Source organism: Erigeron canadensis, chromosome 4, assembly GCF_010389155.1.
Source record: "Erigeron canadensis isolate Cc75 chromosome 4, C_canadensis_v1, whole genome shotgun sequence".
Taxonomy (NCBI): Eukaryota; Viridiplantae; Streptophyta; class Magnoliopsida; order Asterales; family Asteraceae; genus Erigeron; species Erigeron canadensis.
Genome location: NC_057764.1, coordinates 24,878,295 through 24,950,383, shown reverse-complemented (window position 1 = coordinate 24,950,383; position 72,089 = coordinate 24,878,295). Strand labels below are relative to the sequence as shown.

At 33.5% G+C, this 72,089-nt stretch overlaps 3 protein-coding genes across 3 annotated transcripts; 1 reads left to right on the top strand and 2 right to left on the bottom strand.

Moving 5' to 3' along the window:
• Positions 1–37,028: 37,028 nt before the first annotated feature.
• LOC122598305 (calmodulin-like) lies at positions 37,029–38,708 on the bottom strand. The gene is made up of 2 exons (XM_043770896.1): positions 38,599–38,708; positions 37,029–37,754 (listed from the first exon to the last, which is right to left on the bottom strand). Exon 2 carries the CDS (start codon positions 37,741–37,743, stop codon positions 37,150–37,152), a length of 594 nt encoding a protein of 197 aa, XP_043626831.1. The 5' UTR covers positions 37,744–37,754; positions 38,599–38,708; the 3' UTR covers positions 37,029–37,149.
• Positions 38,709–40,364: 1,656 nt separating this feature from the next.
• Positions 40,365–52,398, bottom strand: LOC122595261 (brefeldin A-inhibited guanine nucleotide-exchange protein 2-like). The gene is made up of 12 exons (XM_043767598.1): positions 51,896–52,398; positions 50,156–51,068; positions 48,434–48,751; positions 47,571–47,916; positions 47,075–47,497; positions 46,719–47,005; positions 45,370–45,643; positions 44,768–45,258; positions 43,866–44,187; positions 43,399–43,780; positions 41,638–42,323; positions 40,365–41,191 (listed from the first exon to the last, which is right to left on the bottom strand). Exons 1-12 carry the CDS (start codon positions 52,209–52,211, stop codon positions 40,601–40,603), a joined length of 5,349 nt encoding a protein of 1,782 aa, XP_043623533.1. The 5' UTR covers positions 52,212–52,398; the 3' UTR covers positions 40,365–40,600.
• A 1,982-nt stretch (positions 52,399–54,380) lies between these two features.
• Positions 54,381–60,852, top strand: LOC122598132 (protoheme IX farnesyltransferase, mitochondrial). Its single transcript, XM_043770734.1, has 7 exons — positions 54,381–54,804; positions 56,859–56,988; positions 57,785–57,922; positions 58,473–58,606; positions 59,025–59,150; positions 59,671–59,774; positions 60,169–60,852. Exons 1-7 carry the CDS (start codon positions 54,482–54,484, stop codon positions 60,531–60,533), a joined length of 1,320 nt encoding a protein of 439 aa, XP_043626669.1. The 5' UTR covers positions 54,381–54,481; the 3' UTR covers positions 60,534–60,852.
• The last annotated feature ends 11,237 nt before the right edge of the window (positions 60,853–72,089 follow it).

The window sequence follows — 72,089 nt, the reverse complement described above, 5'->3', positions numbered from 1 at the left end:
GTTATAAAGTTTGTTGCTAAAGTATAAGAGGTTAAAATGTTGTAGTTAAAATAAAAGATTATCAAAAAGTAGAAAAATTTAGTGTTAAAAGTGTAAGTAGTTAAGATAATGTGGTGAAAATAAAAAGATTAAAAAGTTTACTAAAAATTATAAAAGTTTTGTTCTAAAAATGTAAAGAGTGAAACTATTGTAGTGAAAATAAAAAATAAAAAAAAAGTATACTATTCTATACACGCTTTCCCGTACCTTAAAATAAAAGAAAATTAAAAACTATGAAAGTTTAGTGCTAAAAGTGTAAAGAGTTAAATTATTGTGGTGAAAATAAAAAGAATACAAAGTTTACTAAAAAATATTGTAATTTAGTGCTAAAAGTGTAAAGATTGAAAGTTTTGTGTTGAAAATAAAAATAATAAAAAGTTTACTAAAAAGTACTATTATAGTTTAGTGTTAAAAGTGTAAAGATTGGAACTTCTGTGGTGAAAGTAAAAAGAATAAAAAAGTATACTATTACTAGAAAATATTATAGTTTAGTGCCAAAAGTGTAAAGATTGAAAGTTTTGTGGTGAAAATAAATAGAACAAAAAGTTTACTAAAAAGTATTATAGTTTAGTGCTAAAAATGTAAAGATTGAAACTTATGTGATGAAAATAAAAAAAAATAAAAAATATACTATTCTTTAAGGGCTAAAAAGTTTACTAAAAAGTATTATAGTTTAGTGCTAAAAGTATAAAAATTGAAACTTATGTGGTGAAAGTAAAAATAATAAAAGGTATACTATTACTTAAAAGTATTATAGTTTAGTGCTAAAAGTGTAAAGATTGAAACTTATGTGATGAAAATAAATAGAATAAAAAGTTTACTAAAAAGTGTTATAGTTTAATGCTAAAAATGTAAAGATTGAAACTTATGTGGTGAAAATAAAAAAAAATTAAAAATATACTATTCTTTACACGTTTTTCGATATTTTGTTTTTAATATATATATTATAATATGCTATCACTACTATGAGTTTAACAAATAAATGAAATTTTCCCTAATACCTTTCACTTAGTATAATTTTTTTAAACTAAAAGTTCTTATATAATGCAGCGCAGGACCTCTATAATTCATGAGACGGCCTTGGTTATTACCATACGGGCTATTGATGTTGTTTGGGCTATTGTGATATGTGTTATAATTTCAATACAAGGTAGATTGGCCGGTAAATATATATCGGCGTGAATTGTATTTCGAATGCACATTGATACATTATCAAGATACTACCTTATTACTAAGCATTTTGGTTTTTGTATTAGTTGTTTCGTGCTTTTTATAGGAAGTGGAAGTGCATAAAACAAAAGATAATTTAATACGACTTGAAGATTAGTGATAGTAAGAGCTTGCTTTTGAAGGTGACTTTGACCAGCTAGTCATGCCCTTAGTTGCCTCTTATTTCAAGCTTAGATGTTTCATCCAAATTGTCATAATTGGGTCATGTTGTAATGGTATCAAAACAAGTATGGTCAAGTCCTATTTTGATGTCAAATGGTCAATTCGACAAAAAAAAAAAAAAAAGAAAAAAAAAAGATTTATCGTATTGTGATGGTCTACATGTGTCTTTGTACTTGGCACAGTGACATTTTCTTGCCTGCTCCGTTTGACTTAGAGAAAACATTTGACATTGAGTAACTCTTAGAATAAGAAGACCAAGCAAGTTTTTTTTCTTTTTTTTTTTTAAATAATAGTGACGATTGGACTTAGAGGTATTGTCTTTCCATCGTCCGATGGTAGAGATCGACCATGTCAGCAGCACAATCAATCCAAAGGCATGACTGGCGGTGGAAGTCTCACTACTGTTCTGGGAGGAAACTAGCTAAATGCTAGAAAAAAACCCCATGCTCCACCTCATTGACAAGGACTACCCAATATGTATTTCAAAGGTTTTGACCCCATGACCAAAATTTGGCTGAAAGACATAAGGGGCATTAAATGTCCAGTTGAGCAAAATCCCAAAAACAGAATAAGAAGCAAGTTTATGTCAACACATTAATGCTTGTTCTATTCATAAAGAATTTTGGACCGTAACATTGTCAACAATCCATGCCAGTGACACCGAAATTCTTCCTTCAACTTTAGTATTTGACTTCACATGGATGTATTTAACTTTCTGATTAAAGATTACTAAAATCTAAAAAAATGAGTTTTTTTCCCCTAAGATAACGAGTATTTTTGACTCAAATGTACACAACTTAATCAGGGTATACACGTATCTCTTTACAACCAGTTTTCTAGTCACTTCCTGATATTTACCTTAAGGGGGATTTAATTTATAGACCTCTTGTCAAAAAAAACAGAACAACTAATGACTAAACTACTTTGTGGGTTGTATGCATTATTCTTGTCATAAAATGACAAGGATAATTTGATATAACAATGCTTGTCTTAATCAAAACGCTTACTCGTATATATCACACCCACTACTTTCTCAAAAGTTAATTAATAGTATATGAATAAACAGAGCATTTCATCACTAGCTAACTAGTAGAACTTGCTTGGCAGCCAATCTCATGGACCACTTTGAAAAGCCAGAAGATTAACTTAATTTCATGTGATTACCATCTATATGCCTTTGGAATCTTGCTTAATATGGTTGCATGTTCTGTCGTCGCCTTTCGTGAAGGCTTTTTATTTTTTTTTATTGTTACAAGTGTCTTGGAAAAAGTGTGTCACTATATATACCATTTTTTATTGATCGGTTTTCATTTTCAGCTTCATATGTGATTTAATGTGAAAAAATAATGGGTTAAATCCACAAAAGATCACCTATGTATTTACTAAAATTTCCTATTAAAAAAAAACGTACTTCCATTTTGAATATTAAAAGGAATATTACGTTATCAAAACTCAATGAGAAAGGAGATATCAGATATCAAAACTCAAATGAAAACGTATTTTTTCTTTTTGTCAGTCTTTTGTAAAATGCTAAGATAAGATGCCACGTCATTAAAAAAACATATGTACAGGTACTTGGCTTTACACGTTTTTAAATGCCCCATCCGTCCATATTAAATGTTAAATTTTGATTTGTCAAGTTTTTTTCTTTCAACTTTGAACATAAATATATTTGTTTATGTTGTATAGTATTTTATGAAAGTTATATCAATGAAAAATATATTTAAAACTCAATTCGTCAATATATTTTATATGAAATACTCTTATATCATACAAATAAAAAAATTTCACTGTCAAAGTTGAAAGTAAAAGGCTTGACAAGTCACAATTAAACATTTAATATGAAACGAATGAGATATATTTTTACCCGAAAAGTGTTAGGATAAAATGATGATCACAGGTCATAATTAAATGGTGTCGTTCAGGTTCTTAGCTCAAACTAAAACAGTTAGGAGAAGATGATAGAAAAAAGTAAAGAGTAAATGATATTGTTTCTTTTTTTTTTTTTTTTGATAAATTGTCGTAGTTAGAAAAGTAGTTTAGTATGGCTAATATATTGGTCATTTGTGGCCGATGTCTCCTAACTACTTGATGCAAGTGTCTTTCGGTAATTTATCAAAAGCGCGTTTTATTAATATAATTTGTTTGCTGTAAAAAAAACAAACCAATTAAACTGGATGATAACCCTCTGCACCGTTGGAATCTATAAATAATGGATCTTGTATATTCTTGTTCAATATGTTGAGTTTTATTTCCTCTTTTGTCTTTCCTCAACCATCATATATACGACATGCATCGATCTAAACCGGTTGTTACCATTTTCTCAAAAAATTTACAAATTTTAATTGTTTCCCTATATATCACATATTGGACCACCAAATTAAGAAAAATGTACGTTTCATGAATTTGAGTTTAATCTAATGCAAGTTGACCTAGCTTATTTAATTTAATATTTATGTAAGGGACTAAAAACGGCCGACCAAGTTTTGCTTAATTACCATGCCACTTGAGTGATGGTGATCTCGGTTTGTGCTTGCTGGAGTCATCCAATCCAACTACTTCAATTTTTTGCTTTAGTCATGAAGCCAAAACTTAATTTGTCAATATATAATATCTCTATAAGTCAACGTCTTTCATTTTCAAGCAAAATTTTATTTTGTGCTTGTATATGTTCTAGTCATCGAGACGTTGATCTCTTATTTGTTTTCACTTTGTGTTGGATTTGATTGACGTTACATGTGTACGTGATCGCCTACCATTGACAATGACAATATTATTATAATAACTATAAATTAATTATGACTATAATATATATATTGGAACAGTTTATAAAGTTCATGTGAAAAAATGCAATTATAATGTTAGAACGTTCATAATTTTTTATGAATTAGCAGGGTAGACTCAGGGAGGTGTGTTTGTAAACTACATAAAATTGTGTCCGTGTAATACGTGACTGTCGGATGTGTTTTAAGTTGTTTAGTAAAAATACAGGCTAATTAAAGATTTAGGGGTGACGGTGTCTGGTTTTACTAATTGCCGGGTTTAAAAGTATAATGTATTTTTAGCACCATACATTTCTAGAACTAATATATATATGCATCTTGGCATATGATGTACGAATATTTTTAAATAAGGGGGTAAACTGAAAATCTCGAAACTTATAAACCAAAGGCTAAATAATGCAACTTTCAAAGTATTTTATTATTGCATATGTATAACAAAAAAATGTTTGTAAACTTATCGTTATCTCTCCCAAAATTATTAGTAACTAGAATTTTTATCCAGACGTTGTTTGAGATTGTCGTTGTGTCATGTAAACATACATCCAACATTATTTAAAAGACTAAAAGTTTGAAAACTTAAAGTTTACTATAAGGGATAGAAAGTAAAAAAAATAGATGGACAAAACCAAGAGTTTGATGGTAAAAATTAAAAGCCTTGAAATAACAGATAGAAAGTAAAAAAATGATTTGATAGTTAAAGTTAAAAACTCAAAGTTAATTGATAAAAATTAAAAACTTTAAAAGTAAAATACTTAAGTTTGTATACAAAAAGTTAGACTAAAGTTAAAATACCTAAAAATTAATTACTAAAAATAAGAAACTCTAAAAGTATATGATCGTTAAAAAAAAAAAACAAAATAGTCTGTAGAGGAGGCCGTCCTTTTTTATCTATATACTAGATAATTAGTTCGAGTTTAACGGGCTAATTAGCTAGAACCCGGGCTACATAAATAAAAAGTTAAACTGGAAGTATGCCCTTTTAGTCTTTACCGACAAAACCTCATTCATATCATCTACATACATACCATTTGTTTTTTCCGTGACCTTTTAGGTCATTTAACACATAAGTCGGGTAATTAAAGCTGGAGCGAAAGAGCTTATCATAATTCAAAATTAGTTTATAAAGTTCAAAGGCGAAGCTAATAAGCTTATTTCAACATCAATAATGGGCTTATTACATGGGCTTATTAGATTCTTATAAGCCAATAAACCACCCAAAATAAGCTAATCCAAACAAGCGTTAAGTTCCATCAAATGTAGTCTTGCATTGTCAATTAAATGTCCCCAAAGACTTTCAAGCTCTTTCAGTCTTTTGAAACATTTAATGGGCCTTGGCAACTAGAACTTTAAAAGAACTAGAAGGGTACCCGTGCGATGCGGCGATATAGGCAGCGGTGGTGACGATGTAATGGCGGCGACGGTGGCAGTTGCGAATGTTGGCATGTGGTCGTCGCTTGGACGTAGCGGTGGCGACGGTGTTGGCAGCGCAGATTCGTGGTGATGGTGGTAGCAGCAAGTAGTGTAAGTTATTGATGTAATGTGGTTTTGATAAATTGTGAAATATTGAGATTAACTTAAAATTAAACCAAATGTGATTTGTTGTATAATATAATAATATAATACGTATGTAGATATAATTAGATTAGGGTTTGACCATATATTTGTGTGAGTTGAAATTGTTACGGGTATTTTGGATATATTCAATGGATGAATGAGATGAATGATAATTCAAGTATTTCAAAATCTTAATTAAGGAAGAGGATTAGGTTTGTTTTATAAGGTATTATAGATTACGAATAAAACAAATACTTTTCAATAAATAATAATAATAATAATAATAATAATAATAATAATAATAATAATAATAATAATAATAATAATAATGATAATGTATATTTTAAGCCAGGTCTGTTAACCCAAAACTGAAAGTTACCAGATAAGTGAACCGAGGACCGGCCCATGTTTCACTGGGTCAGGTCCAATTTGGTTTAGTCAGGTCTGTGAATCTATGATTGGCTAGAAACGTGTACAAAGTAAGTTTGTGTGATTTTTTGGTGCTGTTTCATTGTATTTCCTTTTGAATTTCCCTCACGGTTAATTTTGTTATATGGATTTAATTCCATTTTATGAAACTCTCCCTACTTTGAAGTGTTCTGTTATCGGTTTTAGATCTATCATTACATGTTCTCAAATCTTGATAATCTGCTTTTTGAAGTTGGTTTAATGGAGTAGTGGTAAGCCTCAATATTCTAGCTAGTTGTGCTTAAAGAGTTAAAGTCTTAAGATTTTGAGACGGACAGTGATGATATTGGTTTTTAAATTGCAAATGTTAATGATAATTATAGGCCATGTACATGTTAGTAAATATAAAAGTAACACATTACAATAAAATTGTTTCATTAAATCGGTATATCTGGTTTATCATTTTTCATAGGGATAATGGCAAGATAGTGTAACTAACTATGACCAAAAAGTTATGTAATGTAACCAACTAGTCGACTAACTATGTAGTATAACCAGTTTTGTTTGTTGGGTTATGTAATGTAAGCAACCGGATGGGAAACAAGTTGTCGGTTACCACTTTCATTTTTATTCTTTTTTTTTTTAATTAAAAAATGGGCCACGTGTCACATATATTAAGAATATATATATATATACACACCTCTTTTCTATATCAAATACATCACATTGATCATGGTGGTGGCGGTTTTGATTTTGAAGATTCTGGCAATAAGCAACCTCTCTTTTCTATTAATTTAAGTTTGAAGCTTTGTGGGTTTTATTGAGAAATCAAATTTGTGTGTAAATGACTAGATTAATAGATGGATATTTATCGAGTAGATGGTGAATGGCAACATCAGATTCCGGCAACAGTGAAGAACATTAGCAGATACCACTACATGATCGGACTTTTTTTTGAGTTTTTGCATCCTTCGTTGAGTCATTGTCATTCGAATCTTTAACAACAGTTGTGAAATCTAATAAAGCAAAACTCATGTATCTGATCATGGTATAGTGTGGTGATTAATATTATAGAATGAATCGACGTGGTGAAACCATTTGTCTACGACTGTGAAGGAGAAATTTATATAGATATAGATATAGATATATAGTGATAGATAGAAGAAGATATATTGATTGATGATAATATGATAAATTGGGTGGGTTAATATACTTGGGTTGAAATTCTCATTTTGGGTTGGTTTGCATAGTCCGTGTGATAAAATTAAGAAGATAAAAGAAGCAAAAGAAATGAATAATTCAATAACTTTATTTTTGTTACTGGAATTACAAGGGTGGTTACACCACATAGCTAGTCGAGTAGTTCACTACATTATATAACCTTTTGGTCATAGTTGGTTACACTACATAACATTTTGGTCATAGTTGGTTACACTCCGGTGCCATTATTCCTAACTTTACTTTTGGTTTAACCGGATGGAAACTTGAAGTAGCTGGTAACTTACATGACATAAACAAAAAAACAAAGATGGTTACAATACATAGCTAGTCGAGTAGTTGATTACATTACATAACTTTTTGGTCATAGTTGGTTACACTCCGGTACCATTATCCCTTTTTCAAACGGGTTAGCTGGGCCATGACTGAGGACCAGTTTTCCTAAAAATCAAGGCCCGTGGACTAGACTGGTGTTTTACCAGGCATTAATGAGTTCGGGTTTTAATTTGGGCCGGTTCATAGGCTATCTCAGGCCAATCATGTTTTGATCACCCCTATTCAATTATTCATAATGATACTCCGTAAAACGATTACTAAAAATATGATTAAATAAGGTTGTTATAAGTCTAATAACTTAAAGTTTTATTTGGTGACAATTAACGTTTTGAAAATGCACAATCAATATACACATCCCACATGGGCTTTAAAATTTTTAGAGGTATAAATCAAGTTTTATATCTTTACGCACAAGACAACCCAACCCCTAAATGATCCAAAGGAGCCAGTTGTGCTCTGCCCACGATGAGGTTTACTTTTTTGGGCTATATAATGTGTTTCTACTTTTAAGTTTTCAATCTATATGAGATTAATTCATCTTTTAGCCTACAAACTAAAATGTTCGCCGACTCATAATTTTATTAGCCCAAAGGATAAAAAGTCTTCACAATTTTCATAAACAAATAGTCTTCAAAACATATATATGCGTTCACAAACATAAAATATTTTGAAGCCTTTATCAGAAAAAGAAACACCATCTATGTAATCTTCGAATTATCAATTTTTCTAAAAGTACTATAATACTCCACTTAATATGTTGTTTGTTTTTATTATAAATATACACAATTCCTTTTTAGTTTAATTGATAACAATACATATTTAAAAGATGGGCCGAGTTTAACCATTATTTAGAGCGGGTAAATGAGTTTTGCGTGAAATGTGGAGTTAAGTGGACTAGGGCTCTGTCCGATATGCCAGTTGGTTCATACCATTAGCTATTGGGGCGTTGCATACGAAGTACCTAATATCATATTAGGTAGCCTTTAAAAAATACATATATACATCTTTTTCTGAGTTATATAAAAACTAAGTGGTCAACTAGTGCATTTGCACAAATAACTTAACTATATTTATTATTATTTAAATATAATATACGACATAATGTATTAAAACACGCCATATGTAAGGATAGCAACAGGCCGGGTATGGTCTGGGTTTTAAATGTCCCGGATCCGGACCCGATTAAAAATACTCATCCCAAACCCGGACTCGTCGGGTCCCCGTTTATTAACCATCGGATAACGGGTTTTCCCCACGGGTAATTGGGGATCCATTAAAAAAATTAATATTTTATTAGTTTAGTTGCTCAGGTAATTATTATCCAAAGGGTGTGCCTATTTGCACATCATTTACTGTTCATCTACACACCGGTCATACGGCCGTTTCATGTAAAACTCACCGTTTTAGTATCGAAACGGCCCGTATATAGTAAAACGGAGAAAAAAACGGTGTGTAAATAACTCTGCATTTTTGCACTGACATGTCAGAGCTGACACCTCAGTTTCAGATATATTAAAAACATAATACGGACAGTCAAATATTTAAAACGGTAGATATTTTAAATTTTTTAACAAAATTTTCACTATTTATCACTTATGGTCCCTCTTTCTTAATATTTTCCAATATCAGTCACTTACCATCCCCACGTTAACTCCATCAATAGGTGTCCCATAATTAACCATATACTATAAAACGGAGAGTATTTTACCTGGCTAATATAATACGGTCCGTATTAGATAAATGACATAAAATGTAAATCAACAGGTGTCTCATTATTATCCATATGTTATAAAACGGAGAGTATTTATGGTTGGTAGTCCATATTATATAAAACGACATAAAAAGTAACATTTTTTATAAAAAAAAAAATTAAATAAATTTGATATGCTACGGGTCAATATGCTTCTCAAATGGGCCTATTGGGCCTTATGGGCCAAATTATGTTTATCATTTGTACAAATGGGTCAAATAGGTTGTATATGCACATCTTTTACTCGAATGGGCCTAGTGGGCCTTCACACTCGTTTGATATCTCATAGGCCTATTGGGCCTACATACTTGTTTCATATCTCATGTGAGTCGTGTGTATGTATATATGGATATATGTATGTAATTTCCAAAAGATCCACATCGTTTGATAACTCATCGGCCAAATGGGTTGTATGTGCTTGTTTTTCACTCGAATCGGCCTATTGGGCCAAATTATGTCCATCATTTGTATAAATGGGTCAAATGGGTTATATGTGTCCGTCTTTACTACTTAAGGGCCTATTGGGCCTACATACTCGTTTCATATCTCATGTGAGTCGTGTGTATGTATATATGGATATATGGATATAAGTATGTAAATTCAAAAGATCCACATCGTTTGATATCTCATGGGCCAAATGGGTTGTATGTGCTCGACTTTCACTCGAATGGGCTTAGTGGGCCAAATTATGTTTATCATTTGTATAAATGATTCAAGTAGGTTGTATATGCACATCTTTTACTCGAATGGGCCTAGTGGGCCTTCACACTCGTTTGATATCTCATAGGCCTATTGGGCCAACATACTTGTTTCATATCTCATGTGAGTCATGTGTAAGTATATATGAATATATGCATGTAATTTCCAAAAGATCCACATCGTTTGATAACTCATGGGCCAAATGGGTTGTATGTGCTTGTTTTTCACTCGAATCGGTCTATTGCGCCAAATTATGTTCATCATTTGTATAAACGGGTCAAATGGATTATATGTGCCCGTCTTTACTACTTAAGGGCCTACATACTCATTTCATATCTCATGTGAGTCGTGTGTATGTATATATGGATATAAGTATGTAAATTCAAAAGATCCACATCGTTTGATATCTCATGGGCCAAATGGGTTGTATGTGCTCGACTTTCACTCGAATGGGCTTAGTGGGCCAAATTATGTTTATCATTTGTATAAATGGGTCAAGTAGGTTTTATATGCACATCTTTTACTCGAATGGGCCTAGTGGGCCTTCACACTCGTTTGATATCTCATAGGCCTATTGGGCCAACATACTTGTTTCATATCTCATGTGAGTCATGTGTAAGTATACATGGATACATGCATGTAATTTCCAAAAGATCCATATCGTTTGATATCTCATGGGTCAAATGGGTTAAATGTGCTTGTTTTTCACTCGAATGGGCCTAGTGGGCCAAATTATGTTCATCATTTGTATAAACGGGTCAAATGGATTATATGTGCCCGTCTTTCAATCGAATGGGCCTATTGGGCCTACGTACTCGTTTCATATCTCATATGAGTCATGTGTTCATCAACTGTTTAAACGGGTCAAATGGATTATATGTGCTTTTCTTTCAATCGAATGGGCCTATTGGGCCTACATATGCGTTTCAAATGGGTTGTATGTGCTCGTCTTAAATAAAACGGGGTGTTTTATGTACATAAGTTAGTAGGCCTTCACACATTTGATAGCATTTTTAATTTCAATCATTATAATAATTGACAATAAACTTAGTGAGTCGTGGTTATGTGTATATGGATACATGTATGTAAACTCAAAAGATCCACATTGTTTGATATTTGATGAGCCAAATGGGTTGTATGTGCTCGTCTTACATAAAACGGGATGGTTTATGTATATAAGTTAGCAGGCCCTCACACAAATTACTTATATATAACTCAACTTTTTTCTCACACCTAAAATGTACAAAACATTTGTTTTATGTAATGTTGAGCATTTTTTAATTTCCACCATTATCATGGACTATTAGCGGATGATGAGCGAATCATACAAATAAAGCTTATATATGTCACCTTCTGGTTTCATACACATGTATTCGGTATTTGTATTTTCTCACACCTAAAAATGTGGTTGTATGACAGTCTCTTTGACGACAAACAACTGTATCCATCAGATGTCAACCAGGCAAGTTGCATACTAAATACATATTTACTACTTATCTATTGTTTTCTTATGTATATACGTAAAATATTTACATATTTACTACCTGTATTAATTAATACGGTAAGAATTACTCAGTATGTTGATTTATATGGGTAGAATTTTAAATAAAATGTACGTTGTGGTATTCAAACTTTATCTTAGGTGTATCATTATATTTTATTTACGTTGTTCTTTTTTAAGTTGTATTATTATCAAACCATATATTACGTGTTGGATATTTTACTGTAATTGGATTAACTTGTTTGATCAATAACGTCATAATAATATGTCAAAATATTTACGTTGTTCATTTTTAACTTGTCTGAAAAACTCCTATTATTAACATAATAATATTATTGTTTGTATAGAGAAAGAATTGAGATTTGAAAGGTGACTGCAAATACTATTGATAATTGTGACAAATAGTGTTATTTAAAAAAGGGTGTATATATATGATTATATACATATATAATCATATATATACACCCTTATACCGTAAGATTAGCAAGGGTTTTTATGTTAACATATCAAGTACTTTATAAATATTAATTTTTTATAAAATTTCATACATTAAACTTGTATAATAAACGTTTTAGTTATTCAAAGAGATTTTTATGTTAATATATTAAGTATTTTATAATTATATAAATTTTAAAAAAAAATTTATAATAAGCTTTGTATCATCTACACGCTCATATCAACGATTTTGTACATCATTAAGAAGATTATAGGGAAAAACTAAATTTCAAAAATTATAAAAATTATAATAATGTTTTCAACTAGTTAAAATACTCCATTTTACAGCATATGGATAATACAAGACACCTATTAATGGAGAATTAAACGAAGTTAAAAGGGGTGACGGTTGTGTTACACTTTTAGTATAGTAAGGATGGATGATACATGATCTTAACAAAGAGGGATGGTAAGTGAAGGATCCCTAAAAATACAGGGGAACTTTATGTATTTGACTCATTTATATAAAACTCACCGTTTTAAATCATATCCACCATATTGTTGATTATGACGTGTCATTCTCTGACATGTCAGTGCAACAGTGCAAAGTTATTTATACACCGTTTTTTACCTCGTTTTACTTCATACGGACCGTTTTCATCACCAAAACGGGGAGTACTACATAAAACGGACCGTATGACCGGTGTAAATGAACAGTTGCCGGTGTGTAAGGAATAGCACCCTTATCCAAATTGTTCAGTTATTCTATTTACTATCTAAAGTTAATATGTATTTTCTATATACTTTAAAAAATGTATTGTCTATATGTATATCAACTATCAAGTATTTGATTCAGCACGTAGCTACATACTGTCATAATGTGGGATTTGTGTTTGTCATGTTTATTAAGTACTGAAGATGAATTTTTAATAGTCAATGTGATACTTACATGGTTATTAACTATGACAACTTCCATCTTTTGTAAAAAAGATATTAAAATCCCATATTAATATTATGTAATGTAATTATATATGGGTCGGATATACGGGTTCGGGCAGGTTTCAGGTATACGGGTCGGGTATGCGAGTTTTCATTTAAAACCGTCCCTGGACCGGGACCCACAAAATATCAATGTCATCCCCATACCCGGCCCAAGCTCCGTATACCCGGACCCGAATCCGACCTAAAAATGTCAGGTATCAGATTTTTCCATCGGGTACAGGTTTTTTTTGCCATCCCTAACCATATGTCTATTGTTTTAGATATTCAAAAAGATTAAAATAACTTAAAGGTACCTTTATGAGAAGTGAAAATTTAATTTATTATATCGGTTGTGACACGATTTAATTGTATGATTTATTGCATTAATACCAACATATCGGTTTTAACTATATCGGTTTTAACTATTTGGGCATAGTACTCTTGCTGGCTGTGATTATTTATGCCCATGGATATGAAAGATCCGTACATTTTTTTTTTTTACTATCATCCTACCCCCACAAAGTTCCATAGCAAAAATAAACGTTTCGTTATTGTGGATTCAACTATTCAGGACGAAACAACGGATAAAAGGCTAGAGAATTCAAGTAGGTAAACAAAATTCTTTAAAAGTAACTAACGTCATAAAGAAATTTTGTTTTCCCCTAAAACATTTGGGAGGGGCGGATGTAAGTAAGAGTTAGTGGGGGCCAATGCCCTCTATGCTTCCATATTGAAAACATTGATACAACCTACATGTGTTTTTAAAACAAGTCTTAATAAATAATAAAAAAAAAATGTCCTCTTTTCAAATGGTCAAATGCCCTTTGTCATTCTTGAAGACTTGACCCTAACAAAACAAACTAATTCTGTAAGATTGATTTAAAACTTGTATACTAATATCACTCCGTTCGATATAATATATATGACGTTTTTATGTACATGTTTTTGTACAATATGTCAATATCTCGTTTGCGCTGTTTTTGTTTATATATAATCACAATTGTTGTTGATCTTTTTTTATTTTCCCTACATTAAATAAATTTTCGTTTTTTCTTGTATTTTATTCAATAATTAGCATGGTGATCAACCCATCATATAAATCTTTCATTTTTGCTTGTTTACGTATGTCTGTGTCCGTTCTAGGGATGATAACAAGGCGGTTATTGTTTGTGATCTTGATCCCTATCCCCGGTCTCCACTTGTAATTCTCATCTCCGTCCCCATCGCCGTTTGGGATATAAATTACATCTCCATACCCGTCTCCATCAGGTATTGGGGATTCCCGTCGGATATCAGGTATACATTTTTTTAATACACATAAATTTATCGTAACATAAGATATATAGTAAATTGTGTAGTTCGACCTTTTCTTTTTATATATAACTAATATTTATGTTAAATAAATGATAAATAAAATATAACATATAAAAAGTATCAGACAAAAACTCTAAACCTAAAATAATTCAAACATATGTAAAGCTTAAAGTAATTCTAATAAATATATATAGTAATTTCGGTTGGGTATAGGTATCTGGAATTTACGGTTTCCCAACTCCGTCCCCACCCCATCGGGGAACAAAATAACATCCCCATACTCGTCCCCATCCCCAAAGATTCACCGGTCAAATCGGGTTCGGGTATCGGATTTTCCATCGGGTACAGGTATTTTTGTCATCTCTAGTTTGTTCACGAAAATTTAAGATATGAAGAGTTTCTAGTTAATTTGTTGTTCATTTGGGCTCATTTACGTTAGTTTGCATCCGTTCGTAAACACAAAAGTACGAACATGAACATTAATCTATGTTCAAATATTTGTTCATGAATTGTTCGTTAATGAAACAAACAAGCATGAACAAAATCACAGTAGCAAATGTTCAGTTCCTTCTGGGTCATAGTTTTTTCAACACTGTAACATTTACCATTTTGACCTGTTGACTTTTGTAATTATTATTTATTAAACTTGTATGAATTTTTGTTTTAGATATGAATGTTTGAGAACCTTAGTGTAACTTATGTTCTTAGGCATTTACATTATATCCGTGTCGAAGTAACTAGAAATTTGTTGTGGTATTAATGGAACAAAAACCCACTTAATTTATCTCGCAAAACCGGTCCCACACCTCCCCCATTTTGTGGATCTAGTTCACTCCCACTCCAGTCATTCCTTATCTCCAATGTTTCTCACACGCACGCTCAACTATCTCTTTCTTTCTCTCTATATTAGCGAGAAAGCCTTTTATCTTATCTTATCTTATCATCATCAGCTTTTTTTTTTTAATTTAAATTTTTGGATCTAATCATCAAGGTGATCAAGAATAGTACTTTCCGTAATAATAATAAACATCATCACAAATCGAAGATTTTGTTCCATTTCGAGTTTCCATCTCTTCTTTTTACTTCAAGTTTGGATCTCTTGCTTCAAGGAACGTTTGGTAAGTGTTTTCGCTAACTAAATGCTTGATTTATGTTGTTGTATATCTTGGATACTAGATCTTTTAATGTATTGGCCAAAATCTTTAAAATCTAGGGTTAGGTCTAAAATCTTTAAATCAAAAGAAGGGTTTTATCCTTCGTAAGTGCATGACTGTAAAATGTGCTTGATTTGACTTGTTTTATGTTGTAAAACCAAAGTTGATGTTTAATTGGTGTCTAGCTTGAGGAAATCTTTGAGTTATGTTGGATTCAATTGAAATTTAGTATTTGTAAAAGGGAACTTTCGATTTTGTAAGTGGGTTTGTGAAAAAGTTGATATTTATGTTTAGTTATACTCGTAGTCAGTGTTGTAAATATCGGATTTATCGACCGATATATTGGTTATCGGCCCTTCACCGATAAGAAAAATGACTTATCGGGTAATTTATCGTTTTGGTCAAATTTTAGTCAATATCGGCACTTATCGGTCAATATAGGTAAAAAAAATGACCACTTTTTTTTTAAACAAAAAACTGGGATTTTATCAAATATTAGGGTTTATTACATTCTTTAATTCAATTTTTTCTAGCTAAATTTTATTTAATTCTTTAATTTTTGAGTTAATCTTTAAGAATCTTTTAATTTCGTAATTACTTTCTTTACTACCGTTTTTCCTTTTTGAATATAGTTTGTATATACTTAAATTTCGAAAGAGTAATTGTAATTATTTTCTTTTCTATAGTTTTATATTCTAGCTTTTGATGTATTGCATTACAAATTGTATATATTGTTAGTATATATGAATTTCAGATAAATTCCTTTTCAATTTAAGGTATCTGATATATCCTAGATATATCTGATATACTTATCGGGGGTCGGCCGAGACAATAACGAAAAATGATATTTACAACCAAAGTATCATCAATATATATTGATGGTGTTATTGATGGAATTCTGAAATTTCAATGTGTTGTAATCAATTACCACTGTAAATTAAAGTATGATAAAATTCTCCCATAGCATTAGTTAGGGCTTTCCCAACAAGCTCATCAACACCTTGTCTAAGAGGCTCTCCGACGAACACCATATGGCAGTGGGTTCGTCGAGAGGTTTCAAAATTTAAAAGAGCGTGGACGAGGTGGAGGGAGTGAGAATTTAAATGGGGCCAGAAGTTGATTGCCTTTTCCCTTTTCCATTTATTTGTTTTTCATATATAGATATATATATATATAGTAGGATAGAAATCAAAAGAAAAGGTACCTTAAGGAGAGAAGGGAGAGAAAGTTCGTTTTTTTATTATTGTTTTTAGCTTTTTTTTCATTATCTCTTTATTAACTAATTCCAAAAAATTAAAAGTAAAAAAAATTTTTTTTTTTTCCCAAAGGGTGTAACCCGTAAGTTATTGGCGAAACCTCTCAGTTTATGGCGGAGCCATGATAGATAAGGGCAAAACCTGTTAAGTAGATCACTTTACCAGTGATCACCTTTTATGACCTATCATCCCCCATGACTTATTACTCCAACCAGCTAACCTTTATTAATATCCTTAAGGGCAAAGCCCGTACCGTATCCTTATATAAGTGCTCGCTAACTTGGATTCGAATTTTTATTTTATTTTTTTGTTGGAATGACTTAATTAAGAAAATAATCAAAAACTGGAAAAAAAAAAATAAAAAAAACAACCTAAAAAAACCAAAAATGAACCTGCTCTCCTTAAAACCTTCTCTCAGTATCTCTGCCCCCCCCCCCCCCCCCACACACACATATATATATATATATGGGAAAAGTGAGTATGAGGCTGTTATGCACCCAACTTTGATGAAAACCCCTCACATACTAATATTTTAAATAAATACATGGCCCCCCATGATTTTTACCTTTTAAAAAAAGGTATGTGAGGGGTTTTTCACCCAACTTGGGTGCCTAACAGTCTCATATTCCCTTCCCCCTATATATATATAATACATATACATATAGAGTTTCCTTATTTTGAGAACTATTGTTTTTGTAAGAACCATGAGAACTCTTAAATTATATATTTGTTCAAATGTTTTTTTTGTTCATTCACATGTGAAATGATATAAAAATGTATGTTGTAGAAGAAACTTTTTGAAAAAACCTTCAAAGTAGCATTTTATGAACTTGTGAATGAATTTGTTCACATTTTCTATTCACATGTGACAAACAACTATATATAAGGTTTTGAAAAAAAAAAATATTTTCTGCAACATATATTTTTATAACGTTTCACATGTGAATGAACAAAAAAAACATGTGATCCAATATAAAACGACTATATAAGGTTGTTACAAAAATAGGTTTTCAAAATAAGGGTCTCATATACATATATACCTATATATATGGTTCCAGCGGTATCTCCATATAGGTAAAGTTTTTGAACCAAAAAGGTGATCCCTAGAACAAACACTGGGTCACCCCTCGGGTAAAATATTGGAACCAAAAAGGGGACCGTGGAACAAACATTGGATCACCCCTTAGGTAATAAATTAGAACCAAAATTAAGATCCCTGAATCGAATAATGGATCCCCGTTAAGGTATAGTGATGACATTTAGTTTTTATCTTGTGTAAATAGAAGGAAACAATGTACACATGTCGAGTGTTTTTATTTTGTAACAAATTACAACCAAAACTTCTATGAATCTCAAAAAGGAGTTTTTTTACAATCTGTTGTTGGAATAAACATTATTCGATTTGAGTGATAAAACATCCCAGATCGTCCAGTGGAATCTGTAAGAGCATAAAGCATGATTGCTATTGATTTCGGGTTCCCATAACAAGGTGATTGAGTAATAATGGGATGAGTAATTCGGCTGGAATATGATGCACGAATTTAGAGAGGAGAGACACGAAAATTAGATTATTATGTGTGTAGGGATTAACCTTAATTTATGGTTAATGACTCTCTATGTATTAGGAGAGTATTTACACTTTAAACCCCTTTGGTGTTTAATGTGTGTACCATTAGTCCTCTGAGTTACAATCACCTAATGGGAAACCCTATACTACGTCTCTAAGAGTAAATAAGTCCATTATATATTTACTAGACATAGGGATTTCAGTTATCGTCAATTATCATATCAAGAATGATACATAATCAGTGACGGTCACACTAACGTGGTTCCAACATCTGTATCGTCCTTAAGCTTCTCGCGTAAAGGTCAAACAAATATAACTTAGGATTGTCACCAAGGCGACGAAGTTCATTTCCAGCCGAGATATTTTGCTAATCATTTTCCTTTTGTGGCCTTTACAAAGGCAGATAATGGAGCGTCATCAAAGAGCTTTCATTTGGAACCGGAAAGAGAAATGTTTTTTTCATATGCGATGGGAAAAGAAACGTTTTATTATTTGCAATGGAAGAAGCAACGTTTTCATTCAAAATTTCGAACCTCATTTCTTCTAAATGGGGCCACATGCGGTTTTCTTTTGCTGTTAACATTCTATAACAAGATCGTATTATCTATACTTCTATACTATATTATAAAAAGGATAGCCCCATGTTGAAAGTTACATTGAGAAAAATGTCTAAAATACCTTTAATGATTATATCAGTCATTCATCATTTTAGAAAAAAAAAATCTTCATTAACCATTTACATCAATTATTTTTACATCAATTATCTACACCACTCGACGTCATCTCTACCACCAACAGTCGTCCTCTACCATCAAACCGTCGCCGCCACGAACAATGTCTCCATGTATGTGTATATTACAAAATGAACGTAGTAGCAATAGGGCATGTGGTTTGTATGATTCTTGAAAAGAAAATGAATTAGATACATAATGCAAGTAGTAACGACAAGGCATGTGGTATGCAACAAAAACTTAAAAGCCAAATATTAATATACGGTGTATACCTAACTTCATATTGCTTGTGAAAGACTCCATCTGAAAACTCCATGAAATAGCACACGTAAACTCCATAATCTTGCACATCTCCCAAAGAGCATGTGTACGTCGATATCAAGTCTGTTTCCCATTCAAGTATTGTCTCTAGTATAACACCTTACATGACAATAAGGTATGTAACAACTAAAAATCAAAGGTTTCATCCAACCAAAGACTTATCTATATATAACTAAACAAATTGGTGATTCTGAGATCAAATTGAGCACCATCACTATGGTTTAGGTTATGTATGTAACCAAATTGGTGGTGCTCAGAGTGCATGAACACTAAGGTTTCATAACTAACCAAAGATGGTGATTATTATATCAATGGTGTATCATCCGCGTTAGTTATCGGTCAACAAATTGAGATTCAATTGGCGGTGCTCAATTGATTTGCTGAGAAAGCTTATATGTTATAAATTTGCACACGATATAGTAGATCAACATCCTTAGTTTCAAGTTTGTCTTTGTAAAGTATGTCCCATACTTCCAACACATCTTTCTTCATGTAATCACAACTAACTTGAAATGTTCATTATCAACCACGGGACAAAGAATTAATAATAATAATAATAAGAAAAAACATAAAAATCTACCATTGCATGATATTCATTCATTTAACCACATTGTCATAATATTCCTACTCTACAACTTTTAGATCACACTTGAATCAACCTTCTTTAATTTAACCCACTTATGACGGTACACAATGTTCCTTGATACTCGAAATATTTGGACTTATTGTCTCTTTTTGCAGACATATAAATGTAATTTCATTAGCATAATTATTACTAACTATAATTAGTTCTATTTCAAAAGTGTTGACCAAACAAACCTCGGAAAATCTTGGAAAACACCGACACTTTGGATTGGTGACGAGTCACATGCTCGAACACACAAGTATTCCGCAACATATTTTATGATCAACTCACTGAGCCATGAATTAAGATTCAAAACACGTGTCACTTCGATCGCCTTGCTAACATCCATTCCACCATCCAAAGATGCAAAACATTCACCTTCATTTATTTTAATTTAGATAAACCGATTGAACAGTTTTCTTTGCTTTAACATCAATGGCCTTTGGATTACAGACTTTAAATGGGTCAACAAAAATGAAAGACTGGTCTGTTGAAATCTTATTCACATAGTTCTCGGTAAACTGGTTTGCGGAAATCTTATTCATACCGTTTCGAAGATTAATCGAGTTCCATTATATCTAATCATATTGAGGATCAAACAGAAAAAATCGAGTTGTAGTTAACGTTGGAACTCGATTCATTTACTGAGAACTATTTGAATAAGATTTGAGCAGACCCGTTTACCGAGAACTATGTGAATAGGATTTTAGCAAACCAGTCCTTCATGTTTTATTGGCCCATTCAAAATCTCTAGTTCAAAGGCCATTGATGTTAAAGAAAAGAAATTATTCAATGGGTCTATCATGAAGATACAGATAAGAAAAATAAAGTGTATGTATAGGATAGTTGGATGGTAGAATGGCTATCAGCAAGCGCGAAATGACAGGTTTTCTGAATCTTAATTCATGACTCAATGAGTTGATCATAAACCGTGTTACATAATATTTGTGTGTTTGAGCATGTGACTTATCACCAAATCCAAAGTGTTGGTATTGTTCGACATTTTTTATGTTTGTTTGGTCAACACCTTTGATAATATATAACAATATTTATAATTAGCAATATATATGCTTATGAAATTTTATCTGTGTATGCAAAAAAAAGAGACTATAATTCCGAATATTTTGCGTATCTAGGAACACCGTGAGCGTCATAAGTGGGCTAAATTAGAGAAGGTTGATTCAGTCGAGTGTGATCTAACACATGTAGAGGCGTAGAGCAGATATTTTATAAAATATGGTTAAATCAATGAATATCATGCAATGGTTGATTCTAATGTTTTTCCTCCTAATTATAGTTTTTTGTTCTCGTGATTGATAATGAACACTTCAAGCTAGTTGTGGTATACAAGAAAAAAAAAGGTGCTCGAGGTGTAGGATAGACTTAAGAATGACAAACTTGGGCCGGAGGATGTTGATCTACTATATCATGTGGTAATAACCGCTTCCCCTTAATTATATATTTTTTTTTTGTGAGAAGTGAAATCTAAGAATGATTGAAAATTTATACACATAAGCTTTCTCAATAAATCAATTGGGCACCGTCAATTGGATCTCATTTGTTTACTAATAACTACACCATTGATATTGATAAGATAATCACCAATTTTAGTTAGTTACACAACCTTGATATTGATGCACTGTATCTGAGCACCGCAAATTTGGTTACAAACAAATTCTGAACCGTAGTGATGGTGCTCAATTTAATCACAAAATCACCAATTTGGTAGTTATAGACTTATAGATAAGCTTTTGATTTAACGAAACCCTTGATTGTTGGTCATTACATACCTTATTGTCATGTAGGGTGTTAGACTAGAGAATATTCTTGAATGGAAAACAGACTCGGTATTGAGGTTCACACACTCTTTGGAGGCTGTGTGGCAGCAGGAGAGAGAGCAAGATTGTGGAGTTTACGTATGACATTTTATGGAGTATTTGGATCGCGTCTTTCACAAGCAATATGAGGTTAGGTCTACTCCATACATTAATATTTGGCTTTTAAGTTTCTCTTGCATAGAAAGTATTGGTACATAGGTTATAGATATTAGCATATCATATGCCCTTTTGCTACTACCTTCATTTTATATATGTTTCATTTTTTTCCCCACAAATCATACGTACGAGTAGGGATGAGCTGTAACATTTGCCTAATTTGACTTATTTGACTTGTAAATTGACGTGTATAAGTGTAGCTATATGCAATGTAAGTTTCATGATTTATGGAATTCCATTTACTTTACTTGTGGACTTAAGCATGTTAAGGACTAGCCAATTTAGTTAGTCGATATATTTGAAGCTTCATTTGACGGTTTAATAACGTATAATACGCTAGACGAGACTTGTTGGTCGTGTGAATTTACTTGTGACGTAAGACGATTTGTTAATTTTCTAGAAAACATAATCGGGTGGACCCATTGACTTTCGCTATTTATTTATGTAACATTTGTCATTTTTACCCCTGACCCTATCCCTAACTCTTCCACCAAAATTGTAACACCCGTCATTTTGACTGGTCAACTCTAGTGAACTCGTAAAACGGAAATTTGACAAATTGAAGTAAATAAAGTTTTGTAATGAAAAACTAGGCATGTGAATAGTCATTAGGAGCGTAATTTAAAAGTATGTGACATTGTGTCAACAAAATACTTGAACAATACTCAAGTTAAAAGTTTTAACTAAACGAATAAATTGTCGAGAGAAACTGGAACTTGTCGCGAGAGTGTTAGTGGGGAACAAAACCTTCCCTCCCTCCTTTCTTCCCCTCATTTTTCACACCATCTTCTCTCTCTACTCACTCTTTCTATCTTCCTTCTCTCTATTATCCAAGAACATCTTTATCATCATTTTCTTCCTCTTTTCTCCTTTAATTTTCAGATTTCTTCATCATCATAATAAGCAAATTAACTAGTAACTTGTACAATAACAAAAATAATCTTCAAAGATTCAAGATTTCCAATTTCATCTAGGGAGTTTTTCATCTTCAAAGTCTCTAATCCGAATTTGATTGTCCAAGGAACTTTGATAAGTGTTTTTCATCTTCAAACTACTTGTTTATGTAGATACAAGTCTTGGATTACTAGCTATTTACAAGTTTTAGTCAAAATTAGTGTTCTTAAGCATTTAGGTCAAAACTAGGGTTTCAAAGAGGGATTTGTGATTTTGGAAGTGGGTTTGTGTTACGAATTGATGTTTATGCTTATTTATACTTGTAATTAGTTTTGTCAAAAGATTGAGCTTTAATTTCACTTCTAAATGAGCAAATTTTGTGTCAAAATCTGTTCAGGTCGAGCATGGCCGCTCAGACAGTCGCTTCGTGCTTGTGGTCGTGCTATTATTAAGAACATGCCCAGTTATCCTGTACTGCAGACGCTCACACGGCCGACCGTGCGAGCGGCCGCACTTTTTCTGTCCTTTCCTCAAGTTTTTCGTTCGGTTATCGGTCGACTTTTAATGATCCAAAATTTGTTTATTAGTCTTATATCATCATTTTAAGGTCAACAAAATTGATTAAACACATTCCTAAACACTTTGATTTTTACGTCAAACTTTGGTACTAATTAAGTCATTAAATCGTATTTAACTAAAACTCTTCAATAAGGTTTAAGCATTCTTGGATCACTTTTAGATCACCCTTGGAAATTGTGGCGTAATTTTGATATTGTAAAGTAGGTTGTGATCGTTGTTGAAGTTTGGTTGTGGACCCTTGATGACCGTTGGACATTCTTAGCGTGATGTTAACTTGTTGTAGCCGCTGAAGGTGAGTTTCGTAACCCCCTTCTCAATTGAGATTTGGGCTGAAAAGTGTACAAACTTGTTTGATCGTTGACTGACTGATTGATTGTTCTATGGACGTATTGACTTATCACTTGGTTGATTTTGCTTTCGTTATGAAGACATGTGTGGTCGTTAACTAGATACATTATGATATGATTCGAGACGTTATGTTGTGGTGCTTGTTAATGGACGTTATATGTGATGTAGGACGTTATGTTGTGATACGTGTTACTGGACGTGTATATGTGATGAAAGTCGTTATTGTATACTGTTGGATGTTATACTATATACATTTATATTATATATATATATGGACGTGGACGTGGACGGTGGATTGACGAATCCACACCCGGTATGATCATTGCCACATTATGACAATATTTTGTTAGAAAGTATATTATTTATATATTATGTAAGACGTGGACGGTGGATAGACGAAGCCACACCCGGCATGATCATAACCGTGGATTATTGAACCCGCATATGGACGAATATTGGACGATATTATATGTATGGACGATTATTGAACGTTGACGTTGACTTGTATTGATTTGTGATAACGTGAAACCTTCTAGGGTTTCATTGGACGTGATTAAGTACTCTAATCCTCGTATATCGTTAACGGTTGTTATCCTGACACACTTGTTTCCTATTACTTGCCCCTACGAACTCACCAACTTTATGTTGACGCGTGTTAGTACACTTTTCAGGTAAACAGGTTAGCTCATAGACATATTGGATGGTTGATTGCTTGATCATGCTAGACTTGGACTTGAACTTCTTGGATCCGTGATTCATTTCCCGAATTAGGGGTTATGCTTATGTGTGATCCGGATACTTGCATTATTGAATGGTTTGTATGGATTACTTGATCCCTTTTATGCATTTAGACTTACTCTACATAATTTCCATGTCGTGCTGTGCTTTTCTTGTGATATCCCATGATTCCGCCTTGGTGGGGTGTTACATGAGCAAAAACCCGAAAACTCGAAACCGAACCGGTACCGATAGGGATTCGGTTTCGGTATCGGTTCTCATTTTCGGACAAATTCGGTTTCCATACTAATCGGTTCGGTAAAGGGAAACCGAATATGGATACCGATTTTTTAAAAGCCTTATACTTCTGGTGGTCTCTTATCTTTATTAGTTACCTTACATACATATATTTATATAAGCAACTTGCCAATCACATGTAGTATTAATCATGTCTTGTAAGAATACCAATTTCTTGAAAGGATAATATCAATTGTCTTGTACATCTCTAAAGCTATATATACAGCACACACATACATATACTACTGTTTATATATATATATATATATATATTTTTATCATCATGAGCATTAACTACTATCAACTCAAAGTTATATCAGCTTCCTTGTATGTTGTAATATCATTAGCTACTCTCAAGAAATAACTAGCCTTGTATATTGATTTCCTATCAATTGTAATGAGCTACTCAAATAATTAAAGTTCATAGACGTCAATTTAATTAAGGTTCATGTGTATTGACTTTATGTTGATGAAGCATGCTTGCAATTGTTACTCTCGCCATATCAATTAGCAACAGAAGGTTATTAGTTTGTAAAATGACATTGTTACTCCTTGCTATATGTTTTAAATTATTTATACTTGATTACTCCCTTATTCTTATTTCAGTAAATTCGGTATTAAATCAGTACAATACCGAAATACTGGTACTGGTACCGAACCGGTACCGTATCCATATAATCGGTACGGTATTCGGTTCTCACTTTGAGTCTTTTTCGGTTTCGGTACTAGTCGGTACGGCGGTACAGTTTCTGTACCGATCTCATCCCTACGTACCAGTATACCACATGTCATGTTGCTACTACATTCATTTTGTTATCTATATGTGTTGTTTAAACGTAGAGATTTACTGATGTTTGCATTTTAAGAATCATAATACATGTGCTTGGCATATGAGTTAGGTAGACATACATTGATATTTGGCTTTTTAAGTTTTTGTTTGATATATTGGCAAATGACCCGGTAAGGATCATATCTACTTCTAAGGTGGAGGAAGCTAAAATTTCCATTAGTCGTGACATCATAGATTTCATAAACACTATTTTTGGATTATAGGGTGCTGAAGGAACAACCTGTATACAAGTGTGGCGACCACTGCAAGTTAGTCCTGAAATTTCATCAAGTTTTTTTCTTTTTTTTTTTTCTTCTTATGGTAGGTTCTTAAGAAGCTAAGGGTGCGTTTAGTTCAAGAAAACTCCCTTGTTTTCCATTTTCATTTTCCAAAAAAACATGGAAAACAGGAAACGCGTTCAAATTGTAATTTTTTAGAAAAGTTTTCCTAGAAAATGAAAATTCTCTTTTCCAACTTTTGCACTAAAATTAGGAAAACTGTTTTTCTCAGTTTTTGTTTTCACTTTTCTATTTTTTAAACCTTTTATAAACCTAAAATTAGAAAACAAGTGAATTTGAACATGTTTTCTAGTTTTCTAAAATGGAAAAATGAAAACTCCATATTTTATTTTGAACGCGTTTTCAAAATTTTCTAAGTGTTTTTTAGAAATGAAAAACCTTTTTATTTTCTAGAAAACCAGAAATGGAAAACTTAAAAACAATTTCTCCAACTAAACGCGCCCTAAGATATCTTGATCTTAGTCATTCAAAGTTGAGGACCCTAGATTTTCGGCTTACTCCAAATCTTGAAAGTTTGGATCTTAATTCATATCGTGAGTTGCTAGATGTTCATGCGCCTTCTGGATGTCTTAAAAGCCTTGTCTACTTAGACTTATGAAGTTGCTCAAAGTTTAATACATTTTTTATTATGAAACGGTTGGATTCACTTGAAGCTCTTTCTTTAACGGAGTTGCATATATCTGACCGTGAGGTTCTACTGCCAATCCTTAGTTCCACCTAATAGTGGAGTTCCTAAGCTTTGGGTTTCATCTTGTTGTAAAAAGGAAGTTGCAAAAATGATAAACAATCTTAACTTGATTTAGTTGTATTTTTACTTATACCCTTTCAAGAATTATGCAGGATTATAGGTTTGGGAGCTTTTATCAAGGTCTAGTAAAGTTCAAGGGTGCAGATTGTAATTATAGAAGAAAGACTAAAAATGACAAGAAAAGAATTGTTGAGGGTGCAAAGAAGAAATAGCTGGAGTATATAACCCTGCTTAGGGTTCTGGATTCGAGAGAACACACATATATTATTTCTAGTTTATTTTTTCTTCTAAATCAATTTTGGGGTTTCTTGTTTATGATCATACTGATCATTCTGCTTGTCAGTTTATTATTCTGTATATGATTTCTAAACGTTTTGTTTAGATATCATCCTTATTCTCTGTTTGTAATCGAACGTTATTAAACAATAATAATAATCATAGCCGACTTGTTCATTATATCAAAATTTCTTCATGGTATCAGAGACAGGTTCCTCTGATTAGTGCTTCTGATCAAGATTAGTGTTCAATCAGGGCGTATTTCGATTTCCGAAACCCTGATTTGAAAACCCTAATTTTTTTTTAGGGTTTGTTCATCTTCGATTTGTGGTTTTCCGCTGCTTCCTCGTTTTAGGGTTTGTTCTTGACTTAGTGAATCAAGAACAGATCTATTGTTGTTGATCCTGGATCTCTCTTGACTAAGTGAATCAAGATCAGATCTAGGGTTCTTCTACCTTCTGCCGAAAGCACTGTATTGTTGATCTTCTTTCTCTTATTTTCTTCAATAAAGTTTTATATATATATATATGTATATATATTCTAATCTCACAAAATCAATTGTGTTAATACTTGACCGGTCTTCATTGAGAGACTTGGAATCCTGTCACTGACACTTTTGAGGGATTAGAATTATTTTCAAAATTTTTTATTACTTATATTTTTTGTTATTATTTTCTATTATTTCTCTGTGATTATTATTAGTCAAAAGTGTTTATGTGTTGTTGATTGTGTATTATTTTTTGATTGATTGAAGTGTGTTGTTTGTGTGTTAATTGTTAAATTTGTGTTTAATTTGATAAAATGGTGAATACTCCTCCTGGTTCTGTTCATACTGGAAATACTCCTCCTGCTTCTGTGCATAATGAAGAATCTGAATCAGAAAATGAATTTGAAACTAAGATAAGTAAACTAGACTTTGGTAATCCTTTGTATTTGCATGCTAGTGACATCACTAATACTCCACTTATTAGTTTGAAATTAAAAGGTACTGAGAATTATAATGTTTGGAGTTGTGCTATGTTACTTGCTTTAGAAACTAAGAATAAAAAAGGATTTATTGATGGTACTTGTGTTAGACCTCTTGATAATGAAGTGTTAGCACTACAGTGGGATAGATGTAATGCTGTTGTTTTATCTTGGATTCTTAATTATGTAACTGAAGAATTGTTTCTTGGACAAATTTTTTCTAAAAATGCAACTGTTGTTTGGAATGAATTAAAAGAAACTTATGATAAAGTTGATGGTGTTGTTACATTTAATCTCCATAATAAAATCAATTCCTTGTGTCAAAATGGTTCATCATTATCTGAATATTATCATAAACTTAATTCTTTGTGGAAACAGTTTGATGCCTTGATTAAATTACCTACTTGTGTGTGCCATGCTGCTAAAGAATTTCAAGAACATAATCAGTTAATAAAACTAATGCAGTTTCTTATGGGTCTTGATGATTCATATAATTCAGTTAGAAGTCAAATTCTTACTAATGATCCTTTGCCTTCTGTTAAAAGTGCTTATGCTTTATTGTCTAGAGAAGAATCTCACAAAACTGCTTCTGTTAATACTGTGACTAGTAAATCTGTTTCTAATGCATTTGTGTCTAAATTTGTGGATAACAAGAAAAGATTTAATGGAAATAACAACTATATCAATAGAGGTCCTAATACTAATCTTAATTGTACTCATTGTAAAGGGATAGGTCATACTATTGATAGGTGTTTTGAGTTAATTGGTTATCCACCTGGTTATAAGAAGAGAACTATTTTTCAAGGATCTCAGTCAAATCAAAGAAGAATTTATAATAATCATGTGATGTCTGACAAATGTGTTAATGATAATGGTTCTTCTTCTACTACTACTGCTTCTACTTCTACTTCTGCTCCTTTTTCTCTTTCAAATGAACAGATGTTTAGACTTATGAATCTTCTTAATGAAAAACCTGGAGTTTCTGCCAATCTTGCTAACATGGCAGGTACTTTTTATAACTCAAACAGTTTTTTTAATAAAAATTTTGAAAGATTTTTCTGTTCCTCTTCTAGTACCAGTTCTAAAACCAAACATTCTGGTTGGATTTCTGATTCTGGTGCAAATCAACACATGACATATTCTTCTAAAAATATTTTTGATGAAATTGATGTTTCTGATCTTAATCTTACTGTTGGTCATCCAAATGGAACCTTAGCTAAAGTTAAAATGATTGGAAATCTTAAATTGAACAACATGGTAACATTGTTTGATGTGTTGATTGTTCCAGAATATTGTGTGAACCTACTTTCTGTTCATAAACTGGCTAGAGATAGCAAAAGGTTTATAGGTTTTGATGAATTTAGATGTTATATTCAGGATTTAAAAACCAGGAAGACTCTATGGACTGGTAATGAATGTGGAGGATTATATATGATTGATGAAAGTTCTAATTGCCAAGGTGTGACTAATAATGCTATATATACTTGTTATGCTTCTCAATTTTTGTGGCATAGTAGACTTGGTCATCCTGGTAATCAAGTTTTGAATGTTTTAAAAGATACTTTGAAAATTGACTTTAGATCTTCTGATTCTCCTTGTGATATTTGTCACAAAGCTAAACAAACCAGATTACCATTTCCTCTAAGTAATCATGTTTCAAAAGATATAGGGGAACTTGTTCATTTAGACTTATGGGGTCCATATAAAGTTCAAAGCAAAGAAGGTTTCAAGTATTTTTTAACTGTTGTAGATGATTTTTCTAGGGCTGTCTGGACTTTTTTGATCAAATCTAAAACTGAAGTAAATTCAAATATTAAAGAATTTGTTTTATTAATAGAAAATCAATTCAGCAAGAAAGTTAAAACTTTTAGATCTGATAATGGGACTGAATTTGTAAATAATGATTTGAAACAGTTTTTTGTTAACAAAGGTATTATGCACCAGACTTCAAATGTGTATACTCCTCAGCAAAATGGTATTGCTGAGAGAAAACACAGACATCTTCTTAATGTTGCTAGGTCTCTTCTGTTTCAGGGGAACTTCCTCTTTATTTGTGGACTGAATGTATTTTAACTGCTACTTATTTAATTAACAGGATTCCTTCTTCTGTTCTTGATGGTCACTCACCTTTTTATAAATCTATGGTTCTGAACCATCTCTCTCACATCTCAAGTCATTTGGTTGTCTTTGTTATGCAACAATTCTTAATAATAATGATAAATTTAGTAGTAAAGCTGAAAAATGTGTCTTTATTGGTTATTCAAATGAGAAAAAAGGATACAAACTATATAGTTTGGATAATAAAAACATATTTTTTTCAAGAGATGTTCATTTTTATGAAACTGTATTTCCATTTAAACTTAAAAAATTTTCAGTTGAGTCTAAATTTTTTAATGATGAAAGTATTACTCATTTAAATTTTTTCAATGAAAACTATTTTGACAATTCAAATGACTTGTTGCCAAATCCCAATGATGAAGTGAGAGACAAATACAGAAGTGAGGGCAGTGATAATGAGATGGATGGCAGTCATAGGACTACTGCAGGCCCTGGGGGACAGAGTTCTTTGCCTGGCAGTTCTAAGTCTACCACATCTCATCATCAAAATGCAACATTTTCTGCTGAAAATGAGAATTCTGAGGGAAATATTAGTGACAACACTCATTTTAGTAATGCTGAAAATGATTTACATAATGCAGAAAATGTTATACATGCTGAAAATGATTTACATAATGCAGAAAATGATTTACATGTTGATAATTATCAATTTTTTGAATCTGAAAACATTAACCTTGATAATGTAAATCAAACTGCTAATCTTAGAAAGTCTGAAAGAAGCTCTATTTTACCCAAACATCTTAAAGATTATGTTTTAGATAATAAAGTCAAGTATGGTATAGAGAAAGTTGTAAATTACTCTAACTTAGGTTCTGAAAATTTATGTTTTATTACAAGTTTAAATAAAAGTGTTGAACCTAAGAGTTATAGTGAAGCTTCTAAAGATATGAACTGGGTTCAAGCTATGAATAATGAAATGGAAGCTTTACATAGAAATAATACTTGGGAGCTTGTTGATCTTCCTAAAGGAAGAGAACCTATAGGATGTAAATGGATATTTAAAATTAAATACAAAGCAAATGGGGAAATTGAGAGATATAAAGCTAGGCTTGTAGCAAAAGGTTATAGTCAAAGAGTAGGTTTAGATTTTGATGAAACCTTTTCTCCGGTGGTTAAGATGGTGACTGTTAGATGTTTATTGTCTCTTGCTGTGAATAATTGTTGGCCCTTATTTCAATTAGATATTAACAATGCTTTTTTGTATGGTGATTTAAATGAGGATGTGTATATGTGTTTACCTGAAGGATATTATGATATTAGTTCAAATAAAGTATGTAAACTAGTGAAGTCCTTATATGGACTTAAGCAAGCACCTAGACAATGGAATGAAAAATTAACAAGTGCTTTAATTGAATACGGATTCAAACAAAGTAAAAGTGATTATTCCTTGTTTACCTTGAATAAAGGTTCTGTGTTTCTTGCCTTATTAGTATATGTTGATGACATTGTTTTAACTGGTAATGATGTAAAAGAGATTGAAAAAGTAAAAATGTTTATGCAAACTAAGTTCATGATTAAAGATTTAGGGAAGTTAAAGTATTTTCTTGGAATAGAAGTTATTTATAATACTGTTGGTTTATGTTTGTCACAAAGGAAATATTGTATGGAATTATTGCATGAGTTTGGTTTGCTTGGCAGTAAACCTACAAAAACTCCTATGGAGAATAATTATACCATTCCTAAAAGTTCTAATGATGAAAAAATTCTGAAAAATATTTCTGTTTATCAGAAATTAGTAGGCAAGCTTATCTATCTTACATTGACGAGGCATGATATAAGTTATTCTGTTCATGCTCTTAGTCAGTATATGCATGCTCCTACTGATGTTCATCTTAAGTTGGCTTTTAGAGTGTTAAGATATTTAAAACTATCTCCAGGAAAAGGTATTCAAATGACAAAAAATAATAAACTAGACCTTGTTGGTTATGTTGATTCTGATTGGGGTAGATGTTTGAATTCTAGAAGGTCTGTCACTGGTTTTAGTGTATTTTTTGGAGGTAATCTTGTTTCCTGGAAAAGTAAAAAACAACAAACAGTTTCTAGGTCCTCAGCTGAAGCTGAATATAGGGCCATGGCAACTGTTACTTGTGAACTTCTTTGGATTATAAATTTGTTGACAGATTTGAACATTAATCATGTTTTACCAGCAAAACTGTTTTGTGATAACAAATCCACTATTCAAATTGCTGGAAATCCAGTTTTTCATGAAAGGACTAAGCATTTGGAAATTGATTTACATTTGGTAAGGGAAAAGATAACTGCAGGATTAATAAAAGTGTTCAAAATAGATTCACAAGATAATGTTGCTGACATTCTTACCAAAAGTTTAAGTTTTGAGCAACATAAATTTCTTTGTTCTAAATTTGGTTTATTTGATCCTTTTCAAGTTAAGATTGAGGGGGAATGTAAAAATGATAAACAATCTTAACTTGATTTAGTTGTATTTCTACTTACACCCTTTCAAGAATTATGCAGGATTATAGGTTTGGGAGCTTTTATCAAGGTCTGGTAAAGTTCAAGGGTGCAGATTGTAATTATAGAAGAAAGACTAAAAATGACAAGAAAAGAATTGTTGAGGGTGCAAAGAAGAAATAGCTGGAGTATATAACCCTGCTTAGGGTTCTGGATTCGAGAGAACACACATATATTATTTCCAGTTTATTTTTTCTTCTAAATCAATTTTGGGGTTTCTTGTTTATGATCATACTGATCATTCTGCTTGTCAGTTTATTATTCTGTATATGATTTCTAAACGTTTTGTTTAGATATCATCCTTATTCTCTGTTTGTAATCGAACGTTATTAAACAATAATAATAATCATAGCCGACTTGTTCATTATATCAAAATTTCTTCAGAAGTACCCTTAACTTATCGATTGGAAAGTTTGTTTCCCTAGATGGAATTTGCACAAAACTAGACAGTTTTTCAGAAATCATTTTCGAGACAGTTAAGTAAGCTTAAGCTATATGTCCGTATTCTGGAGGTTCTTGAAGATCTTGGTCACTTACAATGCTTAGAAGAACTACATCTGTTGTCTACAAATTCAAATATGTTCCAAGTAGCATTTGTACGTTAAAACATCTGAAATCTCTTGAACTTCAATCTTGTTCGAGGCTTCAGAAGTTACCTGAGGATTTTGGAAGATTACAATGTTTGGAGTTCCTAATCCTGAAAAATTGTATGGCTTTACAAGATATACCAAATATGTAAGATGAAACGTTTAAAACACTTTTGTCTTTCCCATGGGAATCGAATTGTGAAACTGCCGGAGGAACTATAGAAGGTCTAGAAGAGCTAAAAATAAAGGGAACATGATGCATAGAGAAAAAAAAAAGATAAACAATTGAACCTGTTGATTCAAAAGAATATCATGAACAATTATTCTAACTATTATTGATTCAAAAAGAATACCGATAATCAGGGTATTTCATCCACTAACACACTTGTGTATAAGGAGGAAAATATGAAATTTCATATATCAATCAAAAACTGATTAATAACAATGCTTACGTCCCAATATATAGGCACATTTGTATTAAATAATACCGACCTTTCATCTTCCTAATTACGAGTATTTAATAAACTCCAAATTATCTATGAAAAAAACTCATCAAATTCTGAAAATTTGACCGTCATCAGTACAGGCATACGCCATTGAAAGGTTTGCATATTGTGGGACCTTAATCACATCTTCTGTAATCTGGTTTTGCATCCGCAAGAGACTCGTCTAGCAGCTGCAAACAACTACTATAAATATATGTTACTTTTTTTCTTTCTTTATATATCTGTTGCTGTATGATTAATTTATGTGAATTATGAAACTGATAACACAAAATTTAGTTCTTCCAATGTACGTAGCTTCTCCACTAGCCTGATGAAGTGATTTTTAAGATATTTTTATTGGAAGGTAGCAGTTTGAGCAATTCAACTGAAGTCAAGGCTTTGAGTTTTTGAGACCTCATTCTTATAAACGACTATGAGGGAGGTGATATGTAGACAGTCACACATCTACTCGATTTGATTGTAGAGGGATTGCCTTTTAAAAGACCTCCACAAGACACTCATGCCTAGGTAAAAAAAAGAAGCCTGTTTTTGAACCACTAATCAAATTGAGCAATACTTTAGGGGTTTTTATCTCTATTTTGGCGAGTTGTAGGTGGATGAGCCAAAAGTGTAACTTCAATATAATCGAGTATTAACATGTAAATTTTCTTAACACCGGAGTGTTGAGTCATGGATTCGCTGAAGACTTGCTGAGTCAAGTATTTGCTGAAAGTAGGGATGAGCGTGGGACTGGTACCGTCCCGTACCGGTCCCGGTACTGACGGTACTGATCCCGAATTTGACCAAAAGTGGGTACCAATCTCGGTCCCATATAAATCAGTACGGGACTGGTACCGAATCAGTACGGGACCGAGATTTCGGTACCAAATCCCGACTAGTACCGAATTTTCGCAAATTAACATATATCATATGATTCAAATGATTCTTCTTATTTGTCTCCCTGTATTGAAATAAAAAACTAATTCTGTCATTTAGTACATGTAGCTTTTTCTCTGTTAGCACTAAAAACAGAGCACCTCAAAAATGATATTGCACCTTCTTGACTTTACGAAAAAACTTTAGAGCTTGAACTAAACACGAAAGCAGCTTGTTTACAAGGTGAATGAGAATGCTAGATATTAGGTGCAGATATAATTAGTCACATGGAGATCGAAGGCCATGTGCTCATGTTTACATATACTAGAAATAAATTGTACAGATTAGCAACTGAATTGAAGACATAATTTATACCTTAATAGCATAAAAAGCTTGCTATTACTAAATGTTAGCATTTGTTTCGGTGTGAATGACATGCTTTTACCTATGTTGAAAACAAAAACTTCATATAAACTAATATTTGATTAATGATTATGCATATGTAGAATAAGAGTCAATATATATTAATAACTCTTATATAGCTATGTTAGTTTTGTATATGTAAAATGGCCAATTTTTTCAATGATTCCAATCGTGGCAGTAAGCTAGATAACCAGACAAAGCTTACGTAAATTCCACCTTGCAGCTAATATATCGGGACTTCGGACTACCTCGGTATTTTCGGGATTTCCCGGTACCGGTACCGATTGGTACCGGTCTCGCAAACTCAAAAAAATGGGTACGTGTACCGATCCCGATCGGGATTCGGTACCACTTCTCGGGACCAGGATCGGGACGGTACCGGGACGGGATTGAGATTTGGGACTTCTTGGTCATCCTTAGCTCAAAGACTCAGTGAGAGGCTCTTTCAGCGAGCCCTCAGCGATCACAATTATCTTCGAGTAAAGGATAAACTCAGTGACTCACCGCCTTGTTTTGTAAGTCAAATATAAGCAGGAAAGTGAAGATAAAAAGATCGGTCCCCAAGGACACGTGTTGATCAAGCAGAATGAAGACATGTGACCTTGTACCATTTTGGTACGTTGGTGTTTCTCTTTCATATCCAATTTGGAAACAAACAAGATGAAGAAAGGGATCTCTGTAGATCCACCAATAGATGGTTTACAACCTTCATGTGTCAATATTTATTGGGTTGTCATGTGATTCCTCTTCTCTGCCTATATAAAGAATTACTTGACCTAGCCGCACAGTTGTTGGTTTGTTCCACAATAACACTTCTCATTGTATAATTGTTAAGTTTTTAGTGTGTCGAAAAACTTAACAATATTTTCTCTTTTTTTTTTCTTTGTAAACCGACCATGTATTCACCTGTTTAATCAATAAAACATCTGATTAAACTTCTTTACTTTTCTTGTCTATGTTCTTAGTGTAATTTACATTAGTTGTTAATTACATAATTTGTGCAAACTTGGGACTTTCAGTCCTATATATTTTCGTTTCATAAATTTGCTTTAGAACAGTAAAATGCTTGACAACAACTTCACTAATAATGATTGTGTGAGATATTTAGCAGGGTTGATACGCTATGATGGTGTGTAATGGTGAATTGGCCGGTGATATCTATATTTTGTCGTAGTTATGCTTTTTCAGTTTTATTGGGTTTATGGTATTTTTCATATTGGTTGGGTCCACCTTGGTCAAGTAGCGTTGGTGTTGGAATAAGGCTTAATGGTATCAAAAGGTCCTGAATCTTATAATGCGGTTTTTTCTCTATAAAAATTGAGTTTCTTGTTAAATTCGTGACTTGATGTTAGAATATGATGAGGATGGTATTATTGGTGGCAAGATGCCAAGATGATACTCCAATGGTACGTCAGTGGTCTAAATTAGCCAATTAAAAAATAATTAAATAAAACTTGGTTGGCGGCAACTTATGGTTTTAAGTTTGAACTGTCGGTTTTCGCTTAACTATTCAAAATTCAATGTTGTGCATACTAAAATAGTGAATGTGTTGCCGTGTTGGTTTGGCTGGCTGGTTAAAAGGCAAAGGCACAAGTAGACAAAGTCTATCACCCTTATTGAATCGAAATGAACATAAACACGCTTATCTGCCGAAATGCCAATTCATTTTTACCACGATTGACCTGAAATTAATCCTTTTGATCCGAAACCAACCTGCCTACCCTGTTGACCTTTTTGTTAGTCGGGTTTGTGGGTCATACTTGGGCTACAAAGTTACAAGTTAGCTAGGGTTTGAACATCTTGTCAAATTAAGCAATTTCAACTTGTAAACCCACCAACTTGAACTCGATAACCCTCTAACCAAATGGTTGCAAGCACTTCTTTCTTACTCGTATTTTGTAACCTTGAAAAACTGTCATGTAATATGGTAACATGTATACCAAATTCATTACGCATCATTGACAAATTGTTGCGTTTGTAATAGAAAAAAATTATCGCCTTTTATGATATGACCCCCCCCCCCCCTTTTTTCTTTTTCCAAAAATAAAAAAAAAAGTAAACAAAGATAACATGTATAACTTGGTTTGGTAATGGTACATTACATTACAATACATGATATACAAGTCTTCATTGCTTGATAACACAGGAAAAGTTGTAGCTAACTTTCAAAACCAAACCTATTTGATACCAATAGACATCATTGACTTAAATTCCTCAAAGTCAACAAACCCATCTCCATCTTTGTCAACACCTTTAATCATTTTCCTACATTGTCCAAGCTTAGAATTGGTACATCCAAGACTAGAGAGCACCCTTTGCAACTCTTTGGCTGAAATGAGTCCATTCTTATCACTATCAAACACCATAAAAGCATTTCTAAGATCATCATCACCATTATTTCCCTTTAAACTAGCAAAAACTGGCTTGGGATCATCCATGATGGTCATGAACTCATCCAAGTCAATGAATCCATCTCCATTAAAGTCAACCTCTTTAAGTATTCCTTGAGCTTCAATGGTGGCCTTTGTCTCATCTTGGCCAAAAGTCAACAACACATGAGTGAGCTCCACTTGAGAAATTTTACCATCTCCATCGATATCAAAAAACTTGAAGACTTGCTTAAGTTGACTTGAGACATCCATGACTCTAAAAGATGATATGAAATCAAGAGCACATAATTTCTTGGTGGGCTTGTTCTTGAAGTTCACTTTGGTCAAGAAACTTACTTTCTTGAGGAGATTACTCATATGGATTTGCAAAGAACTAGGCATTGGAGATGTAGCTAGACAAAAAAAAAAAGAAACTTAATTAAATGGTCATCCAGAGTAGTTGTAGTGTAGTGAATGGGGTAGGAATGTTGTAATGAGAATGGGGCAAACAAAAAAGTGCAAAGGGATGTTTTCATGTACTTGCTCATCACTATCTTCATATATTTGTTTATATCTTTGTATCCCAAATTAATCATTTAAGTATATTTTATTTTAATGTTATTTGGTAAGAAAAAGAAGTGAAAATGTAATCATACGTTTTATAATATCAACTGCTATATGTGAAAACGATCAAGATAATTGACACCACCAAAAGAAAATTGGAAACATGATGTAAATGAATACTCTTGATTATGATAGTTGATTGTGATTATTGATCAAAGTATTGCATACGTTTAAAATAATATAGAAAAAAGTTATATAACAAGTTTTCCTTGGCTGTATACAAATAGCTCATTTTCATCTAATTAATACAAAGCTTGTTACTTTGTTTAGACAACAAAATTGCTTCCAACTTATTTTTGGACCATATATCTTCTTGATCAATTATGACTATATATATATTTGTTCTATTACAACTCAAAATCGAAATTAAAGCTAATGTGGTCACTAATAAAATTAGTTATAGTGACGTTAATAACAATACATGCTTGTAAATGTTATTACATGCATGGTTAGAAAGAAAATGCAAGCTAGCAAGATGACAATGTTAGCAACCAGTGAATATTCGACCGATACCTAAATCTACACAAAACTTTGTAACAACATTACACGATATATAAATACAAAGCAAGCAAGATGACAATGTTTTATCGATGACATAAATTACTTTAACACACAAAAACAAGAGTATCTTACAATGATATATGTATATAACGCCGGTCTTGTTACGTAGATAAATCAACAAGAATTACGCAATGGCAAGTAGTAGTAGTAGTGTAAATAATGTCCATTATAGTATCAAAGATTTTGTGTGTTGATGGAGGGGTGATATATAAGATGGGTATATCTTTTTTATCAATAAATATGGTATGGGAATGGAAGTATGGGTGCTTATCTAAATTAGCAGGAAATTGGCAAGTTGAGGAAAGGAAAGGAAAGTGCCGGCAAATTTACTTATGGTTTGAGATGATGCCTTTTTTGTTGGTTTGTAGACCAAGTTGTTGTTTCCGCAAGTGCCGGAGAAAGGACCCATTCCACATTTCTTTTTCTAATTGATTAAACACGAACAAAAGCATGAAAATGATAATATAAGTCTGGATAGGACTAAATAGTACTAAACAATAATATGATTAGTTGTAAGAGCATCCTTAATGGAAGCTAAATTGAAGACTTGTTGACTTTTGAAAATGCTATTACACACTAATTTTCATTTGAGGTAAAGACTTATTGTGTTGACTTTTTATCCCAAGACTTCGGTATATATTTTCATGACGCTTGCGAAGCTTCTCCTCAAAGTGCTTATTGGAACCAACCAATTAGTACATGGATTGATAATTTAATAGCTCTCCTAACACTTTTCAACACCTATGAAAAAGGAGGAGCCTATGAAAATTAATAAAGAAAGAATCAGATGGGGTGTAGACGTGTAGTGTAATAAGCCATTGCTAATCCCCCTACAAGTTTCCCACTAATAATGTGAGCATTTCTTTCTAAAATGATATGTAAGAATATAAAATTTAGAAAAAGTTGTGGGAATATGAATTTTTCTACAAAATGAAAAAGAATATAATATAATATAAATAACCACCCCATGCCCTTGTGCGACATATATTACTCCAAATTTGTACCACGCCAAGGCAGAACAAATAAAGCACAAAGCTCGAAACTTATTTGTCTGTACATTGTTAAACTTATATATATTAATTTGTTTCTTTTATTTGTAGGTTGCAGTTTGTAAGCCACTTTGTGACTTTGTAAACTCCATGTTTTTGTAAACAACTTCTGTTATTATTATTTATAAATATCTAACGAATAAGTCATTTTTAGTACCTTTTCTTCACCTAGGTAATACATGTTTGTACTACTTTGAATCTGTCATTCCAATTCTGACGTAAAATCAAGTTTAAATCCAGATATGCATGACTTATAGAGTTCAAGCCTCCTTTTAGCAAGTTGGATTTTACTTGATTTTTAGATTAAGTCTAAGCCTCGTTTTCTCTTCAACAAACCCAATTCTGACCTGACTTTGGCTCCTTTCTTTTTTGGTGCCATGTTAAGCAAAAGGTCAATAATTCAAGTGGACCAAGGGGGCCGGCCTAAGCCAATCCTTCAAACACGCCTCTGGCTCATGTAACCATGCATGGCCATCATGTACTATCAACAGGATACGACTATTTTACACAAGCAATAGGGTTATAATAGAAGCAATCAGATGGCGGTATTTGAATACAACTTCTTTCAAGTACCTGGACAGGATTCAACTTAAACCTATGAGGTCCACTAACATCAGTATCACTCGAATCCAACTTAAAAGATAAGATTTGGTAGCAGAGAAGGGCATACCTAGCAATCAAAACCACAATTAAAAGCGCTAAACATACAACACCTGTGTAATGCGTAAACTCTTATGAACCTTTTGCGAGTAAAGCCTGCAAAACCAAATCCTGGAAACTCCAAACAGATGCATAAAAAATTAAGATTAACATATTCTATTATAAATCAAGAACACATATGACATATAAGTTGCTTAAGATACAACAAAATCCCTTGTCAACCCTATTGATCTATATGGAAGCGAGCCTACACACGCAAAACAATTAAAACGATTCCTAACTCTTTCATACACTATGAACATATTTCCAACCGAAAAAATGGAGCTGCAACAATATTACAAGTCTTAAAATTTAAGAATGTTGGGTCAACATGATCTCAGCAAAATGGGACCCACAGAGGAGCTGAGCATTTCACTAAGGGCTAGCGGTACCTCGCTGGACCCATGTTCACAACTTATGAGGCTTGAAAACAAAGGGAAAAAGACGGATAAATTCTTCTCAAAAGAAGAATCTCCCAAACTGCAAATCCCATGTAGAGTTGCAACAATAATAGGTGCACGTGTAGCCAGTTCTTTCTTTTTCCCCGAGCCCAATGGTATTAACCAGTGGGCCTGATTACGTGCAGGACGTGCTATTTCAACATAGAATTTCAGGACTTCTAGGCAAAGGTCAACAAGCCGAGACTCGGCTTTTGATTCCTCATAAAATGGAGGTCGGTCCTCAGCAAGGTTTTGTAAAAATGTAAAGCAGATTTGATAGGACTCAATTTCAAGACGTAATAATGGAGGGTCCTGCATTTGTGTCATTGGGCCAAGCTCTAGTAGCCTGGAACGCAACGTGCTATTAGCATTTATCTTGTGTGCATGACTTGCAACTCTGTGCACTGCATCAAAGAGAACCAAGGTATTCTTTGTTGATAGCTGAGGTCTATACATATTGTAGATCTCTATTATTGCCTGCCAAATTCAAAACTAAAAATCAGATTTCCTTAACTTTAATTTATATTAATAAGGATTTGATTTGAAACAGGTCATCTAAGGATGTTCAAACAGGCCCCCAGGAAACACTTCTTTGTCCATTTCATATATATAATGAATAAGTTATCCAAGAGTATATGAACATAAAATCATTACAATGATAAATTAAATGTTTAAATGATACTTTAGGTGATTGTATACCGCCTGCATTAAATATTAATACTCCCAGTTCATTTGACCCATTCCCTTTTAGCTATTACTTTTTATCTAATCCACTCGACGCATTTGAGATTAATTATATATAAAAAAACAAATCCACATTGATAAGGTATTTCCGTGGCACTTTCCAAACAATATCTGAAACGGCAGCACAGCTATACACACCATTAACACTTGTTTTCAAAACATGAGAAACACTTACTGACCTGGATCAATAATTGTTGAACTGCAATACGACACCTGAGATCAGAAACAGCGGCATATAGACGATCCCTCCTCAAACTTTCCGAATCTTCATCCCTCATACTCGATTCAGCAGAAACCCCATCATTTCGTCTACTAGAAACATCATCATCGTTCACATCTAAACTATCTCTATCTAAAAGAAACAAGAAATCAGGAAGTGTTGCATTTGCTGCCTCTTTTAGAGACAAAAACACTTCAAGCCACTTGTCATCAGAGAACAACTCCCCAGCATTGCTCATCAAACGAACAAATGCTGCAATTCCGATACCAGCAAGACTTTGGTGAGGACGCTTGATGAAACTCACCAACAATGTCAATACCTTCTTTAAAAGTGGGTTGACGGTATCATAAAAATTAACAAAAAGATCCACAACCAACTGGAGTGCAAGTGTACATGTCTCGTATAGCCATGAGTCTTGATCTAGCTCTTCAAAATCAGCATCATATCCGTGTTCTGACAAGTTATCACCAGAAGGGTCGATAGCATGCCGGACATAGTCAAAAATTGGAAATAGGACAGAATCAAACACCCTTTCCCACAAAGGTAGAGAGAACTGATGACCATGGTTACGTAACGTATCAAAAAGGGCTTCAAGGGCACTCTTTCTAATCTCCGGTCTTGGGTCAAAGCTAAGTTCTGATAACCCTGAGGAAGCACAACATAATACCTAAGTTAGAAAATCGGTTAATCATATTTGAAGAAATAAGCACAAGATAACATTTAAGTTTGTTTGGCTGGAGGGAGTAGAATGATAAACTTGGAGAACGGACAGGATGCTGGAATAAACACAGTAACGAAGGGGATCATTATATCACATTCTGTTTGCCTTATGAGTTTCACATAATTATATTTATATTCTACATAGAGACTGTATTTCTATTTATACATTGTTTTGATAGTAAATTATCGAACTTTTAATGAGCAATAAATATATAAAACATACAAAAATCTAATCAAAACCTAAAACAATTATACTAGAGATAGTGTTTTAGTTGTTTGTGGATAATGATACGAACCCATCCCATAATAGGCTCGCATCATGCCCTAAGCTAGGTGTAGAACTCACTCCCAAAAGCTAGCTCAAAGGAGGAGGGGACACCTAGGCTTATAAACCACCAACCAATCCCATACTTGGCCGATGTGGGATCATATCAATACCCCATCCTTTGAAGAGCCAACGTCCTCGTTGGTCACGGCTATGTTGGTCACGGTTGGCACCCTTCTCCTTGGGTCCAGGCCACCACTCCGAGCGTTAGAACCTTGAAAGGTAGGTCTAGCTCTGATACCAATTGATACGAACCCATCCCATAATAGGCTCGCATCATGCCCTAAGCTAGGTATAGAACTCACTCCCAAAAGCTAGCTCAAAGGAGGAGGGGACACCTAGGCTTATAAACCACCAACCAATCCGATTCTTGGCCGATGTTGGATCATATCAAGATAATGAAAAAGTAATTCAGGTGAACTCTTGAAATATTTTAAAACTATTTGTGGTATTGAAGATTGCAAAGCTGATTGGTCATACTGAAGGTTGTTTGTTCAATTTCATGATGCAATCAGATAAAACACCCCCTGCTTATGGAATGAAAATCAAGAGAACTGGAGTAATCACATTCTGGCAGTCAGAAATAACAGCCTTTTCCATTCCAATAAAATGAGTCACTCCGTTTCATATCCGGTTTCATACTGATTATTATGTAATAACAGATATTTTCCTTACCAGCTAATAGTGGAAACCAGAAGTAGAGATGGCCTTCTTTATCATCCAAATCTTCATTATCATATCTCTTGTCTTTTCTTTCAATATGTTGAGATGGAGATATCTTTTCAGAAACATCTTTATCCTGATTCGTTGAAGAGGATCCAAAATCTCCTTTTCCCAGCTTAATAGCACACAGACGCAAGAAAGCAATAGCATTGAGACTGATCTCTCTATCGAATCTGCTACTAGTGAATGCAATTAGACAGTTTACACAATCTGTAAAAGTGGTGGTCTCTGTCTCAGTGATGTATGGAAAATAATCTCTCACTATCTTCTCGATCATTTCGAACGCAAGGAGTACAATATTTTTGTGGTCATCATATGCTGCTGTTGTGAAGACCTGGTAATTTTTCCATAATTAGAAATTAGAAGAAAAAGTTGTTCTAATAGGCATAACTGAAAAGTATAATAAAGAGGTATAATACCATAAACATGCTTTTCCATCCTGACTTCACATTATTGACACGAGATAGAACCATCTGAGAGACACATCTAATGATCAGTTCTCTAATTTCAACAGCACTACTTTTGCGCATGACGATCACAAAAGGCTTCATGAATTCATTCTGAAAATTGTAATTGGCCAACTCTTCCCTTTCCAGAAACTTCATAGATAGTTGGCGTAAGGAATCCATTGCAAATATTGCGATTGACAGGTTTTCAGAACAACCTATAGTTACAAAAAAATCAGAGAGTACATTCCAGATGCCTGTCCAAACAAGCCTAATGCGATTCATGTTATAGTGACTGCACAAGAAAAAAGAGAACCAGGTCATGTACGTTAACAAGCTGGAAAAGGAAGCTTACTAGGGAGATTAAAGGTGGCAACATGGAGGGTTCGGGTAAAGGGTCAAAACACATTTGGGTTAACACGAGTCATTTTCAAATATCGGTCGAAACAGGCCATGTTTAACCGCAAACACCTTTGTGCCCCCTTTAATAAAGACAACATTAATCACAATACTAAGAGTTAATTTTAATGTTTTTGAGCTATACCTTTACAACCATAAGGCTTAGATAAGCCCTTAATTCTTATTATATAAGTAAGATAGGTTGCTTGAGAGCATTTTGACCTTTGTGTATTAATAAGGTGGTCATATCGATCAAGGCGTTTAGGAGGTTGTGAACATTGGAATTTGGAAATAGACTTTGGGTGACTTTCTAGACATTTGACTTGTTCCCATGTTAGTTAACTTTGTTTAACTTGGCCCATTGAATTGAAATAAAAGCCAAATCAACCCAACCATAAGTACAAAGCCACCATTAAAAAGACCTCTAGCTACGGTCAAATAACTAATTAAAAATAAAAAAAAATTAAGATCCATACGCAATTTCGACTATTTTAGAGAGACTGAACACTCTTGGATCAGATGTAGATCGTAATTCCTCCATAGAAACCTTGCAAAGTGCCTTCACAAAGTCAACTATCGCCTCGCTGTTAAGTTTCTGACTCCTTGTGAATATACGATTCATTTCACCAACTTGTTCCAGCATGTTTAGCTTGGAGACCAAACTATTCACCTGATCTGATGTAATGCCTGCAGAAGTACTACCGCCAATGCCGGCACTATCATATGACCCTCTTCTGGTTGCTGCAGCTGCTTGATGCATCCTCCCAACTCCTTTTTTCTTAAGAACTGGAAGGATATTAGACTTTGTCTGTTTTGACTTTTCAGATTCATTAGCAAAAAAAGTGGCATCCGGTGGAGCCCCTTTTCCCAATAGATGCAGATGCTCAAACCGAGAAACACATGTCAGGATATGCTCCCAGGCGTCCTGTAGATAATTCCCATCTTCATCTGCAATAGTGACTATTGCCTGTGAAAAATTGAAGAAAATAGTATGAATTTGTTATTTAGTGTTAATGATACAGAAATAAATAACTGTTAACTTAAAAGATCTTATACATGCATAACATATAACAAAAACCTTGATAGCTTCTATGTTCTTTTGTTTTATATCAGCTGGTGAATGAAGGGAAGTAAACTTTGCCAGTGATGTCAGGAAAGCATCTCGATGAGTCTTCATGGACATTGCTGCTGTAACATGAATAGCAGAACGAAAGCCTTCTAAACAATGAGATATTATAATCTCATCATCACTTTGGTCAAGGGGAACACTAAAAGCAGCAAGCATAGGAGCCCAGCACACCTCTACCATGAATGTTAGTATAAACACGTCTGTTGCAGCATAATAAACTGACCTATAAATAGCCAATGCAAGTAGACAGAAATAGAATGTAAGTGGTTAGAATTAGGAAGGGACAAAAACACTGGAAGGTAGTTCCAAAAGAAAACTGCCTAGTTAAGCAACAAGAATAATATGAATTAACCCTAATCACTGTTGACCAACTGCACCAAAAGTCCAAACCAAACCACTCTCAACCGATCGACTCCAGTTTATAATCAGTTCAGTGACTTCAGTCCCAAACCGAAAGTGGTGTTCAGAAAAAACCATAAAACCAGGCTGACCCGCTTGATTTGAAACCCAAAATAAACAAAATCCGGGAACAGGAAAAATGGTGCAATACGGTTTGGTTATGGTTTCCAATTTCCAATACTGTGATTACCGGAACCATACCATACATAATATATCAGTAATACATATACGTATATACATGTATATTGACACGTGCACTGTATTAAACCCGCTATATGTTTGCTGCACCAAAGCGCATCCAATTGGCTATGTCAAAACTCCATTATAAATGACCTTCAACTTCAAATTATAGTTGATATATACATTTGTGATAAATCACTGCCAATCAGTTATCATCGTCACTATAAATATTATATGTCTATCTAGATGAATTTTGTGATAGCTAATGAATTATATTATTGCTTGCAGAAGCACCGTCATCATATATACATTATGTCTACCTCACACACCCAATTTGGTAGTAATTTTTGATATGATAATCAAATTACTCTTTGTTTTTTCAGTAGTTTTAAATTTGAACATCTTCAAGATATCAGAAATAAATTTGTAACAGATAAAGATTTTTGTTTTGGGTATTGTAGTGAGTAAATCCCTTTATCTTAGTATAGTTCTAATAAAATGGTTAGCCATGAACTGAACCACAATTAACCGAAATATTAAGGTTACCTGCTTCATATGGTTCATTTTTGGGTACTAACACAAGATGCCTGCCCCTAGAGAGCGATTCAAGATTTTTTACTATTAGGACCGAACCGCCCCGTGAGCACCCCACTAAACACGAACTTGTGGGCTGATTCTGGATAATTATAAATATAAATCAGATCAATGGTTCAGCTTACTCTGATTTGCGGGCTTTCTCTTTAAACTGTTCTTGCATGTGTCGCATAAGCTCATCACTATTTTGATTTTCTTCAGGATTCTTACGCACCACAATATTTAATATAGTGTCTAAACCCAAATACATGTTAGCGTTTACAGACTGCCTCTGTTGAAGAGCAAAATTGTCATCTTTCATTTTGATTTCATTTTTTGATATACGTCCAAACAGTGATCGTAGGTATTCCTCAGGCAAGTCCTTTCCATCATCTATACCACGGTTATTTCTAATAAAATCATCAGCCGACATCTGCATAAATAATCATATCTAGTATTAGCAAAATGCTTTAGTCAAAATCAATATGAAGTATGATGATACCTTATCTTTGACCATGGCATTATGAGCATCAGTATTGAGCATTATTACAGAGTAAGCAAGGACATAGGCTGTGTCAGCACTGGTGAACACTTTTGGATTACATTTGCAGTAACGTTCAGCAAATTTTTCCATAATTCGGTCAATTTTTTGTGCCTCGCCAGGCAACCTAAAACCATGTAGGAAAGCTCTGATTGCCTCATCAAACTCCATACCATGAAAGTCAAATGAATCAACATACGCATGCATTACTTTGAGTGGCAGATCTTCTCTTTCTCCAAGATAATCACCAACCATAGTCTTGTTCAGACCAGAAGCATTTTTTAAGAACTCTGCGATTTCTTCAGGAGAATTCCCCAGCTTATTCACATTGATCAAAAATTCAATCCCCTTTTTAGGCGTTCGGTTAAAAAGAGATATACCTTCCTGAATTAATCTTATATTAGATCCCTATAGATGCAAGAAATGAGCCACAAATATGAAACATTTGCTAATTTACCTGAAGTTCGAGTTTGTAAGCCCGACATTGCTCAATTGTAGAAACATCTGAAACTTCACTAGAGGCTTCAGGATGAGATTCCGATCCTTCGGCAGGCTCCTGCACATATGCCACGCCATTTTCTATTGGAGGATTTCCAATTTCATGATCTACTATCTCAGCTTTCATTGTAGAGTAAGCACCAGGAATACGCAGCTGTTTGTTCATCCAGTCTCCCATTGACTTTAAAACAGCGACTAAACACTTCATAGCTTCCAGTTTCATGGTAATATCCTGAGGTGGTAGCAGGGAAGTTGCAACTCCAGGTGGAACACCTTGAGCAGTCTTAAGAAGTCCATTGACCATTCTGATAAAAGATAAAGAAGTAAACAAAATGCCACACTTAAAAGCATAAGATTTACTCACAGATTAGTACTTTTAAAAGTGATTGATATACATAGTGGTGACAGTTTCGGGCAAGTGAGTTAGGAACGGGTCGACTCAGATTATGTCTTACTTAAAAGAGACATGTAGGTAAATTTGATAAACTAGCTCAAAAGAGAAGGGTCAACCACACCAAACGTTGCCTAGATTGCATTTTTAATGCATACAATATACTAAAGTTCTATATTTAAGCATTTTATTTTACGTGATTATAGCAATAATAAAGATTTTGTAATTGCAGTTAACACACATATCATTTATACAACATTTGAATAATATTCAACAGACAAGTAACTAAACAGTATCCTATTTAGGTTGAAAATACGGTACCAAATACTGACATGTTCTAACCAGAACCTGTTAACCGAAAGGGCCAATATGCACCGTCTAGATATAATGGCAAATTGGCAATGTGATAATTTTTTGATACGGTACCATACCTTTCAAAGATGTTGGATGAATTAACATCACAGTCATAGTTGACAAAAATATCGACCAGAATTTGTGAATCAGCACATAATCTTGTAAGAAATCGCAAAACTATCATCTTCTGCTGAAAATTAGGCTGAGGGACATTTTCTAGAACTCTGAGAACAATCATAGGAAAGAATACTCCAATTTCTGCTTTCAATCCAGCTCTAAATCTTGACAACAGGCTAATGAAAATTGAGCAAGACAGTTGAAACACAATTATAAGGGTTGATGCACTGTTTTTCAGCAAAGACAGGCATAAGTACTGCTTGATGGCGCCTAGAAATCTGCTCCACAATGTAAAAGAAAAGGGAAAATTAGCAAGGTTTAAAACTCAAAATGGAAGGCACACTACTAAACCAACTACAGTAAGGGGGCCTTAAAATACTTGTATACACGTCAATTGTGACGAAACAGATTGAGTTGAAGGGAACTTCCAAATATAAATCAGTAGATGAGCAGCAAAATCAAGGACCGTCATTTATTGGACGGCAATTGTACATTAGTGATCAATGAGAGCTATTAGCTATATGCCTTCAACAATAGTAACTAGAGAACACCTTATGAATATGCATACTTAGTGCAATAGTCAAAGGAAGTCCAGAACATATTGCAACAGAGCTGACTCAACTGCTTTAAAACCTAGTTATCTTAAAGGAGGTCAATACTCAATAACTTTCTTTTCCAACAGAATTTATGATTCCTCATTTCTCTCATAAACCTCTAAGAATTTGTTAGAAATGCTACAGGGTTCTTCAAAGTAGAATATTGTGGGTAGAATCATGAAATATATGTATATGTATGACCATGAAGAATCCTGTTCAAGATTATATGCATATTTAGTGCAATGGGAAAAAATATACATGTTAACATTTGCGATCAAAGGATGTCACGAGTTCAGATATAAAATTTTTAATCAGCTAAAAAAAACTGTATAGGTTTGTTTGATGAATTTTTGACCATATTATGTGAAGTTGTTACTGTTTCTGACTTTTGGTAGACAAGATAAGGACACCTTCTAAGCACTTTTGTACGTACTCTGGATAATAGTGTTGGAAAGGGTCCGTTGAGTCGTTGACCTAAACTTAGCACATGAGATATAACATATATCATATGTCAGATGTCACATGTATTTTCTGAATTGAAATTGTAACTTGGTAAGCATAACTCAAAGTAATGATCAGATAATAATAAACGAACTGCATCAGCCAATTATTACAGATAAAAAACACAAACTCACCAAGTCATTAAATCTCATGTCACACAAAATGCCACACGACGTTTCACATTCATCTGACGACAGGTTCCTATGAATAGCAAGGGTTCATTACTAAAAATGTATGAATGTGTTTATCAAATCATGATGTACTAAGGGACAACAGATCTATTACCAAAGAAAACATAATTTGGTATAGAAACTTCACTCTCTAATTACAAGTGATACTTATAATTTGATCTGGAATTATTTAGTTATTTTTAAATGCTTAATTGGCCACGTCATGGAAAACCCATATTTTACAACACTTGTTCACAAGTTCTGCCATTGCATCATAAATCCTAAATTCCTAAGAGTATGCCCACACTCAAATTTCACATAAGAACGCCACAAAAAAGTAGCTAAAGAGTAAAGATGCATGACCTCATCATCCTAGAAATCAATATTTAAGAGAAATTGGAGCATAAGTAAGTACCGTTCACTGGTTCTGAAAATAGCCCCTGCATTCTCCAACAAGATCTTCAACAGCTCCAAAGCAATTATCTTTCCTCGCATCAACTGTGGATCTGCCAATGCTTCTTTTGGAGGGGTCTTCATTGATAGCTTACATAGAGCTCTAAACACTAAAAATGCATCCCTTCTTAGCTTATTTCCAATCTGAACATCTAAATCATCATCCCTGTCACCCTCCCCATCTGCCAATTCCCCTTTCCTCCCTTCCAATGCCGTCTTATACATACTAATCTCCCAATACTTAGCATCCAACATATCCTTATCCGTTGAATCCAACAAGTCAGCAGGATTAGTCGACTCAACAGTCGAAGTCTTAGTCTCAAAAGCACCATCATGCACCCCGCCACCATTCGATCCCACCGGAGTACCTGGATTTAAAACCCCATCCATCCCATGAATAACCTTACTAATAAATCCTTGAACAAAAACCGCCATCGTCCCATCACCGTCTCCACCCTTCTCCAAAGGCTCCATCAACTCCGCCACCACAATCGGCTGCACTGGTACCGTCGACGAATCAGCCTCCATCCTCCTGAACACAATCACGAGCATCTGAACCAAAGACGCCTTGGCAGTCGTCTGATTAACCACAAACTTACTCCCCAAATAAACATCATAGCAAGTCCTCACAATCAACAACAAACTATCACCATGTATCCTCAACGCAACAGACGTAACAGCTGATAAAATCGTCTTCAACACCAACAATTCCACTCCTTCCTCGCCAAAATCACAACACTTGCACACTGCTTCAATCAACTTCACCAACAACTTACCATCCTCTCCACCATTAACATCCGCTTCACCATGTAAGTATCCATACGCTATCAATTTCTGTATACAATCTAACGCTGGCTCGGCAATCTTCACATTACCTGAAAAGAACGCATAAACCACAAAAACTTAAGATGCAAATAAACTATTCCGACCTTCTTATAGGTATATAAGCAGTGATTTCAAATCCAGAGGTTAATCGTACTCTGGCAACTTTACGTAAGGCAGAGTTTGGTTATATTAAACCAAAAGCAAATGAACTCAAGGAGCACCTCTGAGAGTGATTTTAATGCCTAGGTGCACTCCAAAAGTTAATAATTACAATTCAGGGCTAAGTGCACCAAATGTATTCAACTTATCATGTCTTGCTAATGTGTGTATCCAACTTTACATTCTTTTGAGAGTACCATTCATCACGTGTGTAGTAAATTTCCAAATTTTGCTTACATAGCAGCCATATAAGCTGCCACATCATCCAAACAGATCCCAAATGGCCAAATTACTCGTTTACAGATTACAAGATATCAAATATATACAATATATCATACTTTCAAACCTTTATTTATGTTTTACCGAACATTTATTTATTTCTATTATATGTATCTAATCACTAAGTATCAACTAACCTGTAAAGTTCAAAGCTTTACAACATCTTTTTGCTAACGCCCAGCTTATATAAAATCCCAATTTTATTATAACTTTTTACCGACATACGGCATCCTAATCAACACCACATTATCGAATTACACGGTATACGGGGCATTAGATACATCCAATAACAACTATCTGTCTATCTAAACTTCACAAAAGATATAAACTTTTTTGTTCCGAAAGCACGATACACAACGCGATAATCACAAGTCTGCCACATTTTACTGATACATGTAAAATAACTACATTATATATATGATATATATGTGTGTGTTACCTGAGAGACAAGCATTGATAATTGGGGATAAAATGAGTTCAGATTCAGCAAGTGAAAGTTCATTAGTACCGGAATCATGTAAGACGCCAGGTGGAGGTGGATGAGATGAGGTGTCGGAATCTGATTGGATGGAATTGGGATTGGGATTAGTGATGTGATCAAGTACGGATTTGGATTGCTGAGAGAGTTTAGAGTTTTTACGCCAAGAACTGTTTTTGATGATTTTATCTAGGGCTGGAATTAAGATGTTGTTAATTAGGCGTGATGATGGTGGTGATTCATTGTTGTTGTTGTTGGCTTTTTCAGGGAAAGCCATTCCCGGCGTGATGGAATGTGATATGGAAGTGGTTTTCGGTGTGATGGGTTTTTGGGGAGTTGAGAGTGAGTGAGTGAGAGGGTTTTTTGAGATCTGGGTTTTGGAATTTGGATGATGGAGGAGTTGTTTTATGTTTTCTTCATCTCATGTGATTTCAATTCAATTCAATACACAGGATTTTTGCATAACCAGGAGATTTTGATTAATCAAAGATGTACCTATGAATGAACTCATTTAAAAGTCAACAAGAATGTACGGATTTTTAAAACATATTTTTGTTTTGATGGTTAATTCTTTTAATTAATAAGACTAATAATCCTTATAATTCATATGATAATTACATGTAAAAAATCATAAAATGAGATTAGAAAAAAAAATTTAGTGAAATCCATATGTCAGATTCATGTGACTATAAAAGAATATATAGACTAATATTTAAAACGATTAATCATTTTCATTTTTTTTTATCTTGAACTATTAAGATTAAATGAATTTAATTATAGTATTCATAAATAACGAATGATTAAACTCTATCTAAAGTTATTTTTTGAGTCTAATTTAATTAATATGAAAAAAAAATTGAGACTAAAACACTTTAGATGGTTTCAAAATGACTATAAATTGTTAAAAGATAACCATTCAGGTGATTAGCATACATTTTATATCATGTGGTATATGTCGGAAAGAGTCAACGTCCTTGTATGTCATTCAATCAACCGGATTTGTAGTGTATGAAGGTCATTATAAAAAAGGTGGGTTACGTAGCATGTATGAATACTTTTGATTGATATTGATAAAGTGATTGTTTTGTTTGTTTTTTTGGCATTGTAAGTTTTCTTAGTTTAGAATAACATGAAAAAAAATATATAAACCAACAAAAAAATAAAAGTTTATCCTTAGTTTTGTGTTGAAAGTACAATTATTTACAAGTGACACACGGTACAAGTAATTCAGTCATCAAAACCAAACTAAGTATCAAGATTCACGAGCTACCACATTAAAACACTCTTTAAGTTAATCTCCTGTATGAAAGTATGTCTCTCTACCACAACAAAACAATGAGTGAGAGAGTGTGTGAGAGAAAATGTGCGTCATCATCCCTGCAACAACAACAACAACAACACGTCAGCACCTCTTACTTTGTCTACAACTTCACGCCTTCATTCAGAAGCCAAGATCTCATGAAACTATTCCAACACCATGGAAACTTTTCAAATGCCTACATCGCAAAGAATAAAGACATGTACAATAATCTTTTTGGCTTTATTAGATTTCGAAATATCCTTAACCCAACATCCTTCATCACTACACTTCAAAACACCAAATATGAAGGCCTGATTATTGGTGTTTCTGCTGCCAAATCGGACGAATGTAGCAACCCTCTCCCTTCTAACCCTCCAAACCACCCACTAAAGCCATCAAAACATCAAAATACCAATTTCAATGCTAGATGTCACCAACCTTCCCCTTATCCATCAAATCATAAACCAACTTATCGACCATCTCTTCCGACCTCCTACCGAGATAAACTCACAAACCCTGTTACTTCGACTGCAACCCACCTCTTCATTGGTTGTGAATTTGCACGCATATTATGTTCCTCCCTCCCGAATTGGTGCAAGCTACCACTTTGGAACCCATCTAACTTGCGAGAACTTTTTACTCTCGACGAAGATCCATCAATCGACCCAGCCAAAGCAAGAATCATCAATCTTGTCATCATAAATTATTGTTGGATGATTTGGAAGATAATAAATAATTGCTCTTTCAACAATAAGTCATGTTCTTTCAGATTCGACCCTAAGGAACTAGAAACAACCAACTTCTCATATTTAACCAATAGAACGAAGGACCCATCGATAGCTTGGTCAAACTGAAATTCTTACAGTTTTCGATCTTTGTTCTTTTTCATTAATTTACTGTCTGTATTTGCTTCAAATAAGTACATGTCTTGCTAGCATTTTGCTAGTTTTTATACAATGTTAAAAATATAAATATAATTATTTTATGAACATTAATAACCTTACAAAATTATTGGAAATACATGTATTTAAGTTTTTCCCGACCAATTGGTTATTTTTGAGTTGTACTTTAAATTTTTTATACTCGTATTAATTAGAAAAGGAAAAATAACAACGCTTCCCATCCCATTTCTAAAGTGCTAAAAATGATATTTTATTTAGTTTCATTTTCATCAAATAATCAAAACACATCCATTTCTCCCACTTGTTCCACAACCACAGCGACAACCACCGGTGCCGTAACTCGCGATGTGGAGAAAAACAAACTCACTGACTCACTTCACACAACTCGCTTCATCAAAATCCAACTATTATTCACATCTCCAACCGCTTTCTATCCAAATCACCGACGTTGACCATGCATATCGGTCAACAATCAGATCCTCCAGTTCCACCGCCGTGACGTCATCTCCCGGTTTGACCAAATTAGGTGTTTCCGGAATCGATCGTGCTCGGTCGATTGCCTCGAGTGCCGGTGCCGCCTATGCGACGTCGTTTAGGGCTAAGGAAGTTGTTGATGCGTTTAGGCATTATGGACAGTGTTATTGGGAGCTTTCTAAAGCCAAACTTAGGTTGTTACTTCCATTTCATTTCATTTCATTTCTTATATATAAATTTGTATATATATATATATGGGAACAATCAAATAAGAACAGTTTTAAAATAAGATCGGTGAGAACACTTAAAAACATCATTTTGATGCATTAAAAGTCCATAAAACTAACATAGTGCGTAACTAATTATCATTATTTAAGTGTTTAACAACACATTGATCTGTCAAAATCGAGAAAATCACGTTTTTTGGTGGATGCATTATTTTGAAGAATATGCATCCAAGATGGATGCACAAAACAAAAAACATGATTTTCTTGATTTTGACAGGCTAATGTGTTGTTATACACTTAAATAATGATAATTAGTTAAGCACTATGTTAGTTTTATGGACTTTTAATGCATCAAAATGATGTTTTTTAAGTGTTCTCACCGTTCTTATTTTAAGACTGTTCTCACTGGAGTGTTACCCTCTATATATATATATATATATATGTTTGTGATAAAAAGATAAATTGATTGATTTTTTACAAAAAGTGATGATGATACCCAGTTGTATTTTATAACATTCCCTTTTATATGTTAATGGAAGTGTCCTTTTTTTAGTAGTGAGTGACTAGCTCAAGGATAGGTTTGTGAAATATGTAGGTTAAGGAAGAGGGGTGAATCAGTGAAATGTCTGCGGTATACCGAACGTATAATTTTATGGCTTAATAAAGAAGTGGTTGCCAATACCTGCATACCCCTGGACACTACCTTCATATGATTGACTAATAAAAAGCTTTTTTTTTCATCGTAAAGGAACTTGTCATAGCCATGCGGTGAAGGACTCTCATACCACACTCACTTATAACTTAGATGACCTTGCAGAAACTGAACAGCATGTCTAGCCTCTGTAAAACTTTAAAGGCTGTATACCCGCCTTCATGAGTTTTAACTAGGTAGATTTACCCTTCTACGCTGTTTTAGGTGAGTAAGGATTCAATCATTGACCGGAGATTGGGACAGAGCGGATGGCAACTAGATGATTTTTTCCTGTCTCTCTTTCTTTGCTGCAATAGATGAGATTGGCATTGCCCTAGTTCCAATCCTTTTAGAAAAGCCCCCTTCCTCCCTATTCTTCAAACTCTAAGAAGAGAGAATATAGCCTGTCTTTGAATTTGGGTATACTGTAATATTTGTAGCTGCATAACTGTTTGAATAATTTGCTTTACTATGGTTATGTATCGTATAGAAGAGCAGCCACTAGTCATACACCTATACAAGAGTCAAGGTGTATGCCCTGGATGTTTTAGTGCTTGTGCATGTAGACTTTGGTTGCATTTTCATATAATGTTGTAACTGGTATTTGAACTTGGGTATATGCTGTGTATCTGCATAACTGTTTTGTTTCTCAACAGTGTATCTGCATAACTGTTGCTTAAATGATTAAATTATTTGCTTTACTATGGTAATGTATTATACTATTATTTAGAAGAGTATCCACTAGCATTACAACTATACAAGAGTCTAGGTGTATGCCCTGGATGTTTTAGTGCTTATGCATTTTAGACTTCGGTTGCAGATAATTTTGCCACTGGAGTTAGAAATAATACGTAAAAAACTTATGGGCACACCAGATGCATGTTTGATAACACAAAATCTGACTACCTTCTTTTCCGTTGTGGAAAATGTCATCCTGATGTTTGCTTTCTCGATGAAGAATCTATGTTAACCTATGGGTGATCCTGGGTTCATAACTTCATATTGTGCTTAAATGTTGATAGCATAGTAATTCAAGCAGCGCATGGCCATGTGAGCTTCGTGGAAACCATTTGCATTACTGATCATGATCGATCCTTTGTTTGTTCCTTCTTTACACCATGTATGGGCAACTTCTTGTTGTTTATATAATTGTTGTTGAGAGATTGGTTTTTTTAAGATGATGAGTTCATGTAACATAGTTGAAGGTTTCTATAGTTTCTGTTTCTTGTTTTATCTCTATCTGTATTCATTGTCAGAATAAATGGGAAAAAGTGTGTTGCTAATCATAAATCTCATCATCTAATCTAATATTTCTATTCTATATCTTTAGCATGCTAGTGGTTGCTACATCTGGAGCTGGTTACGTTCTTGGGAGCGGTAGTGCTGTTGACTTAGCAGGACTTTGTTACACTTGTGTGGGAACCATGATGGTAGCAGCATCTGCTAACACGCTAAATCAGGTTGGTAAAAATGTCAGATTGTTATTCTTTTTTGGTGACATGGGAATAGGGTAAACAGGTTTCAACGGGGCTGCATCAAACGGAGCTTGAAGTTGATTTGAAGACTTTAGGCCTAGTTTAAGTTTTCAAGTTCATCTGAATAGGATGATGGGTCATGGGTCTTATGATGCAGGCTCGACTTAAACTCGAGGAAAGTTTAAGAGCTTTAGTAGTTCAAATTAGAAACCATGCTCTACTAAGCAAGCTAGATTTAAGCTCAGTTTGTTAGCTCGATAAATTCTGACTTGAGTTTGTGATCAACTCATTAAATGTTTCAAACGTATATTTTATAGTTAAAGTTGTACTGGAACTCTTATCGCTTAAGAGCTCAACTGTTTGCATCCCCAAGTTCAAAATTGAACTATCAAATGTGAAACATATTGTGAAGTTTCACAACTTCAAAGTATTTCAATTCTGTAGTCTGTACATAATTCGTCGGGTTTCTAAGTTCTGAAATAATCTTTTAATGCTATTGGGGACACACTCCTAAATAAGTGAGGTTAGTAACTGTTAGTTGGAGGTTTACTTGTTAGTTTGATGTAGACTCATCTATACGATATCTTTTGTAGGCCATAGTTGGAGTTTTACTTGTCAGTTTGATGTAGGCTCATCTGTTTTGTTGATAACTGCTAACTTGAGCGTGTGCTAACAGAAAGAAAAAGCTTAAAGAAAGTTAATGAAAATTGTGCTGTATTAAACCTTTCAGTTTTTCTACTTCTTTGCATATCTCATTAGAGTAATATTTTGTTTGTTTTAGATATTTGAGGTTAAGAACGATGCAATGATGAATAGAACAAGGAGAAGACCGTTACCTTCAGGACGTCTTACTATCCCTCATGCAGTTACATGGGCTTCTTCTGTTGGCCTTGCTGGCACAGTGCTGCTGGCAAGCAAGGTGGGAAATTGATTTTATACATTGTGTGAAAATAGCAAGATATCGTAACTTCTGTCATGATTCCTTATCATGAGACTAGGGTGGCAGTTTTTGGCTTATCTACCTAAATCTGGGTTTGATGTGACTTGTTTTATTGGTCTCCTTTGGGTCAAATTAACTTCACTAAAATTCTAAAAATGAAGCTGATCAAACTAGTTAACCGAGTAAAATGGGCCAAGATACTTCCAAGTGCTCACGAATGAATAAAACCTCCTAAATCGCTATGCTAATTACAGTCAGATCATTTTTGAATCAGTTTCGTTTTTATTATCCTTTTTAAGATGCTTTTTATTTAAAAAAACATATCTTAAGTAAAACATTGTCTATTATAAAGTCTATTTGAAGTGCACTGTAAACGTGTTAGCGCATTGGTCCAGGCTGCACTGGCGGCACCCAGATAAATAACTTACCTGTTATCCCTGCTCCACCTCACCTGTTTTGCCATCTCTACATGAGAGGTATCTGAAGTTGGGATACTAAATTGAGCATATTTATGGCAAGGTTTGTGCAGGCTAATTTGTTGGCAGCTGGACTTGGAGCATCAAATCTTTTTCTTTATGCATTCGTATACACCCCATTGAAGCAAATACATCCAGTGAATACATGGGTTGGAGCTGTTGTGGGTGCAATTCCTCCTCTTCTTGGGTATTCATATATTTAATTCATTCTGTAATCAGTTTTTGAGGTTTCTGGTTGTAGTTACTGTATTTATTTTGTCATTGCTGAAACCTGTGATGGTTTCCAGTCCAAATAGTTTCATGGATATTTTACAACTGTTGTGTGAATGAGAATTTTTTCGCTATATGAAGTAGGGAAGATTTTTTAATGTTTTATAAATGTAACTTCAGTTAGTTGGTAATAATTTTATGATGTTTCTTAAACTACATGTGAAGTGGAATATTGCACTTTTAATGAGACTGAAAGAATAAGGATTATTGTTAAATTTTTAGGGCCGGGGGAGGGATGAACGTCTGTTCTTTTCTTTGAACAGGCATATACATATGCTATATATAGAGTTACAAGTTTTGTCTTCTTATATTTCTCTTTCTTTCTCACATCAAAGGTGGGCTGCAGCCTCTGGTCAGATTTCACTGAATGGATGGATCCTTCCTGCTGCCCTGTACTTTTGGCAAATACCTCACTTTATGGCTCTTGCATATTTATGCCGTGAAGACTATGCCGCTGGAGGGTATGTAACCAAGTTTGTGTTATTAATAAAGTATCATGTGACTTTCTGTGATTATAAAAGGCAGTTGACCTTTCAACTATCTCAGTTAACAGAACTACCATATATCTAAGGACTTGTTTCCCCTTGGCTCTTATAAAAATTGGCAACCCAGTGAATACTTCATTTGGAAAGAAATTCATTGTTTAAGCATGCACAATAGGAGTGTTCGACTATTAGTCAATTACTTATGACAATGAGTGATGTAATAGGAATCTTGTGGCCCATCATTAACGCTATCATTATTTTGTAACGATTACCTAGCAGCAAAGGGCTAACCTTTTGGAATGAAACTTAGACAACAGGGGAAGTATTTATCTGAAACAGATAGACAAAAGGTGAACTAGATGTAGTTAATATTTGTAAGTGCTGTATTGCTAATTGTTTCTTATGTTGCATCATCAGAGGGTGTTTGAATTTGTGTTTTGTTGCAATAAGAGGTTTAGATATGTATTGACCAGTTCTAATTTTGTGTAATATTCAGGTTCAAGATGTTCTCTCTTGCCGATCCTTCGGGTAGGAGGACAGCCTTGGTGGCTCTGAGGAATTGCATATATCTGATTCCACTGGGATACTTGGCATATGATTGTAAGTGCCGTTTGAACTATGAGTTTTATTTTGTTGAAAGAAATTTCTGATTACGTATGCAAAATTTTAAATCTATTTCATTTAGAGTACTTTTTGTATACAGTATACGCAGATTTGAATTTTATTTTGTTTACATCTAAAGGTGGCATTTTGTGACTTTGGGTAATCATTAGCGTCAGATTGAGCTGACCTGAAACACTTTATGTTTTTTTTATTATTATTTATAAATTAATAGCCATTCAAATATGATTATGAAAGTTATAATATTTCGATATAATATGAAGTTATCAATTACTATTAATTACAAGGTTTAGCCGTTTAGCATTAGATAAACAGTTTGGCGGACTTTTAATGCTTATGAGTTGGCTATTCTTTCTGTACAAAATATTTGCAGGGGGTATAACTTCCGGATGGTTCTGCCTTGAATCTACCCTTCTCGCTCTAGCAATTAGTGGAACATCAGTCTCATTTCTTCTGAACCGTAATAAAGGAACTGCAAGAAGAATGTTCCATGCAAGCCTCCTTTATCTTCCCGTATTCATGTCTGGGCTAATGTTTCACCGAGTTTACAATGATGATGATCACACACTTGCCGCAAAAAGCACTAAGTATAATATGGTCATGTCAAATACAACTATTGCCCATGAGCAAGATAGCAGGAATGAGAGGGTAAAACACAACCGTTCACGCCCACCTGTAGCGTATGCGTCTGTTGCCCCTTTCCCTTTTTTGCCAGCTCCTATATATGCAGACTCTTGAGTTATTCCAACTTGTTTCATATACACCTCATAATTATGAGATCATTGTAGAAAGGTAACATGTAAAAGCATATTGCTACAGTTCTTCATTGTTGCGGTTTTAATTTAGTGTAGGGTTGGTGCGAACATATAGCCGGGGTCTTGTTCATTGTAAAATTGGTCTGTACTATGCGCTACAGACTGTGCTTGATGAATCCTAAGTTGTGGGCATATGATCATACCTGAATTTTGGCATCGATGTTTTGCCGATGACATTGACAATAATTTTGTTAATGATCTTGATGACGTTTGATTGTGCAATAAATTGTATTGTTTAGAGATGGTTTGCATCAGAATTTACCAATCATTATATTATAAACGGGGCCGGTCCTATCATTACTAGACTATAGCCAGAAGATCCGTAACTATCTTTAACATGAGTTGTATCTAGTTCCTTCGACTTGGCCTAAGTGTAGTTTTTGATGCCCTTACTTTTGATGCAGAATGACCAACTACAAAATTAAAAAATGTTTTAGGTTGCTTGGGCTTTCCGACTTGCAGAATGTGATGAGACTAATTGCCTGGGAATGAAATATGCCTATAAAAGCCGCTTTTAGTGTATTCAAGGCTTCAAGCAAGCCCCTGATGCATCAAAAAAATGAAAAACTGTACATAATTCATACTCGTAATTAACCGAAGCATGTTGAGTTGAATATCTGTCTATATCTATATCTATATTATCTTCTTATAAGATGATTTGAACTACTTAAATTACCTTTTTTATTTATTTATTAATTTAAATATCTCTACCTAATATACCTATAATAACTTTAAATCTCAACCACCCATTTTTTTCTCTTCTCAAATCTCAACCACTAATTTTTTTCTCCACTAATCATTTTATTCTTTTATTTCATTCAAAATATAAAAATTGTGTGAGTATTCTTAAAATTCTATGCTCTTATATAAGAGATGCCATTCGATATACTTTCGACGAATTTTTAAATCCGAGGGCGGAACCCTTACGGCTAAGGAATTTGACAATCACACTCTATGACTTATCACCACCTATGACCTATCACCCCATCATCTCACCGTCGCAATGCGCTTTCTCTTGTAGTTATAAACAAGCTAAGCAAAATATAATCCAGTACGAAGTTAAATAATATCATCCCATTTTCTTTTGCTACACAAAAATTATCAAAGAATCTCAGAATATACCTTCGAGCATATCCGAGTTCCACGTGTTTGGTTTCATTTTTTAGATTTCATATATTCATAAGCGCTTTTTTTTTTTAATTGAAAAAGTAATTTAATTATAAAGCAAAAATTATCAAAGCGCTTTTTTTTTTTTTTAAATAAAAAAGTTACTTAATTATAAAGCAAAAAGTGTAGATACGAGTAAAACACAGTGACTACTGACCATATACTTTGAAGGACAGAGGTCACAGTCAATGCTAACAAATTTGTAAACTATCTATACTCTATTGGATTTCTTAAAATTAAGCATTTTTTTTCCTCAAAATACCCCTACTTATACATAAAACCCATTTCTCACTTTGTCTCTAATCATTACACGCTCTCATCAACATTTTATCACCCTCTGCCGCCGCCCTCCTTCTCCACCGCCTCCCTCGATCTCCACCACCGCCTTCCTTTTATATTGTCGTCACCTTTTAGCCGCTGCAACGCGCGGACACTATGCTCGTCTTTTGGCAATCCATTTTCGGTTATTACATTATCTTTAAGCAAACACTTCGAAAATCTCAGTTCTTCATACAATGTTAACTGTCAGGAATATTTTGACCCAACATTGAACCACTTTTACCTCCAGCCGAACATTTTGAAACTCACATAATTATTTTTTTCGGTTTAAGTATAAACCACATTGAGAAAAAATAACAAAACAAAACACGCCTCTCTTTCTCGCCGAATGAGATTTGTTAATGTACTTCGGTTCACATCTAATTCATATGGTACTTAAAAAGATAGATTTTGGAGATCTAAAATAGAAGTCGTGTGTTATCATCCACCTTGCACATACTAAATATCCTGCATGGATTTCATGATCAGATTTTGATGGTGACGTTTCTTTCTCCTGTCCCAATATGACCAAATGTTTCCATATATTTTCACCGAGTTAAAAGTGAATTTCGCAACAGTTTTTGGTATTTTGATATCATGATTTAATATATATTATAATACAGTTGAACTAATAACTTATTAATCAATCAAATCGTTTAATTTTATCAAATTAACTTTCGCTTATGTATCATTTAAATTAACTATAAATTAAAATTTTTAATAATCATTATTCAAATATATTATTATATTAGTATTTATATTAATTTGTAGAAAAAGTCTCATCAATTTACACTTTTTTGTTTTCCATTAATAATTTGCACTTTTTAACCCTGAATACTTAATTTATATTTATTTTTAGCCATCAACTTGAGGTGATTTTTTAAAATATTTTTAAAAAAAGTAACAAAAAGTATTTATATATAATTTTTTAAAATTACAATTATCACCTAAATCAAGAGTCCTAATGATAATCAAATAATATAAAAAAGTCCTAATTGTTATCTAATTATCATAAGACGGGTGATTATACGTATGGCCTCCTTAGTAAGACGTGCAGATTATCGTGAAGCACTTTGTCGATATGACAAAACTAATGCGAGAGGGAGAATCAATATGGAAGAAGCGGGGATTAGCCGCCTGTCACGGAATGGAATGGGATGGAATTAAAAAAAATGGGAAACGCACGGGGTTCAAAGATTGGCCGCAATCTGAGCGGCAGAAAAATTGAGGATTTTCATTCTTTAAACCTATTTGTGTTATGTGTCCGCAACATGATCAAAGACAAATACTTAAACGTTAAGTACAAGATCACAAATTTGTTTATATTTTTAATTCTTTGTTATATTTCATAATAATATCACACTATGAGTACAATTGGTTTCAAAAAAATCTTTAATAGTAGAATTGTAATAGCATGTGCCTTATGAAATGACTAAGACAAAGAATTCCATCAATATGTCTCAACTAATAATGACAGTGACGAACCTGTGATTATTGTACTACAACTTGTAAAATATAACACTTAAAACCGTATACCCTCAAAATTATAAGCTTTAATGATGTATGAAATCTAATATTGATAATATCGTAAACCTCGTGTCTAGTGTTAGGCACGGGTCTAAAATCTAGTTATAGTATTAGTTATTGGGATTTTATATGTCAGTTTGTAAAATTTTCTAAAAACTTGGTTAGTTTGTTATACATAATTTATGTAAACAATGCTAAAATGTGTAGTGAACCTTTAGGTGGAAGAAAAAGTAGGTATTAGAACATGGAATAATTAAATTGGCAAAAGGTTAAGTTTCATTACATGTGGGGGGTTTATATAGGCATATAAATTGCACTTAAACCCCCTTCATAATTACAAACAAGTACATGGATTATTACAAGATAAACCCCTTAATCTAAACATGATAAACACTAAGGACATAACAAATACAAATTTACAAAACATGCACTACAATTATAAAAGCTAACAATCTCCCCCTTAGTGCTGTTTTGTAAACGATCATTGGTGAGCTCTCTTCTTCTTCCTTTGGCGCCTATTTCGCTCTTTTGTTGATGATTCGGGTTTGTCATGAAGAAAGGTTTGGTCTTTAAAGGCTCTCTTCGCGTACTTGTGTTTTGCCTCCTTCCAATATTTCTTGGGCGAAATGGTATTTTGGATCTGCTGGTCGGTTTGGTGGTTCAATTATGTTGAGAATCTTTGATGTGGAGAAGACTTTGAAGATTTCTCTTTGTTTTCAATGTCTTTATGCAACTTTGACTGTTGGATTCTTAAACATTTTGTGAAGGCGAAGACTTAGGCTTCTTGCGAAATGCGGAAGCTTGGTATAAAGTGCGGAAGCTTGGCTTGGTGTAAATTTGGTGTGAAAAATGATTTGTCATTTTAGCTCCTCCTCAAATTGAGCAAAATCTTCGGAGCAATAAATCATCTTCAAAGCTTTCATTGTGCTCCCCCTTAAATGGGCAATCTATTATGCTCCCCCTCAAAAAGACAATCAATATCAATCTTTAACACATTTCTCCCCCTCATGATGAACATGTTTAATATGTTCATCATGCAATATTGATTGATTGCCCAAAAGGTGAATGAAAAGGTACAATTATGAAGTAGTGTCTCAATTAAACATGTTCTGAACGGGTTGTACACTGAAACGTGTACAAGCCAAATCACAACCACCTACTTGAATCCAGACATTGGAACCCATGTAAGGGTGGGTCCAACTGGATATTTGAAAAGAGAAGTAGGAGGTTGTGCACAGTTAAGCAATTTTTGCACATGAGGGTAAATGACTCGTGGTACAAACTTAAACAACTCAGGGAGAGAATATTTAATGTGAGTGCTTTTAGGTTTTGGTTTGGGTTTAGTATGAGAGATCCAGCCATATTGATCTCTAGAATGAATGCTTCCGGTGGTGGGATCCTTGAATATTTGCCAATGGCTGTTTATAGGTTTGAAGGGAGGTCTGGTCTTGCGAGGTGTGTAATATGGGTTCATTTGCTTGAGAGTTTGATGAGGTTTAGGTAGAAGGATTTTGGTTTTGGTGGAATGAGGGTCTTTTGAGAATTTGGGAATGGTATGAGCTGGTTTGAAAGATGCTTGTGGGTGTTTATTGTTTTGGTGAGATGGTTTGGTGTAGTGAGGATTTGTTTTGGTGTTGGAGGAAGGATGTTGCTTGGTAATGGTTGATAATATTGGGTGATTGTAGTTTGGTTGGGCATTTGAAGGAATGGATTTTGTTTTAGTTGGAAAACATGTTTGCTCATTATTCCTCGATGAAATGGACTTGTCTTGCAATTCACGATTGAGCTTCGAAAGTTGTTGTTGCAAAACAAGTTCTCTAACTTGGGGTTCGAGGTTGGTTTCAATGAGCTCTTTGTGAGAAATATCCAACTCATTGGTTAAATTGAGAATTTTTAATTGCAATTGATTATTTTCTTTTTGAAAGCTTTCCATGATTGACAAATTGAAATCAGTTGCAGATTTGAGCACTTTATACTTAGATTTGAGTTGGTCAACTTCAGATTTGAGCTCTTTGTTCTCTGACTTGAGTTGGTTAATGAGACTCTCATGTTCCTTGCCATGCTCTCTGAATTCCTCGTAAAATTCCTTAAACTTTTGACACATTTGAACGACACAAGCATGATTATTTTCTCAAAAACATGAACAGTCTTTACGGTTATGAAAATGATATGATTGCATGCTTGGTTTAAGGTTTATTTGTATGGTTGACATTTTGAAAATGAAACTTGATGACAACAACAACCACACAGCAATACTCAACAGAAACCGGTTTTGAGGAATGGATTCACTAATACCGGTATTCGAATGGAAGTACAAATACCGGTTTTCGCAAACACAATTGGAAAGAGTTTTTGTTAACAAAATGATTAATGTAAGAACAAATACCGGTTTTGGAGAAAACCAAGTATTAACACATTCAAATCAACCTCACACCACAATGCTTTAGTAATACCGGTATTCAGTGATTATTGCACTAATACCGGTTTTCGAGGAAAAACTTGAAGATTATAACGGTTTGGAAATTGGAGAATAGAAGAACAAATACTGGTTTTGGGGTAAACCAGGTATTATAAAAGATAAAGTATTAATTTAAAAAAATTACGAATTAATACCGGTATTCTGATGAAGTACAGAAATACCGGTTTTCGAGAAAATAAATGAAATTACGACGGGAATAAAATATTGATGAATAAGATAACTAATACCGGTTTTGGTATAAACCAGGTATTTTAATTAAAATTAAATTTTCTTGAAGCCTAGAAAACCGATATGAAACCAGGTTTTAGTACATACAAAAACAAAAGGAAACCAGGTATTACAACTGTTATTCAAAACCGATGAATCCCGGTTTTAGTACATGCAAAAACAAGAGGAAACCAGGTATTACAACTGTTATTCAAAACCTATGAAACCAGGTATTATAACTACTATTCAAAACCGAGATGAATCCCGATATTCAGGTCAGAAGGTATAAAATTCAAATTTAAGGCTTTGTGATTTGAGTTAGGATTTGAAACTTTATAAGTGATATATTGGGATGATAATGAGTGGATTAATAAAAGAAATGAGATTACTTTAACATGATAAAGGGGTAAAGATTGTGAATTTCAGTAAAGTAATAAAAACACAAATTAGCACAAGGATGAACAAAATCAAGCCATGGATCTAACACACGTTGTGATTTTTCTCTGATACCAAGTGTAAACAATGCTAAAATGTGTAGTGAACCTTTCGGTGGAACGGAAAGTAGGTATTAGAACATGGAATAATTAAATTGGCAAAAGGTTAAGTTTCATTACATGTGGGGGGTTTATATAGACATATAAATTGCACTTAAACCCCATTCATAATTACAAACAAGTACATTGATTATTACAAGACAAACCCCTTAATCTAAATATGATAAATACTAAGGATATAACAAATACAAATTTACAAAACACGCACTACAATTATAAAATCTAACAATTTAAGCAATATAATAACCAATAAGGAACTATAATAACTAATAGCCGAAGGCTATAATTAAGTGTCTTTAGATCTATTAATGATTTAACGAAGAATACGATTATACGATGGAGATTCGGTGTACAATGTTGACGTTTCAAGATTTTGGTCTATTGCCATAAATGTACTTTGTAATCTTTACGTCTAAGCAATTTAATACGTGAAAAACAACAACAAATAAATAAAATAGATAATAATAATAATAATAGTATTTAATTTTTTTTTTTATCTAAAATTAGCAGGCCTAATTTTCTAATTTATGTTTCCCTTAAAAGTAATAAAAAAAACAGTAAATTGATAGGAACCACGTACTTGATCCATATACTTAAGAGATAATGTCAAGGTAAACCACTTAAATTCAATTCTGCTTTTGACGCAAGTTGCTACTAGAATATGGCGGCTGGTGGAAAAAAAAAGACCTCTAGATTAGGCAACGAATTCCAACCGACGACCAAAAACCAAAATACATGTAACGTCACTTTATCATCCGATAAGAATGCATGTAGTTGATTAGTAAAATCGAAAGACACACATATATCCATATAGAAATTGTGGTCACAACCTAGAAAAATTTAAAATTCAAACGCTTGGAAAATTGGGTGCCCGACAGTCGACTTACTTTGCCTAAGCCGTCCATGAGTATGTTGTTCTTGCATTTATTAAAACACAGCTAATTTATGTTGTTAATCAATTTTCTCAACCACATCGATGTAGAAATTGTGGTCACAACGTACCATACATATGTTACGTCCATTTTGTTGTTTTCTTAATATACGTATTTAAATTAAGGTTTATTATGTTCTGTACTTACAGTACTTTATCGAAGAAACATAAATGATTGAAATTTACTTGATATAGTAATTCATAATTTGGCCAAAAAATTTTCCCAACTTTTTCCGAGGGAGTGTGTGGTTCAAAGGAATCCTTTGGAATTCTTAGAAATTGGAATCTAAATTGCATTCATTCCCTTGTTTGGTTGAGAAAAGGATGGAATTGGAATCTAACAAATTCCATCAAATTAACAAGGAATTTACAATTCCTTCATGAACTTGATGAAATGTTTAAACATTCTAAGGAATTCATTCTTGATTACCGAAATACCCTTTCAAAAATAAACACAGAGTAAAAAGTCTTGCCTTGAATCTGATCTGATGTCCCTGCTTGATCTTAACCCCCACCGGAAATTAACCACCGCTACACTTATAATCACTACCGGATATAAACCATTGCCGGAAGTAAACCACCGTCGGATTAACCATCTTCAGCCATAAATCTGTATCGTCTTCGATCGTTCGGTATAAAATCCATCGTTTACTTTTTTCTTGTGATTAATACCAATCGATCGTTCTATTCTTTTTTTTTTTGTTTGTCAGAATAAATGGGGTTGGGTAAAATTGATGGGGACGGTTTATGGTTTCTGTGAAAAGGAAAGTGGTGTTTGGTGGTATCATGAGCATCATCTATTAAATATCTACTATTATATTATTATTCCTATTTCTATTAAATAAGATAAATAAGATATATTGGAGTTTATTAGCTAGTTAATTGAAAACTACACTACATCTATACTCCTCTATAAAGCATATTGTTTTTTTTTTATTTTTGTAAATTAAGCATTTTTTCCGTATTCCCATAATAACCTTACACCCTTATCTTCTTTCTAATCATTACACGCTCTCCTCGGTCTTCTATCACCCTCCGCCGCCGCCCTCCTTCTCCACCACCGCCCTCGATCTCCACCACCGCCTCCCTTTTATATAGTTCTCGCCTTCTAGCCGCTGCAACGCGCGGGCACTATGCTCGTTATAGAAAAAATATAACCATTTTTATTGAATTCTTTTAACCGAATTCTAGAACTTTCCAATTCCTTAAAAAATTCTAATTCTTTCAAAAACATTATGCGAACCAAACTGCCCCTAAAAATTGAAATGTAGCATAATATAGCTTTTCAATCTCTCTTTATAAACATAAATACTGGACTTTCAGATATTTAAAATACATGTGAAAATAAAATATTATAAAAGCTTTCTTTATTAAATTAAACTAGCACGTTACCCGCGTAATGCGACGATATTCGTGGCGGCGACGATGTAGTGGTAGGGGCGACTATTAGTGGTAGATGAAACATAGAGGGGCATAAATTAATGATGTAAAAATAATTGATGTAAAAGGTTAATGGAGATATTTTAAAAGATAAAGGATTAATATTATAATTTAATCTTTAATGTTAAGAGGTAGTGTAGATGAACATATTTTAAGGAGTATCAAGTGAAAATATTACATATTTAACATTTTCAAAAATAAAATGTTATTCTTTTTGATAATACTAAATGGGAACCCGCACGATGCGGCGGAGACGATACATATCATTCGATCAGTGTCGTGGTTAATTTCAAACCAAATACTTGTATAAGAAAATGATAGCATATAATACCATACAAAATTTTTAGCTTACTTCAACAATTCAAACGGGCCATTAATAAAGAAAACATCATTCTTTCTTTATAATGGATTATATCCTTGTTTGAAATAAACACAAATGAACGGGGAGTAATTAAAACTCCTTCATTGGATCTTACTTGTTGCATATTACTCTTGGAAGGGCTTCTAGTAGATAAACAAAGTCACTACAACATTGATACTAATGTAATTGCATAACAAAATTTTGAAGATCATCTGACGTCACATAATGTTATATATTTTTCCATTGTCAACTTACAACCTCACAAGAACACAGGTTTACCAGCTAATTAAATAGGAAACCAAAATATATAATAGCAAATCAAAGCGTAGCCAGATACAATTATCCTACATCACACCAACTCAAAGGAAACGATATTGTAGACGTATAAATGGTCTTGAGCACTATGTCCATATATAATAAATCACCTAATTATCGAGTTAGCTTTTCAAACTTATATATATCCTTAGTATTAAATGTCCTAGATTACTAATATTACATTTAGAAAGAAAAGAAAATAGTAGCAGTTTTACATTCTAATGAAACAACCTTAATTGATGATGATATCCTCTTTGGAACCAGTATATGCCACATGCTGCTAGTAAACCTAAATGATAATAACAAAAAAATCACATCATCCAATTTAAGCTTGATAATTAATCATGATATGTGACGTTATAGATAGACGGCCATAGTGGTGGTGGTGATGATTCCGGTGGTGATTGGCGGAAACACAAATCTGGCGGTGATTGGCAAAGAGACAAACCCATAAATCACATGGGCGGCGACAAATATAATGTTAACAAAAAAGTAGATAGAAAATGATAAGAAGAGCGATGGTGGTGGTGGTGGTGATGCTGATTCGACGGTTTATGGTGGTGGTTGATGGTGATGATTCCGACGGTGTGATCGAGTGAGAGAGGGGGGCCAAGCGGGAGAGATAGGATTCAGGATCAGTGGGTTTTTTTCCGTTTAGGGGATGAAAAAAACGCGTGAACTTTTTTATGGGTATTTTTGTCTCAGCCGATAGAATTAAGATAGGGAGTATAAAAGTTAGAGGGTAAATAAGTAATTCCAAGTTCTTAAAATAAGGAGGTGTGAAGGCACTTTATTTTATAAAGGAATATATGGATATGGATATGGATTTGGATAGCATATAGATTATCTCAATATCTCTCGCACTATGAAGCTATATAGTGACAACCTTCATCAAAACTTTTAGACACCATATATATATATATATGATATTTTCTTTGCGTTGCACATATATTATTCTAGTATAATTTAAAATAAGATGAATAAACTACGGATATAAGTAATTTTTATTTAACTATCAAAAAAATATATTTTATTGAAGTCTAAACTTTTAAAACTAAAAAAATATAGGTTATAGGTAAAATAAAACAAGTATTAAAATAACACAAATAAAACAATAGGTTTCTTTTCACTAAAAATCATCGTATGAAAATCATTGTGTTTTACATATTTATATATATATATATACACACTAGTGTTTTGATCTTGTTCTACTTTAATACTTATTTTACAATAACCAACCCCAAGAAATCTATATACATGTGTAAAATATTGAACACCATCAATTATAAAAAAAATGTATATAATATATTTTCTTGCACAGATATTATTCTAGTATAATTTAAAATAAGATGAATAAATTACGGATACAAGTAATTTTTATTTAACTATCAAAAAAATTATTCTATTGAAGTCTAAACTTTTAAAACTAAAAAATATAGGTTCTAGGTGTTTGGGGTAGAATTTTCACTATTAGGATCCCGAATAAAGATTGTACTTAAATCCTTTTAGGATAAATACGTAATATTGTGTACTGTTAAAGGATCCTTGATCCTATTAGAATAAGAACCCTTATCATGATACAATGGGATCTTGATATCTTCAAGATCTATGATTCTACTAACAAATATATGTCCAGTGTGTCAGATATTATTTGAAGGACTAAAGTCAAAGACGTGTTACACAAAGAAAACGTGTTACAACAGATAGTCTATCATTTCCTCCACGAGAATCGGACTTGACAACAGATTTACTTGATGAAGAATCACTTATAACGGTCATATGTGCCATTTCTTCAGCGTATAGAGTAAGTTCAGGGAGATCCCGGATATTTCGGAAATACGGTTCAACGTCTAGCTCTATAAACAGAAGAAGCCAACGAGCAGAAGGGGGCATGCTATCAATCACTCATCAACAACATTGAAAGAATACACATTCTACAAATCATCAATCAACTCATCGTTCAAGCAACCATAGTTTAATTAAGTAGCAATTGTTATTCACTCATTCAATTGTTATTCTTTCTTTTCGTTGTAATTGTTTGCAAACGAGAGTAATAATAAGAGAACAACTGGTGGGTCGATTGCATCCTCCCGGGTTTTTTTTTACCTAATATCACTTAACTGGATCAAGGGTTTTTCTTCGTCAACAAAATTCTGGTGTTATTATTCTTTACCTCATTT

Bases quoted from the DNA above. Each gene is read 5' to 3' on its own strand.
- LOC122598305 (XM_043770896.1), bottom strand. From the start codon at position 37,743: ATGCCTAGTTCTTTGCAAATCCATATGAGTAATCTCCTCAAGAAAGTA.
- LOC122595261 (XM_043767598.1), bottom strand. From the start codon at position 52,211: ATGGCTTTCCCTGAAAAAGCCAACAACAACAACAATGAATCACCACCA. The intron at 47,917-48,433 runs GTATGGTACCGT...ATCTTTTATCAG, and splicing joins TCATCCAACATCTTTGAAAG to AATGGTCAATGGACTTCTTA. The intron at 44,188-44,767 runs GTATGGATCTTA...TTTCTTGTGCAG, and splicing joins TCTAAAATAGTCGAAATTGC to TCACTATAACATGAATCGCA.
- LOC122598132 (XM_043770734.1), top strand. From the start codon at position 54,482: ATGTGGAGAAAAACAAACTCACTGACTCACTTCACACAACTCGCTTCA. The intron at 57,923-58,472 runs GTGGGAAATTGA...AGGTTTGTGCAG, and splicing joins CAGTGCTGCTGGCAAGCAAG to GCTAATTTGTTGGCAGCTGG. The intron at 59,775-60,168 runs GTAAGTGCCGTT...AAATATTTGCAG, and splicing joins GGGATACTTGGCATATGATT to GGGGTATAACTTCCGGATGG.